Source organism: Tamandua tetradactyla, chromosome 5 (genome assembly GCF_023851605.1).
Source record: "Tamandua tetradactyla isolate mTamTet1 chromosome 5, mTamTet1.pri, whole genome shotgun sequence".
In the NCBI taxonomy this organism is placed as follows: Eukaryota; Metazoa; Chordata; class Mammalia; order Pilosa; family Myrmecophagidae; genus Tamandua; species Tamandua tetradactyla.
Window position 1 is genome coordinate 157,592,083 of NC_135331.1, and position 72,089 is coordinate 157,664,171.

Here is a 72,089-nt window from a genome sequence, read left to right on the forward strand (position 1 = left end):
AGCATGATTAATGATCTGTGTGTGGTTGGGAAAGAAAGGATATACTAGTAATAGGTGACATTTAAAACCCGCATCAAAAGTCGACGTGCTGAAAGAAGACAGAGGGGTCAGCTTTAAGTATGTGCTTAATTCACCTGTGAAAGGGCTGTGAGCAGATCTATGTCTGGAACACAGTTGACGGAAGTAGGAATATTTACGATAGAACTAATGCCACTTTCAGGTCAGCAGTGTGTACTCTTGATTAATTATCTTTTCCACTTTTCACTAGTGCTTATAAAATATAAATCCTAAAGGTACAGTGAACAGAATTTAAATTTAACTTTGGATTGATTTTTCCCTTGCTACATTATGCGTCTTTCACCCAACATTGTTTGATAATTTTGATCTTTCCAAAAAAGTATCAACATGAGAACAAAATCATGGGGCCACTGCAATGATCAGATTAAACAATTTGAGGGAACAGATTAAATAAATGATGATGTGCTATATAAATATGAGGAATCATGTTCTTTCATAATAAATTCCTTATCTCAGAACCACATATTATTGTTAGGGTTCACGTACATGGCACAGACCTTTTATCTTCTTCTCTCCTTTCTTTATCAGAGTTTTAAAATAACTTATTTCCAGTAACTGCAGACCATTTTCAAAGTATGATGCCAGTGAAAAATCAGTCAATCATCCCATCACATCAATTGATATTTAAAATATCTGTACTGCTAATCTATCCCTGGAATGTTGGGGAGATAGATGCAGTCTTGTTTCCTGTCCTCAAGTATTCACAATGTAGTTGAGGAATCATAAAAATCTGTGCACAGCTATGAAAGAAACCCTGAAGCATCAAATATAATATAACAAGATTTCAGGTAAGTAAATTTGTAGGCTTGATATGGGCTTTGAAGCACGGGTAGGATTTGATATTTGACTCATCAAAGCAGTTCTTCCTTTAACAATTGGAAGGCTCAGTCCGTGAAATGATCTATTTTCAAGGCACAGTTCACGCCTACTTCATGGGATACTATTTGAAGTTAAAGGCGCCACAGTGAGAGGCAAGAGACACAGTAGCCAAGAGCTCGGTCTCAAGAGTGAGCCTGGAGGACAAGTGTCTTCTATTTTCTAAGACTTTACTTCCTTACCTGTAAAACCTCTCCTGACACACCATGGGGCAAGCCATCATCATCTCTTCCTGGATTTTTGCAGTAGGTGCCTCACGTATCCCCTTCCTTTCATCCTTGTCCACTCGTGCTCTTTTTCCAGCACAGCAGCAGGGTGATCCTTCTAAAACCCAAGAGAGATATACTGTCCCTCTTCCAAAGTTGCCTATTTCACTTAAAATCAAATGCCCATGATTTGCTCCCTCCCCTCAATCATGTCTGGGACCTCATCTACTCATCACAGCTTTGTTTTCTCTGATGCAGACACTCTGGCCTCCTCGCTCTTCCTGGAACATGCCAGACATGTGATTCCTTAGAATCTTTTTATAGTCTGTTCTCCCTTACTCATATACTTTTCCTTTGGAAATACACAAGATAGATTCTTCCTCCAGATAACCCTTAATTACCTCTTTACCTCCTTTAAGATTTGCTTACATGCCAACTTTTCAATGAGAATAACCCAGACCACCATATTTAAAGTTGCAAAGGCTCCCTTTCTAACTTATCCTGTTCTACTCTTTTTTTTTTCACCATAGCAGTCGAATATAACATATTCTATAATTTGGCCATTGTTTATAGTCTATCTCCCTCTGGTAGACAATAAGTTTTGTTCACTGTTATATTCCAAGCTCCTAGAATATTCTGGACTATCCTAGGTGTTTGATAAATATTTTTTGACCTGACTTGAATGCAAAATAATTAACACGATGCCTTGTGTGTAACTACACATTCCCTAAATGTCAGCAATTGTTATTAAGCCATCCAGGGTGAGTGTCAGAAAACACTATATTAAGATATTAAGAATTACTGATTGTATATGTAGAATGGAATGATTTCTAAATGTTGTGTTAGTTAATTTTTTTTAATTAATAATAAAAAAAAAGAAAACACTATAATGTGAATCCAAAAAAAGTCCGTTTCCCCCCCCCCCAAACTTAGAAGAGTGCCTGACATAAGGTGTTCCATGAACACCTGAAGAAAGGAAGGAAAAAAAAGGAGGGAAGGAGGGAAGTAACCACATGAGCATGGTTTGTGAGCTGTACAAGAGCTGAAGCTCTTCGAGCGGACCAGAGGATTCCTACTGAATAGTGCATCAAATCTGGTGATAGAGCTAAGCCTGAGGACAGAGAGAAAGCGATGAGTTAGAGATGCCTCCTAAAGAGGTCAAGGCTGTTCTGGAAGAGAATCAGCTCAGGCAAGGGTATCCAGATGGAAGTGTTTCTATGTATTTGGTAACATGGGAATAAAATTCAGATAGGACATCAGGATGTGGAAAAGACTCAGAGGTCATCCTCCTAGAGGCAACTTTTGAACCCATAGGAAAGAATAAGAGAATATATAAATGACTTTAAAATTTCCTGTGGTTAAAGATGGCTCATCAATGACCCAACAGTTGTGTAAAGATATATTTCTATAAATGGGGAAGGATGTAAAATAAAACCTACTTAGTTTTTGTTCAGAGAACAGTGCCCTACATATAACAAGCTCAATAAATACATGTTGAATTAGTGTGACTAACTACATTAAGCGTGAAAGGGGGGAGAATACATTCTACCTAAAGATATGAAAAGTATAACTGTATTTAAAAGCAATGTGATTTCAAATAATAAAAGTATATGTTAAACTAAGATAAAATTCCAAGGAATCAAAGTTCACAATAACATGAAAAATAATATATTAAAAATATGAATCCGAATGAACACGTTCTTTCAAAAATTTTATGGTATTATATCTGGATTGCCTTAAAACATGAATGAGTTGGATATAAATTAATTAAGTATTTATGGTTTGCATGTTTGTATTTCTTTACTATGTGTGGTTTTATATCGGCACATTGCAGATTGCTTGAGGGTAAAGGCCATGCCTTCTGCTTAATTTCCATTTTCTCAGAAGGCCCAGAGTTAGGACCAACTAGAATAACATTTGGCAGGAAATAAAAAAAAGATATTGCCTAACAAATCCCTTCCTGCATATACAAAGTGTCATTGTAATACACACAGCTTGATATTTATACTTTTACATTTCATTAACTGATATATTTAGCACAAAATGTATGAATTTAATTGTATCTCAATTTATGATGGGTAGAAAAAATGCTGATAATTGCCTGTTATACAAAAGATGAACATTATTTTGTGGCCACCACAACTTCTTCCTCTTTAATTCTGCTTCAGTAGGTGTCATCCAAACCTATTTTTGAGCTTTATGCATAATTAATCCAAGAAGGTGATATTTAAAACTCTGTTCACAGGTGGCCTAGACCTTTGAGATGGCAATCACCATCCGAATGTGCTGGGAGTGGTGTGGTTGTTGGGGAGCTAAATCCAACGTTGAAACATAATTATTTAAAACGTTTATGGTAAGTGCTACTATGTGCTCATTTTAATTTAACTTAAAAAAATATGCACGTTTATATTGACAGCCTAGAATACCAAGAGAGAGCAGAGGTCCCCCAAGTTTTAACAAATCTCTATCAAAAGAGCCTGGCTTTAAAATATCATGATTAGTTATAGTAAAAGTCTTCATGTCATAGATTTTGAACATAGATTATCCAACACTTTAAAGACATGTGTATATATATATATATATATATATATATATGTCAATCCTTTACTTGAAATCTACATATAAAATCATCAGGTTTGAAGAAACTCTACCAAGTCACAGCTATACCCCAATTAGCACCTATCCCTACCCCCATTTCTTACATGATGAATGTCTGTGCTGTGTTTAACCATCTCTTAAGAATGGTCTCATAGATTTTCTGAGAAATTCAATCTCAATTTTTAATTACTGTTATTGTCAATCCTCCATTCTAAGTATTAACAGAAATTATATTTAATGTATTTAACAAATAGGTAGGCACAATTCTAAATGTTTTACAAAAATGAGCTCAGTTAATTCTCATTACAAATTTGTAAGGTAGGTACTATTATTATTCCCTTTTTATAGCTGAATAAACTGAGGCACAGAGAGATTAAACAACTTGCCCAAGGTCACATAGCTAGTAAGTAGCAGAGCCAGGTTTCATATCCAGGTCCTCCTTGGCCCTTTCAAGTTTTATGGTTAGTGATAATAGGAGTGCAGCTGGGGAAAAAGTGGTAGACCCCTGCTGATGTCCTCATTCACAAAAACAGGATGTGGGGTTATTAGCGCAGAAGGCCTAAGCCCCTTTTCCCCACACAAAGGAAAGAGAGATGAAAGCATGAGACTTTGGAAAGTGAATCCGGCCAGAATTTACCATCTAGAAATCTCAACTGATGACAAACAATTAGATGTTATTAAGTTTAATATATGTTGCTGGATAAAAACAATTTATTTTCCTTAGAACGAACAATCTTTTTGATATTACGACTTGCTACTTGAAAACATAAACTATATGTGAGGTACTTGCCTCTTCAAAATATGAACTATATGGTGAAAACATCTTTCTCTTGATTTCTCAAGAAGTTGTGAAAGTTGAAGAAGATGTGAGAAGAAAAAATATGTCAGAGGAAATTTTTAAACGTTAAAAAAATGTTCTTCTTGTAGGAATTTCCTAGATGTTTATTTCATGGATGCACACAAAATATTAAAATTTACCTACTGACTTGAAAATGGGCAAATGTACTAAAAATTATGTGCCAGTATTTTATCTTTTGCTCAGTTATCTGAAAACATTTCTCAGTGATTGGCAGTTTAGAAAATTTCCTGAAGAAAATAGTGTAACACTTTTTAAAGAATGCTCATCATCAGTGCTTTTTCTTTTTTTTTATATATATATACATGGGCAGGCACCAGGAATCGAACCCAGGTCCTCCGGCATGGCAGGCAAGCACTTTTACCTGCTGAGCCACTGTGGCCCACCCATCATCAGTGCTTTTGATAGTAGGGGGATTATGTGCAGTGGGAAAACAAAAGCATCTCTGACACTGAGTCGAAAGGGGATTTGGAAGTAGCACAGCTTTTCCACCAGGGCAAGGGAGGCCAGGCTGCAAGCCCTGTCTGATAGAAGGTTTCCATTTCACAAACACTGAAACACCCTCTGCTAGGGGTGCACCTAGAACTCACCCTCTTTCTTCTCTGCTAGGGGTGCTATAGTTTGGGGAGGCACCTAGAACTATATGGCAATCCTGAGCCAGTAAAATGAGATGGGGCAAGGGGGAATTGCTCCTTCCGGCTCCTAGGACTCTGCCTCCACTTAGGAAAATCTCTGGTTTGCAGATGGAAGACCTGGCCTGGGCCAGGGGGGAGGGGTATGTTCCTTTAGTCTTTGGGTAGTAAGGAAATCCCTGGAGAGCAGAGATGGCACCTTTTTTGGAAAAGCAATTTTCCTCTGGCCTTTTTCTAATTTCAAGTTGACATGTTAGAATACTTTTTTTAAAGGTCTGCATAAATTTCAGCAGTAAAAAGATTCATTCCAAAGCAAACCATCTTTTCATGGGTAGCCTTGTCAGAATGTCCAGTTAAGTTAGAATTTCAGATAAACAACAAATAGTTTTTAGTATAAGTAAGTCCCATTTTAATATTTGGTACATCTGGCAAACCTAATTTATGCATCCCTTGTAAGGATATTCTTATTTACTACGCATTTATCTTTTTTAAGAGGAACAACATTTTTGAATTTGTATGCTGTTACTATGTCAGCAATTCATGATGTAAAGAGTTGATAATTCTCATTAATTTGCGAATTTATAAGGTTGGTTCTTGGTATTCTGTAACTATAACATGTCAATCATAGACCATCCGTTTTTCTGAAGATTCAGAGCTGTTTATTTAATGATAGACTTTGGCAAAATTGTATACTCAATAGTTACCAAACACCAGGCAAGAAAGGGCTGATGACCCTTTTTTGAAGTACAGAAGCCTCTAATTCTCCCAATTTTTTGTATCATAAATTTGTATTATAGTTCCTAGCTTTTTTCCTTGTTCAGAAGTTAAATAAAGCTAAATGCGATGTTAAATAAAAATAAAGTTATGAAATATGTAACAACATGGATGGACCTTAAGGATATTATGTTGAGTGAGATTAGCCAGAAACGAAAAGACAAATACTGTGTGGTTTCACTGATATGAGCTGACATTAGTGAATGAACTTGGAAAACTTCAGTTGGTAATAGACACCATCAGGAGATAGAAGTAGAGTAGATATTGGGTAACTGGACCTGAAAGGATACAGATTGTGCAACAGGACTGATTGTAAAAATCAGAAATGGATAGCACAATACTACCTAACTGTAATACAATAATGTTAGAACACTGACTGAAGCTGAATGTGAGAATGATAGAGGGAGGAGGCAGGAATGACATCAGAAGGAAGGATAGATGATAAAGACTGAGATGTATAATCTAGGGATGCTAGAGTATATAATGATAGTGACAAAATGTACAAATTTAAAAATGTTTTTGCGTGAGGAAGAACAAAGAAATGTCAATACTGCAGGGTGTTGAAAATAGATGGTAATTAATATCTTAAAACTTTAACTTATGTGTGAGACTAAAGCAAAAAATGCTTATTTGGTACAAAATTTATATTTTGACTAGTGCATTTCCTAATATAACTTATGTGGACAGCTTAACTGAACACCATTGTAAATGGAACCTTGAGTAGGGCATGAGATTTTGTGGGTTTGTCCAAAGTGAAAAAAAAAGTTAAATAAAAAATAACAGAAATCTGAACTTTTGAATCCTGTGTGATTGCTCTAATTTATTTAATCCAAAATCAGATTATTGCTGCATTGCATGAATATGTGGCCTTATTATTTGGATATATATTAATGCCTTCTGAGAAGAATATCAGAGGACAGTACTTGAATACAACATTAGATTTTTAAAAAACTGCTTATGCTGAATGCTTTTGGGAGAGTCCTGATTGGCTCATTTTACTTTCTTTTCTACATGCTGAGCAACTGCAGAGCTTTATTTGGATATTAAAACCTGATGGGGAATGTGTATGTGTGCATGTGTATGTGTGTGTGCAGGTGTGCTCTGATAGTAGGAGAAATAAGAAATCCTGCACACATCCAATCATGCTTCTTAGAAATAAGGGTTGAAGGAACATACATTACTCATGGGTAAGCTTAACTCATATCAAAATGGATACTTAAGTGGTGCCTTGTAATAGGCAAAACAAATAAAAAGACAGGTGGTTTATCTGACACTCTATCAACCGGAGATTTACATTAGCTGGCATGTCATCACATATTCTATACAGCAGCAAATGAGAACCCACCGGCACAGAAAGATTATGAAACACTGTGTGAATTATCAAAGAAAAATGAAAATCATGTTAATGCAATTCAGATGTCAAGCACATTTTATTGTTTCTCATTTTATTAAAATTGGTCAATTTACATAGAATATATACATATTTATTTTAATCAGAATAGTGGCTAACTAACCTTTCTGCATAAATCAGATGATACAAAGGACATTGTGGAAATTTAACAAGCATTTGCTGATTACCTACCATGTTATAGGCTCTGGACAAACAAAGCTGAATAACATTTGGTTGTCTCAGGAAGTTTACAATTTTGGGAGATAAACGTTCATAAGTGGTTATTATAAAAATGTAAAAAGACCTTAATGTCTTTGTTATATGAATACAAAATGTGCACATCATCATACACATGCAATGACAATAATGGTGAAAAAATTGATTGATAACCCCTGGAGAGTCAAGACATTGTCACAGGAGATGTCACGGAGCTGACATTTAAATTCCACATTGAAGAGTGAGTCAGATTCTCCAGTCAAATAGATATTTACTGTCATTTCCTTGAAAGAGGTTTTAATGTACTTGTCTTCTCCTTTTCTCTCTTCTCTCCTAATTTCTGAGACCTACAGTTGCTACTTTATGTAGCAGAAGATGGAGTCTGATGTGAGTTAAGAAATACTCTGAATTCTCTGGAGCGTGCCTTTAATTGTCATTTGTGATTTGGAGTAGACACAGAAGTAATATGAAAACTGTCCCCTCAGGTTGAGAAGGAAGACCTAGGAATTAAGGGAGGGAGCTGGAGAAATCATGGTGGTGTATAAGATTATCTACATCGCTAATAATCTATTTTCACTGTTTTTAAGGAAAGGTAATTTGGAATCCTCTTAGAACATACAAAATACTCTATCTTATGTTATGAACAGAAGATCTAGTGGGGTAGGCCCACTCTCAACAAGAAGAAGTGTCACAGATGGCTCAGGATTTTTTTCATTTCTCCTCAAGTCACATTTCCTGTAGTTTATTTGTGTATAGTTAATTGTTATGTAGACAGCTGCTGTATTAGTCATAGTTCTCTAGAGAAACAGATTTGACTATATATAGACGATATAGATATAGAATAAAGAATTAATATAGGAATTGGCTTATGTGACCATGAGAATCGGCAAGTCCAAATTCCATAGAGCAGGGCACAAGATGGAAATGGCAGGGAAGTTGAAGCTGAGTTCCCCAGAAGAAGGTGGCTGGCTGAAATAGAGGAAGACATTCTTCTTTCTGATCTCTGAAGTTCACAGTCTGGCTTTAAGACCTCCAAGTGTTTGGATGAAGAGACTCCCTTCATTACTGAGGGCAATCACCTTTGTTGATTGTAAATGCAATCAACTGACCAAAGATGAAATCCATCTACAAAATACCTTACAGTAAAAATCAGTGCAGGACTTGCTTGACCAAACAAATGACATCATAACCTACCTAAGTTGATGCATGAAATTAACCATTACTATCCATCCTTTATCAACATGTCATCTATGCACATTTCCTTAAACTATACTTAATCTTTAAATAAGGAAAATAGCAGTCACATTTCTACTAACACAACACAACTGCTCTGCATACAAATAAAAGCACGTTAACCCTTTCTCCAGAAGAGTATACAAGATCATGGGTAATTTTCACTCTTATCCTTGATATCCAATAACTAAAATACTATGACTTAAAGTTAATACAGCTTATGTTATATGATAAGGGGACATGAGAGGGAAGAAAAGAAATATATATAAATATATATACACACACACAAACATACTCAACAAAATAAGAAAGAGATACTCATTACAATTATAGTCTTTGTTTATGCAACTATTCGTAGCTTGTATTTTTCACTACCTTCTTCTAGTACCCGTTCCGTATTCCCTTTACTCTCAGAAAACACCTAACTGGTCATGGTTTTTGTCTGAATGGTGACCCAAACTCTCATTCCTAAAGGGTCTGGGCCAATAGTAGTTCTGCTCAGATTGGGTTATTGTAGCTTTCCATTGACTTTAGTCTAAGAGACACCTTAGGGGATCTCTTGTATTCCTCACAAGCTCTTTTTTACCTCCATCGTATAGTCACAATCCTATTTCCCTTGAAAATCAGGATCAATCACCCCAACCAGGACAGTAGTTCTCTTCTTTGCCTGTTAATTCAGAAGCATGAGGAACCAAAGTGTCAGGGTAGCAATTTTAACTTCCAATTCAATGGAGTGATTTTTGTGTCTCCTGGTGGAAGCTCTCCATCCTTTTAAACTAGGACCTCTAGACCATCAAAGCATAAATTTGTAGGGACAAGAAGCACATAGTTTTTCCAGTGGACTGCTAGGGTAACAGTGAGTGGTCCCATCCTAGACCTGTGAATCCTGAGTGTGGGAGAAGCAGCACCATAGACCGAATGCTGATTTAGAGCATTCACAGCCTCCTGAAGAACCCCAGCCCTGAAAAGTATTACCACCCAATTGGTACTGTAGTTGGGTTTTTAAAAGGCCTTTCCACCATTTTATCTATCCAGTTGCTCTAGAATAGTGGGGAACATGGTAAGACCAGTGAATTCCATAAGTATGTTCCCATTCCCACATTTCATTTGCTATGAAGTTGTTTCTTAGGTCAGAAGCAATGCTGTGGAGAATACCATGACCGTGAATAAGGCATTCTGTAAGCCCATGGATGGTAGTTTAGGGGGTAGTCTTGTGTGTAGGGAAGGTAAATCCAGAGTATGCCTTTGTTCCAGTAAGAACCAAATGCTTTCCCTACCATGATAAAAGTGGTCCAGTGAAATCAACCTGCCACCAGGGAGCAGGCTGATCACCTTGGGAAATGGTGTCATATCAGGGACTAACTATTGGCTTCTGCTGCTGGCAGATTGGGCACTCAGCAGCAGCTGTTGACAGATCAGTCTTGGTGGGTTATGGTGTAACCGCCATCCCTGCCACCATGGCCGCTTTGTTCATGAGCCCATTGGGCAATGAAAGGAGTGGTTGTAGAAAGGTACTGACTAGTATTCACAAAAGAGGTCATCCTATCCACTTAATTATTTATTAAAATCCTTCTCTCCTGATGTCAGTTAGTGAGTATTCAGATGTTCACTGAATGGTTTTCAACCATACATACTTCTCCCTAAGACTTCTTTGTCACTAATTGTCTAATCATGTACCTTTCAAGTCCCTGACCATTCTGTCAGACCATTGGCCACAGCCCACAAATCACTATCACAAATTCACTTCTGTCCATCTCAAAGGAAGTCAGGATTGGAAATGCAGTTATCCAGGATGGATCGGTGGAAAACCTTATTGTCTGATTGTTTGGGCCCCCTATAACCACACACAAAACTGATAAGGTTTTCAGAATATTTTATGAACAGAAGCACTGTCAACTCAGAATAAAAGGAATGCGAATTGGAGGAAATGAAAGAAAAATGACTTTAAGGACAGAACCATGGAAGCAAAGGTCTGGGCTAAAGAAATCTTCTAGGGCCAAGAGAGAGGAGCTTCTGCCAAAGTCTTTGGGTAGGGCCAGGATTTCTGCCTCAGTTCTTGGGGGGGGGGGGGACGGGGGGGCTTCTTCCTTGATAGTCAAGGAGAGTTAGGCTCCCACCACAATGCTTGAGGGGGTGGGGCCTATGCCCCAGTTTTCTGAAAAATACATCTGCAGCTCCAGTGATTAGAAAGGATGTGGCTTAGGCTCCAGTGTTGCGGGAGAGCACAGTCACTGCCCCAGTGCCCAGAAAGTGTGGGATGCCAGTCAGGCAGGCCCAGAGGACAAGGTGTGAAACCACAGATAACTCTGAGACCTTGACATCTGATAGAATTTGCCCTGCTGGGTTTCAGATTTGTTTGGGACCCATGGCTCCTGTTCTCCTTTCATTTTCTTCCCTCTGAAATGAGAATGTCTATCCCATGCCTTTGCCACCACTTCATCGTGGAAGAAGATAACTTTTATTCTAGGTTTCCCAGGTTCATGGATGGAAAGGGACAAGACAGACTATACTCATAACTGATTGTGATGAGACTTTGGACTGAAAGTTTTTGCTGAAATGATTTAAGGTTTTGGGATATTGTCATTGGTTGAATGTATTTTGCATATAATAAGAACATGTATTTTGGGGGCAGAGAGGGCAGACTATGGTAGAAGGAATTTCGTATGCCAAGGAAAGACATGTTCTTAATCTTAATGCCTATGGGTGTGAGCTCATTGTAAATAAGAACTCTTGAAGACGTTATTTTTAAAGTGTGGCTCAAATGAATGAGGGCGGCTCTTAATCCGTATTACTGGATTTTTTTTTTTTTTATAGACGGAGAAGAAACTGGAAGCCAGAAGTCAAGGCCACACAAGAGGCAGCTGGAAGTCAGTGGAAACTGCAAGAGCAGACAAGGACAGAGATCATCATGTCATAATAGGGAGAGATATAAGCCAACAGTTCCCAAGGATCATGGCAAGTCAGCACTAGAATGCTACAGAATTGGGGGTGAGGGGGCATGTTCTTGCTAACACCTTGATTTTGAACTTCTAACCTCCAAAACCATAAGCTAATAAATTCTGGTTGTTTCAGCCAACCCATTGTGTGGTACTTATCATAGCAGCCTGGAAAAGTAGGAATAGTAGCAGAAGCTGCTATTTCTGCTTAACCTCCCCCAATGGTGACAAGGTTTGGCAGTTTCCAGGTGTGCTTTCTACAGGCAGAGGTGCTGATGCACAGTACAGGACAGGTAGAGCACCCTCTTGGGTCACTTCCAGATCAGGATATTTCAGGCCCCACACTGGTCTGCAAGTCTCCCATCATTAATCACAACAAGCTAAAGATTTACCAACCTTCCTCTTTACCTCTGACTCTATGGGTGCAAAGCAACTAATTATGCCTCATTGATTTATTTTTATTGATTATCCCTTTAGTGGAAATGGTGTGGTGAAAAAGAAATGAAGGGTGCATGGACGGTTCAGTGGTAGAATGCTCGCCTTCCATGCGGGAGACAGGGTTTGATTCTTGGACTATGCCCCTAAAACAAACAAACAAACAAATACAGAAGAGACAAGGGACTGGGTAATGCACTTGTATTTGTGTGCTAATTCTGTCCTCGCTGGATGTATGAACTTGGGCAAGTTACCCAGCCTTTCTGGACTCATTCTTGGTATTATAAGGATTAAATTACTTTCACAGTTTCTTCCAGCTCTGATGTTCTAGAATTCCTAAAATACACTCTGTAGACATCTATGGATATAGGTAAATTTGTTCATACTCTTTCATTTTAAAAAGAATTAATTCCATTCTAATTAAAAAAAATAATACCTGAGTACCTAAGTGTGAGTCCAAAACCCTAGTACACTAATGCGCTTTTCATTGAGAAACACACAATTCCAAAAAACATGTTGGACCCCTGGGAAAAATATACCAACCCCCACTCCCACCACACACATGCACACACACACGCACGCACACACACACAAAGCAGCATCAATGATTTCTCAGTAAGTAACTGAGATTGGGCACTGACTACTGTGATATGGATGACCCACCCCTCTCAAACATGATCCTTAATCCATAGCCACAGAGCTACACAGTTCATTCTTCAATATTTCCCATGCATAAGTTTATTTTCATATTTACATGTACACACCTTGAAAACCTCCCTTATGTACCTTTAACCACATTTTTAAAATTAGAAACATTAGAAAATCTAAAAATAGCTCTTCTATAGTCTTTAATTTCATTCAGTGGAGCTAGAAACAAAAAAGATTTAGCCCAAATAATAGCCCCGAATATAAAAATTAGCACAATTATACCTTAGATTTGATTTTTCCTAATGGCATAATCAAAATTTCATATATATGTATATATATTGTTCATCACAATATTTAAATTTACAGTATTTAAAATACCAAAAATAGGAGACAAGCTAAAGATTCATCAATCAGGAAGAGATTTAAAAATTTTGGTACGCATGGGCGGGCCGCGGTGGCTCAGCGGGCAAAGTGCTTGCCTGCTATGCCGGAGGACCTCGGTTCGATTCCCGGCCCCAGCCCATGTAACAAAAACGGAGAAACAGAATACAATAAAACAAGAAAATGTTTAAAAATGTTTCCCTTTCTTCCTTCCTTCTATCCTTCCTTCCTTCTCTCTGTCTTTCCTTAAAAAAAAAAAAAAAAAAAAATTTTGGTACGCAATTAGTATGTACAAATTATAGTACAATTATGGTACCTACTATGAAATGCTACAAAACTGTGTAAAGGAAAGAGAATTTGCATGCACTCACCTGGAAGGAAAAAGTAGAAAAAAACAGCTATATTTTTATGGTAGTGACAGATAGTCATCAAAGAGTTAACAGAGCTTACCTCTCAAAGTTAAGCATATATGGAGGGTACTTTTACTTTTTACTGTGTACACTTTTGTTATGATTACATTTCTTATAATAAACATATATTGCTTTTTAAGTTAAAACAAAAAGCCCTTGCAGGAACAATTAGTATTACCTTTTAAATATCTGAAGTCCAAAAGCATTTTCCTGATATTAATTTTAAAAATGTAGTTATTATTATAATATACTTGTGAAATAGCATCTTCTATTCAAGGACTGATCAGAAAACTGATAGAAATTAAATTGTTTTTCCCAGAGCCACAGACTAGCCTTTGTTGTTTTCATCCTAAAATGTACTCTCCTTTTCTCTCTACCACTCTCTTTAGCAATGTCTCTGAAAGCTGAATTCTCATGTTATTTTCCCTCTGTAAATATTATGATATTATATTGCTAAATACTGGCTTCAAAAGTGAATTACTGGGCAGGCCACGGTGGCTCAGCAGGCAGAGTTCTTGCCTGCTGCACTGGGGACCCGGGTTCGATTACCAGTGCCTGTTCATGCAAAAAAAAGTGAATTATTAAGTTCTTCATTCATTCTTTGCCTTGCTTCTCAAATAATTCTGATCATTATCGAAACAAATTTGTATCTTTATCTATAATCTTAGCATTTCCCTTTGCCCATCCCATGACCCTTGCCAACTTCATTTTCCCCTTTCTCCATCATTCTAAATCTATATACTTCCCCCAGAAAACCTTGTAGTTAGTCACAACCCAGCTTGGAGGAACTGGTTACTATTTTATGCAGCGCAACAGTGCTGTACTCAGAGTCATGCCAGAGTGTCTGCTGAAGTTGTGAAATGTTTAAGTTAGGATAGAACACTTGTACTTATCACACTCTTTCCATAATGAGCGACCTTTTCTTGAATGTCTTTTCTATTAGGAGTTCTTTTTGTTTGCACTTTATTAAATAACAGCTCTACCAGTAAAAGCTTGTGCAACCTGTGTTCATTGTCTAAATAACTCTTCCAAACTATGGAGACAGTATGTATCAAAATACATATATGAGTCATTGCTATATTGTGAGTTAATATAGTAATTTGTTTTCTTTGAGTATCTTTATTAATCCAACCTCAGATGATCTTTCACCCAATATGCCTGTTTAGAGGGATCAATTTCCTTCTGAACTGAGAGATCATGTGTAATGCCAGAAAGTGCAAGAGGGATTGAAAAGGTATGTTTTGAAGGTATCAATTTTGCAATGATTATGAGCTGCGTCTGGAATTTCATATTCTGAGGGTTGTATTTCTCGATGGTATGGAGTCACACAGGCCTTGAATCCAGGTTCTGCCTTTAACTGACTATATAATATTCAACAACTTACGTAAGCTCTTAGTTTTTGTTTCCTCACTTGGAAAATGAAGAAAAAAATGTCCACTTCAGTGGTTTGTTGGGAGAATTTAACAGGAGATCTTGTGAAATCATCTAGCACAATGCCTAAAATATACTAGGCACTCAATATGTTCCTTCCTTTGTTTTCTACCCTTCCAAAAGAAAAATTAAAACTAATTCTTCTTAGTCCTTATGTGAGGCATAAGGATAGACATATTCAACACAACTGGGCCTTCCAGATATTTAGTTATGATTCAGGAGGAATTATAGATCATGATGAGATTATACCAGTTTTGCTCATGTAAAACTCGGGTGTCATGAGAAAAGAAATTGTCATTTATGTTTTAGTGAAACGTGTAAATAGGTTTTATGGGAAGACAGTGTTGTTACAATTATTTGCAATGGACCAAATGAATGAAAATGAGGTTCATGTGGGCAGTATTTTGATTGAAACCGACAAAGAAGTGAACGGAGAGCAAAGTGGAGTTGTGTCACAGCTGACCCTTAGAAGTTTCAAGAGGATGGAGAGCTCCATGTACTTTAGGGTGTCAGAGTTTTATGATAAGCTTCTAGATTTATGAGTCTTTGTAATTTTCATTACAACTTAGTAACTGTTGATGACCATGATCACAATATTTAATTATTTTAATTAGTTTCTGAGTATATTCTGCTCTAGCATTCATTATAGTGCTCTTCTTCACTGGGAGCAGTGAAGTGCACACGCAGCGTGCCTCTCATTTGAATTAGTTATTTTAATGAAAGAGAAAATTCTTATCCCTCCTTCCACACCACAGCTGTTGAGAGGATAAGTTCAAGTGTCCTACTACATGGCGGGATACGTAGGTAATGGAATATAATACAACAAATACATGCCGAGGGAGTGCCACCTTTCACACAGTGGGCTTGTGCATAATTTTTAAAGGCAAATCATGGCCAGAGGCTTCTGCCACCTCACCAGTTGTGATCATTCCAGGAAACCGTCTCTCCCATTTGATTATTCAGATGTAGGAAAGCTATAAATACTATTACTGAAAATCGAGAGACAATCATGAGGAAATAAATATTTTTTAAGAAAAATTTGGTGCTGGGGTTCTATACTTAGCAATATGTATATTGCCAAAGTGCTAGATTGGCTTGGTTTGTTATATGGCTTTAACATGTTTCTTTTCTCCACCTGATTTAAACAAATACAAAATTTCAAATTAACTTCGATTTAAAGATGGAGTAAATATATATCAGACCAGAGAATAAAAGTAATTACACACCCTTATGTATACATACACACATAAATACATCACACCACATGAGCACGTATGTCCTTAAATGACAGTGACATATTAAAAAGGAATGTCCTTGTATCATAAGCAAATTCTTCATCTTTTTTATTCCACAAGCAATGTAGACGTTGATTCTCATTAAACATATTCAAACAATGTAGAATTCAGCAAAATGAGAACGCTCCTTTTTATTCATGGTTCTTCCCAGTCACTTTCCCTTCCCGAGAAGTAACTAACAGTAAACATTTGGTGTATGTTTGCACACTCCCATTTCTATGCATGTATACACATGTTCAGAAACATATTTATTTTTAAGAAATATTATCATATTTAATATCCTAGCTTTTAATTTGCTTATTTTTACTTAACAATGTATTTTAGAGAGATTTTCATATCAGTACAAAAAAATTTACTTTATTCTTTCTATTGTCTTCCTAGAAATAATAATTTACTTAACCACTCCTTTATTGATGGGAGTTAAGCTTTCCCATCCCTTTACCTTTTAAACTATTACAAACAAAGCTACAATGGATGTCTTGATATACATATTTTCATACATATGGGTAAATGTTATTATGGGATAGTTTTCTACAAATGGAAATGCTGGGCAAAAGACATGCACATATTCAAGTCTGAAGGATTCTGAGAAAATTGGCTTCCCTGAAACCTCCCAATTGAGCTATTGAGTGCAGATTGTTGACATTTACTGCTGCTATCTGCATGCATTACTCTCCTTAATGGAGATGGATTATAGGAGTCTGTGATGAAAGTTTAGCGTGCTCAGTATCTTTAGAACTCAGGGATTTGTAACATGAATCCACTACCACTGAACTGTTAGGACAGGTGGACAACCAGATGGAAATAGTAGTGCTGTTAAGAGGTCATGACAAATAGTAATATTCTCAAACTGTTGTTTTTACTGAGATTGCCCATTAGTTCTTAGTTTCAGTTATTAACCATTTCTAAATATTTATCTGTATCATAACTTTCAGGACCATTATTATTTTTATTTTACTTTTAATAAATATATAATATTTATATTAAGAACACTTTATTTGTAATTTGTTTTCAATAATTATTTGGGACTTCAAACGATAGACAAGACTGAGTTGGGAAATTCAAGTGTGCAAACATTTTTTTTTTAAACTTTTTTTATTAATTAAAAAAAATTAACAAACAAAACATTTAGAAATCATTCCATTCTATATATATAATCAGTAATTCTTAATATCATCACATAGTTGCATATTCATCATTTCTTAGTACATTTGCATCGATTTAGAAAAAGAAATGAAAAGACAGCAGAAAAAGAAATAAAATGATAATAGAGAAAAAAACTATAAGTACCATACCCCTTACCCCTCACTTTCATTTACCACTATTTCAAACTGAATTTATTTTAACATTTGTTCCCCCTATTATTTATTTTTATTCCATATGTTCTACTCTTCTGTTGATATAGTTGCTAAAAGGAGCATCAGACATAAGGTTTTCACATTCACAGAGTCTCATTGTGAAAGCTATATCATTATTCAATCATCATCAAGAAACATGGCTACTGGAACACAGCACTACATTTTCAGGCAATTCCTTCCAGCCTCTCGACTACATCTTGAACAACAAGGTGATATCTACTTAATGCGTAAGAATAACCTCCAGGATAACCTCTCGACTCTGTTTGGAATCTCTCAGCCATTGACACTTTGTCTCATTTTACTCTTCCCCCTCTTGGTTGAGAAGGTTCTCTCAGTCTCTTGATGTTAATTCTCAGCTCATTCTAGGGTTTTTCTCAGTCCTTAGATGCTGAGTCTCAGCTTATTCCAGGATCTTTGTCCCACGTTGCCAGGAAGGTTCACACCCCTGGGAGTCATGTCCCACACAGAGAGGGAGAGGGTGGTGAGACTGCTCATCATATTGGCTGGAGAGAGAGGCCACATCTGAGCAACAAAAGAGGCTCTGTTGGGGGTGACTCTTAGGCCTAAATTTTAAGTAGACTTGACCTATCTTTTGTGGGGTTAAGTTTCATGTGAACAAACCCCAAGACTGGGGGCTCAGCCTATAGCTTTGGTTGTCCACACTGCTTGTGAGAATATCAAGAATTCAACTTGGGGAAGTTGAATTTCTCCCCACTCTCACCATTCCCCGAAGGGGGCTTGCAAATACTTTTCCAGTCACTGATCAAATCATTCTGGGATTCATCGGGGGATCACTCTGGACAAACCAACAAAATCTCATGTGCTACCTGAGATTCTAAGTACTTATGAAGTGTGAAAACATTTGAATTAGATTGTCAGAAAATGTTCTAATCTTTGTATAACTTCAAGAAATTATACTTAAAAGGCCCTTTAATTGGGGAGGCATGAATTACATGTCTATTAAAATTTCCTCTGTACTCATAAAATATCAACCTTAACAATATCTGCATAAGATTAGCAAACTATAAGCTTGCATGAACAGCTTAGTTCAGTTATAAATGATCATAAATGCATTTGACATTTAGAGATGTGTGGACCTGGTCGACTAGAGTTGATGGTTCCATGTCAAATTCATTTTGATATAAGGGATGTCTTTGGCCAGCTAATTATATTAGTGAAGAATACAGATCTTAAGAGTCCATCTTGAGACTGAATGACTGGCCTCACTCCAAATCACTGCCAAGCCTACACCCCAGGCCCGGCCAACTAGGTCATGAATGAAGACTTTGGCACAAGTAGAGCCTCACCTGAAATATTTCACAGGGCAGAGATACAGGGCGGTATTGTAGCCATCCTTAAGTTTAAATCTCAGCTCTGTCACCCTCAAGCTCTGTGATCTTAAGCATTCACTCAGACTCAGTTTCCACATCTGTAAAAAGGAATAGTGCTAGGTCTACCCCAGTATTACTGCAAGGATTAAATTACCTGAAATAGCATCTGTAAAACACCTGGTATGTGCCTGGCATATAACAATCTCAATAAATGGTAGCTGTTATTACTACGGAAAGAGGTAACCTAAGTGTGGCTTCAATTTTAATTCAAAGATCAGAATATTGTTATTACATTGGACACAACCACAGGTCCTCTTTACTGAAAGGATGAATATTTTTGATTGTCTGGTTAGTTTAACTATTTAGATTTCCAAATGATGAATTAATATACCCATATCATAGAACTCATGAAATTATTGAGTCTCTGAATTTAGTGCCGAAAATATTCACTTTAGTGACTGATTGCCTAGGGCAGTCAGGAAATATCCTTTACTTTTTCTTAATCCAGTTACTTTTTAATGTGATAACAATAGAAATCTTAAATAGAAAATGCCTGATAAGAAAAATGTAATGAAAATTTCTGTTTCTGATATGGTATTCTATAAATAGCTTTTTATGTATGGTGAACCGAAAAAAAAAAAAAGATACTAACATGAACACATGTTAGGCCTAGGGAAGTCTACATTTTGCATTTTTGGGTAAATTTTAGAACCTAACCAGTGAACACAAGTCAAATGGCTAATATCCCTTCTCTCAGAGAAACTGTATACTTTATTTTCAGAACCGCTTATTTTTGGAGGTTCTATTTGCATTTGTAAATAACTCTTTTTGCACAAGCATGATTTTTCATTACTGAAACCGTTAAATTGTGACATACTGGTTGGCCCATGTATAAAGAAATAATATTTATGAAATTTCCATTGATGTTGGTATGTGATAATTCCTTTTTGAGAACAAAGCTTTTTTGGTGTATCGGTGCCAGTTTGGCATCTAATTATTTTAAAAATTAGTAAATCCTTATTAAACATTTGCTTTTCTATCTTTTTTCTTTTTTGGTTGCTATGTGTGAGATAGAAAGAAACTCCATTCTTTGACTAGCAGATTAAAAATTTTCAATTTGGTTTATATTGCATGCTTAATTTTAACGTACCCATACAAATAGATTCTAGATTTTGGTAGTGCTGAAAATGATTTAAAATATAACAGAAGGAAATAAATGCATGGTTATTACCAGTAACAAAATAGTAAAGTCTAAGATACCTGTGTCTATTTTACTCTTTCTAAAGTTTGCTTTTTGTGGACTAATTTTAAAAACTAAACAGCCAAACCAATTTATACATGAATAAATATTTCAAGATAAATATAAAAGTAATGAAAATAGATGGAATTCTTACACTATAAAATGTCTGCCTAAATACTTATCCAAAGTAGCCATACATAGACTTTCTACTGAGCCTTGATGAGTGAAATTGCTGGTGTTGGGAATTTTAAAGGGATCCAGTAAATGGTACCCCTCATCTCTATCTGAATTTGGAGCTACTTAAATGATAGACAAGGAGTAGGGCAGATGGAGACCAAAACATCAGCTGATTTACTGATAAATATGGTATTGGAGAATGTTGGTTTTATCTTTTGGATACAGGGCTTTCCAATTATGAATCCCAGGATTGGGCAGATTTTCCCCTTCTCATCACAGGCAGTGCTGTACAATTGGGAGGCAGGAACTTTACCTGTGAGTTTACCACTTAGATCACATGGGCTCTGCTGGTAGACTGGCATTCCATCTTTCTAGGGAAGAAGTGGGTGATTAGATGGAGAGGGTCTAGGGCTATGTGCTCCTCCACATGGAAGGAAATGTCACGAAAGAGGAATATCAATGTGACCTCCACTAACAATATTTCCCGGGTTGATTCCTCTTAATACTTTGGGTTAATCCAGATCCATTTTCCCAGAGTGAAAATTGACAGTTGATCACGGAAACTGTTAATGAGCAGGCTCCCTGCTAATGAGGTCACTTCTCAGAGGCCAAACTTTGAGTATCCTCTGGGTATCCTAATAGGACCACAGGGGAGAGTACAGATTCTACCCATAGAAACCTCTGGAATGGCTTGTCTTTATCTCAGGGCTTGAGGGAGTCCATAAATGACATGCTTGTCTGACTTCAGAACAATTGAGGAGAGGTTTGCTCAGCCCCTCTGGAAAAATCCTTTGCTCCCCTGGGAGAACTTCTTTTCCCTTTAGTTTTGCAAGTGAGGGACAGCTGAAGCTATCTTGCCACAAGCCTGAAGATAAAGCTGCCACGAAGAGAAAGGCAGAGTGAGGACAACTCCAAGGAAATTATCAGGGCCACTGCTCAAGGCAGCCTCAATGCTACTCAGTATCTGAACTTCATTCAACAACATTTACTCAGTTCCTGCCCTGGTAAAGCACTGTTCTAGGTTCAGAAATACAGCAGTGAACAAAAGATGAGGTCTCTGCTCATGGAACTTGCTTTGCAGTGGAAAAAACAGAGTATATATATTACTAGAATAAAAATTCAAACAAAATAGAGCTGTACAGCGCAGAGAGTGAACTCTAACAAACTATACTAAGTTTATAGCATAATTAAAATAATATTGTTTCATCAATTATAACTAAGAATCACACTAATGAAAAATGTTAAAAACTTGGAAAACTACGTGTGAGGGGGATGAGTATATGGGAACTTTGTATTTTCTGTATGACTTTCTGTAAGTCTACAGTTGAAGCAATACAAAAAAAGTTATTACATCAGTATAATTGAGATAGTGATAAGGAAAACAAAACCAATCAAGATGGAAAAAGCCAGAGTAATGTGCATTGGGCATGGAGGGGGTCTATTGTAGATCGAAAATCTTCTCTGAAGAGTGAAGATTTGAGCAAAGCCCAGAAGGTTATAAAAAAATCAGCTTGGGTAAGTGTAGGGAATGAATGTATCAGGTAGAGGAAACAGCAGGAATAAAGGCTCTGAGGGAAAAGCAAGCTTAAAGTATTTGAGAAACAGTAAGAAGACAACATGGCTGGAATAGAGTGACTGAGAAAGTGAATGACAGAAAATGAGGAAGAGAGGTAGGCAGGAACAGGGAGTCCAGCCTGGAGACAAGTTAGGACTCTAGATTTTTCCAAGTGTCATGGGAAACTCTTGCAGGATGTTTGCACCCAGAGTTCATGAAGAGGACAAGCCAGTGCTGCAATGAGACCAAAAAACATGACAGGCATAGAAGCAGACATAGATTTATTAGGACTTACAAACAGGATAGAATCTCCAATGGTGGTAGTGCAGAGGAGTAGAGCTTTGCAGAGCAGGAGTACAAGTGAGCAATATTTGCATGATTTTAGAATAAAGACATTCCATATAATATGAGGATATGGGTTCTTTAATATGGTCATCAAAATGTCTTAAGACTTGATGTTCTACTAAGATTAATGTTTAAGATTAGGACACAATTAAAAAAAAAGATGCAGTCAGTGCCATTTTAATCCATGATAACATTCTTCTCTCTCCAGGGAGATTGTTTTCTTTCTTGACCTTTGTTTTCAGGAGGGGGCCTGGGCCCTGGACTGCCACTAGGGCTCTGAGAGAGGAAGGCACATAATCTGGTGTGTAGTTTTTAAAGATACTCTAGTTGCCATGCAAAGAAAATGGGGGCAATAATGGGGATGAGAGACAATTTAGGATGCTATTATTATCATCAAGGCATGAGATGACAATGTCTTGGAACCAGGATGGAGGTGGTGAGAAGGTACAGACTCGGGACATATTGAACACAGAGTCCACAGGATGTGTTGAAGAATCAAATATGAATAGAGGGAAACAGAGGAATCAAGGATGACTTTTAAGCATTTGGTCTGACCAATTAGGTGAATGGAGGTGCCATTCACTGGCATGCAGAAGCCTGAAAGAAAAGCACATTTGAGGACATATTTAATTGAAGAAGCTATGAAGAGCCACAAAAAGGGAGTAGACAATTGGATATAGGAGTCTGGAAATCAAAGAAAAGGTCAGGATGGAGTTATAAATTTAAGAATCATCAGTGCATATGTGATGTTTAAAGACATGAACTTAGATGAGATTTTAGGGAGTTAAGACATAGAGAAGAGAAGGCTTCTAGAACACAGCCAAGAGGTCTGCCAAGAAAAGTGAGAAGCAATAGTAGTCAGGAGAAAAACCAGGAGAGTATAACTTCCTGGGATCCAAGCAAGGAAAATCAAGAAGGTGGTAGGATTTACTCCCCATGTCAAGAAGTTGAAGGAATACGAAGGTAGAAAATTAACCATTAAATTCAGCAAGATAATCCTTGGTGGCCTTGGCATGAAACTTTCTAGAGAAGTGATTTAAAATAAATAATGGAGAGAATGAATGCTAAGAAAAATATACAGCCACTTAGAAAACCCTCATGAGGAGTTTTGCTGAAAACAGCATAAAAATGAAGCTTGGAGAAGGATTTGAAGTCCACAAAGTTTGTGGTTTTTTGTCTGAAAAAATTAATGGATTTTTAATGCTGTTGGAAGGAGTGTCAGGTAATTGCTGGGGAAAGAGCAGGTAATTGCAGGAACAAAGTCCTCAAACAGGCAAGAGAGAATGCAATCCAATATACAAATGAAAGTGGTGGCCAGGTCTAACAACAGGAGGGAGGCAGGGTTTATGGCTACCTTCATAGATAGGTTGGTAGGTTCGCTGGTGGGAGGATGAGTTAGTTTTCTTCTGACAGCTTCTAATTACCCAGCGAAATAAAAAGCAAGATCACTGGCTGAAATGAAGAAGGGAGAAGTGGGTACTGGAGATTTGGTAGTAAATAAAGTATAGTAGTACAGCAAGTATTAAGTTTGTCATCTTGAGAGAGCATGAATTTTCTAGGGTTGCTGAGCAATGCTAAAGGCCCACTTGAGAGTTATGGTCATAAATTTAAATTATGACCAGCCAGCCAGTTGTGGTAATTGGGTGGACAACTGAACGTGGACCTATCTTTTGCCAGTTAAATATGTGGAGAAAGAGAGAAACAAGGAAATAGAAAATGCTTGCAAAGGAGCAATTATAGTGATGAACTGTGGATTCTACTCCAAGAAGCAGAGATGTGTGAAAATGAAGGGGGTGATGGCAGTATAAATTAGCAAGATAAATGGACTCCAAGTGCTGTCAGGGTCAAAGAATTGTGAGTGTGTGTGCACTAGAGTAAGGAGGATGGACAGGAGAGGGTGACATAACTGGAATTTTCAATGTCTGAGCTTGGTTTGAGGAATAGAACACTTGCTACTAATTTTAATTATTTCAATGTTCAACCTAATAATTAAATTTAAACACTATTTACACAACTAATAAATCAACTAATAAAAATCTGTTAGTATTATGAGTAAATGTCTCCTAAAAATTAGATATTAACTAAAAATGGCACAAAAACCTCTTAATATTAGGAAAACATGATTTAATAAATCAAAGTTTCATAAATTCTTCTTCTACCTTAAACGTATAAAATCAGTATAATGCTAAAAAGTAATTATTTCATCTATGCTGTTTCAAGAAAGCAAAATTATGGACTTGCGTAATTTCTTCATTCTCTTTGTACTTCCTTTTCCATTTTTCAAGGTTTCATTAGTCATTCCATATCCCAAAGGAAAAGGATAATGTTTCAGTCCAGCTGAGATTTTAGTCTCTGAGTTATTGAACAACTGACTCTTGGTTGGGCCAGAGGACTATTAAGCAGTTGAGTGTTCCCAAAGTAGCAGGACAGCAGTAAACAGGGTCACAAGTATTAATACAGCAGTTGTTAGGCTGGTTGGCCATGCCTACATAGCTTCGCCTGGTAAGGAACAGATGAGCCCCCAATGGATTCGTGAAGCGACACCAAACAGCATGGTGTCAACTCTTTATGTCCCTGTGCCATGAGAGGGCATCAAACCATAAAGGCCACATGACACAGAAGATGAGTGGTGGGTCTCTCTGTGGTAGAGGACCCAATTTGAAACTTCAGTCAAACAGTTCTATAACTTACACAGAAGCCCACAGCTGTGCCTTAAGCTGGGGGGAGGAGGGTGGATGATAGTAGTGAGGAAGTTGGAAAGTCCTGTGCTTAACTGGAACTAGAGAGATGAGAAATAACCTGTGGCAGTCTCCTACAAAGTAGGGTCAAGAAACCATCTCCTGGCAGCTTTTCACCAGACTTCTTTCTACTTACTCTAGGAGAAATTGCAGGGTATTTCACCAAAACTCTGGTCAGGTTGCCTACACGACTTATTTGGAGACTTGCAAGGTCACCAGTTGGAGTCATTTCCCTACAAACACCTGGAGTTACCTCAGATGGAAGCCTTTTATAGCCATTGTTTAATTGCTACTTCTATGGGACACTCTAAACCAGGTCTTTTCTTGGCCTCTGGCGACAAAATTGTATTAGTCAGGATTCTCCAGAGAAACAAAACCAAAAGGGTATATATATATATAAAATTTCTATAATAAGTGAAATTTATTATAGGAATTGACTCACATGACTCTGGGGGATTGGCAAGTCTGAATTCCACAGGGCAGGCTGTAAGCTGGGAACTCTGATGATGGTGATGTTGAATCCCGCAGGAGAAGCTGACTCTCTGGAGTAGAGATAGAAATTCCTCTTTTCCTACTGCTGAAATAATCAGTTCTCCCTTTAAAACTTTCACCTGATTGGATGAGACCTCTCTGATTGTTGAAGGCAGTCTCCTCAGTTGATTGTAATCAGCCATAGATGTAATCAATTCATTGATTTAAATCGACGAAATATCCTCACAGTAACAATCAGGCCAGTGCTTGGTCCAACACACAACTGAACACCATAACCTAGCCAAGTTGCCACATAGTAACCATCACCACTCTCTCTTCCTCCTCTCAAACACTGGTCACAGATATTCCTCCTCAGTTCATTGTTTACTTTGTTGGGCATTCTAATGCTTTCATTATAAATAGCAGGACCATCCAAAGGCACCGATACCAGTAGATGAGGAGGTAATTTTGTGCAGGAAGTTCTTCTGTCATAACATTGATCTAGTCTATCTTTTGGCCTCTCATAGCTTCTCCCTCTTTCTAACTGGCCATTTTCAGTGACCCTGGAGTAAATAATTCCTTATATTTCTAGTGTTTGTGGCTTTCACAGTTATCTGCTTACAACCTCTATTTCTTACACGGATACAGAAAAATTCACAACCATTAACCAAAATAGAGAAAATTGCCGTCTCTGTAAGCCAAAATAGTCAAACGTTAGCAATATGAGGTTTTAATAATACATTTCATAGTCATATAAATAAAGAAAAAAGCACCAAATTTATTGATTTAAGGCTGCAAGTTTATTAAATTAAGCTTAAAAAGTAACTACTTTTATTAAAAAAAACTTCACATTAACTTTTCCTTTTATGGATTTCATTATATACTAATGGTTTTTTACAGAACCAACTTGCTTCAAATATTTATCATATTTATTTAGTATTTAAATTGTACAGACTCAGCTCTCAAAAACACCTTAAAATAGCCTCTTAGTCTTTTAAGCACATTTTAAAAAGTAATTCTGATTTCTGGAAACAGCAATATATCCCAGGCCCATCTGGATTTGTTCTTGGCCAAGATGTGTATCAGCCACTCTCACATTTGCTCTGGTTCCTGTGAATGGAGAATGGAATTGGAGATTAAAATCTGCGTGCTAGGATTTTTGTCAGATTGTTAAAAATGAAAACCAGTAGGCAGAATTCTGCTATTGTGAAGTCATGACTTAAACCTTTCAATTTGCTTCTAGTATAAATTTTTAATTAGTAATTCTAATTTCTCTGTAACATGTTAGATATCCTTAGATATCTGACTGACCACTTCTTCAGTGTCTGTAGGGTGACTGACATCAAGTTTTCTGACCCAGGCGAGTGCCCACAGTATAGCATGTGACCATGGGATGGGGGAATGAGGTGAGGAAGGCAGGATGCTTAAAAGTGCAGATTTCAAGGAACCAAAAGTCTACAGCAATGGAGAGAGAATCTGTGAGAAGTCATCAAGAGTGATGACCAGATTGGTAGTAGAGAAGATGGTGAGCCAGTAAAGAATGATGGGAGTTCCGTAAATGACTATGACAGGGTGGAATAGTGAGTTGTATCAATTTGCACACTCAGAAATTTGGGATTAATGAAGGGGGAGGCAGAAAGAATGGATCTGGAAGAATACCTATAAATTATCATTGCCAATATGATGGGTGAAAGCAGATACTCAATTTTTGCATTTATATTTGTTTTTGGTTAATAGTGAAGCTTAAAATACTGACTTGGAGTTTTAATGCTTTTATGAATTGTTGGTTTATTATGTCCTTGGTCATCTATTTTTCTATTACTGATTATTAAGAGCATTTATATATTATGTTAAAAGCATATATATATATATATATATATATATATATATATATATATATATATATGGGAAGTTTGATTTTAACTGGTATAATGGGCTCAAATATTTTACTGGATTGTGTGTTTCTGTGTATGTATGCATAAGAGGAAATTTGTTATTTGATCTTACGCAATCAGTCATGGAAGTGAAACCCTCTGTAGAGCTGCTGCTGTCTTCGCATCTGATACTGGAATTTGAAATCCAAAGCACAGGGATTTGGGATGGGAGGATGGATATAAGGTGGGCGGTAGCAAGAACAATCTGGAGCCCACAAGAACTAACTAAAACCCAGGTCAGTTTTTGGTCCTCATAAAAGGCTAGAAATAGTGTGAGGTAAGCAAGGCTCCAAGAGGCAAATACAAATAGGCAGAAATTTTTAGGTTTGTACAAGTACAGGGTGTCACTTGCATAAATTTGAGGACGACTCCTTAACTTTTGTGCCCTAGGTATCTTGCTTTCTTCACCCTGTCCTGACCCTGACCCAAAACTTGGTGGTGTGGTGTCCAATAAAAGCTGGGGCCGTTTGTCATGGCCCTGGAGTCACACACAGCTAGCCCAGGATTCAGATAAGCTGAAAGAAGATCCAGGAGAATATGGAGCAGTTGTAGACACAGCTGCTGCCTCATGCCAACATGGCTCCACAGGAGATAAACAACATAGTGTGTGAGCTACAAGATGGTTGCTGCTTCACATCCACCCTCCTAATCTCATCCAAGAATTTCTCTTGTGGCCCACCCTAACTAGAAACTAAAGGAAAGGGAAGTCTTGGAAATATAGTTCAGTGTAGCCAACGTGACACATCACAAAGCTACTGCAGAGGACAAAAGTCCATTTTCTTTAAGTTCAACCATTCATTCAATTGAAGTCCAGGAAATTTTTTTGGAACTTGACTAAATGTTTCCATTAGTTCATCTGGAAGAATACACTAGAAAAAGAACTAGAAAAAATCTTTAAATTTAATAAAACATTCTTTCTTCACTAGGTATCAGAACACATAAAGCTATAGTAATTAAAGCTAGTGGCACTGCTGTAGCGAGAGGCCAACTTTGAATTGAAGAGACTGTAAAAAGAGATCCATGTATATAATAAGAAGGGAGTTTTTAATTACTAAGCAAAAGAATGATTTTTTTTTCAATATAGGATATTGGGACAATTGGGTAGCCATTTAATTATATACATTTATAAATATGGTTTGTATTATATATATGTGTGTGTGCATTTTATATACATATATATATATGTATATAAAATCTCAAACACAGTGTCTATCCTCATACAGAAATAATTTCTTAATGGATCACAAAATGTAAGTGAAAAAAGTGAAAACATAAAATTATTAGAGTTGGGTATTTTTCTAAGCATAACATGAAAACCAGAAATGTAAAACTGACTATATATGAATAGATATATTGCAAATTTTTCACAATTAAAAAACCTACACACAAAGCTGATAGAAAAACTAGGAAAATACTTGAACTAAACATGGCAGATAAAATTGACATGCCTAACATATTAAAAAATGCTCTTAAAAATCAAAAATAGAAAAATAGAAGGCAGAGGACAAAATATACCAACAATTCACAAAAAAATTCTAATTAATTTTTGAGCATCTATTAATCTAAGAAATTAATATATAAACACACCAATTAAATATCATTTTTCATCAGCCAGATTTGCAATGAAGTTGATGGAACTTTATTTGAAACAGCCATAAAGCTCTATGCAGTCAATTAGAAATGTATTTATTGGCATGAAAATATTCAAAATATAATGTGGAATGAAAAATAGTGTGTAATATGATCCTATTTCTACAAATGTGGATATACAATTTTACATGGGTTTGTGGAATATATGTCGATGGAAAGATGCTTACAGATTGAACGTGGTTATTTGAGTGAAAGGCTGTCAAGTGATTTTTGCTTTATTCTTTGTACTTTTCTTCACTTTTGGTCTTTTTATTAAATAGTGATGTGATGCTTAAGCTCATATGTCAACTTGGCTAGATTTTGGGGTCCAGTTGTTTGTTTGATAAGAACTGACCTGACTGTTCCTGTGAGAATATTTCATGGATTTAAAACATATACTAAGTTGATTGCATCTGTGATTGATTACATCTACATTCAACTAAGGAGATTTTCTTCAACAACTGGAGATTTTCATCCAATCAGGTGAAGGTCTTAGAAGGAGAACTAATGACTTCCTCAGTTAGATGGAAGAATTTCCATCTCTACTTTAGTCAATTATTTTCTCCTGGGGAATTCATTGAAAACCACCATTGGAGTTACCAGCCTGTTGCCTGCCGTATGGAATTCAGACAGCCATTCCCAGAGTTGTGTGAACCAATTCCTATAATAAAGCTCATATTTATACTATATATATATATCTTTCCCTGGAGAGGCCTAACTTATACAGTGAATATATGTAATTTTCACAATGAGCAAAACATATACTATTTTATTTCAAATGAAAATGCAGCTGTTATTGAAAGAGTCTATTTCACTTTTTACTTCTCTTGGCAAAATTTTAAAGCCATAGATACAATTTGGGGAATGGTAACATCTCTATTGGGTCTTTTATGCTACTTCCTGGTTTAGTATATATTCAATTCCTACAGCTTTCAAAGAAAATATGACCTGTCATAAACACCAAAGGTACAAAGGCAGAACAGATTCTCCAGTATCTGCCATGAAAGGCTATCAAAAATAGATTCTGATTTGCCTGTCACTATCATGAAAAGTAAAATGGAAAGATTACTTGGTGTTTAACTTCAGACATCTGATACCAATTGGGCACAATCCATTTCTCTCTTTAGAGAAGTTATTCTTCAGCCTGCTTTCAGGCCTAATCCCTTTTGAAAAAATCATAACAGTTTCCAGAGTTTGGTCTTTTTCCAATTTTCAGGGCATAAGCCTTTGGGAAAACTTTAGATCTAATCTTCTCTTAGTGCTTTTCCTTTGCCTAAAAGAACAGAGTATTTCTTCACATGTGGGATTTTTGTGGTTATCATTTATCACTTTAGACTGTCTACCACAAATTCACGCACTGCTTTGTAAACTTCTTAGTCTTTGTATAAGAGCAGGCTTAAAATAGCTTTCTGGAATGGAGCAGCCTAAAAAAGTAATAGAAAAAGCTCTTACTTTCCATAATAAAGGAATTACTACAAATGACTAACTCAAATGATGTAAATATACAAAATATTAGGTGTGTGAGACATGGTTTTTTGAGTGGTGAGTCATGTTATAAAATATTGCATTCGTGCTATATGAGAGGGGATCCGTGTTTAGACCAAGGAGAAGTAATAGGCATACCTGACTGATTTTAATAAGGCTTTAGAGTCCCTTTACCATCACCACTTCCTCACCTCCTGACAGTCTTGTCTACAAGTGAAAAAGATTAAATCTTGACCAAACCACTGTCAGTGGGTGCATAACAAGCTGAAAAATCACCCACTAAATATTTGTTCCCAGGGGCCCTTACAGAGCAGATTTTGTGATAGCTGTGACCTGGATGAAGAAATTGAGAGTTCATCACGTCTGCAAGTGACATTAAATTAGCTAGGGCAAATAACACCTCCTAGCATTTCCTTGATATATTTGAGAATGGCTTATAGGCCCAATTGCAAAATAGTTCACTTAGGGACTAATACTAAGTCAGACAACTCTGGGAGGGAGAAAAATCAACCCAAATGCAGCCAAGTTCCGAGGGTTTTATCAATCACAACTGAGCTCAGGTAAGAATATAACTTTCATGAAAAATACAAGATAATATTTCATGTGTCCAGAAATCATTCATCCTTGATTCTTGGCACTGGTTTCTGTGTTTTCTTTTCAGTAAGTGATGAGAATAAATCTTGAAACAGGACCCAAGTTGATTTAAAGACAGAACAAAGCAAAAAAAAAAATTCTTTAAGAAGAAACTAGTAAGATTGCTCTACTTGGATAAAGACTGAGAAGATCTAAGGAGATACTACTGCAATAAGAGAATTTGGCTACATTTAAGGGAAAAAAAGCTAAGTAAACACTGGAATAGGTCAAAAAAGATAACTGAAATCTTTGTGTCCTTTGAAATCAATTAAATTAAGTGAAGGCATTTGTATTGAGTAGCTTAGATGTCCCTAAATCCAAAGCTAGAGGATGAACTACAATCTTTTTCAAGTCCTTTGCTTTCTCTGAGAGTCTAGCAAACAACTTAACTCTATGGCATATAAGATAGACAAAGGCAATGAATTTTGAAAAGGTGAAACATGTTAAATTATGTCTGTGAGAAAGTGTTCTTTTGTCAAAAACATTGGATTCACTAAATATCCATTGATCATTTACAATATCCAAATACTGTACTCTTAATTTTGTGATACAAATTTGTAAAATTCATGGCATTTTTTCTGTGTAGGGACTTAAAATATAGAAGAGAATATAGGCCATAGAAATAAAATATTAATGTATCAAGACAGGGTGTGATAAGCGTAACAAAACCTAATGGTATTAGAGTATGATGGAAAACAATAACTTCTTATAGTGATGATGCTAATAGCAAGTGCTTATATTAGCACTTATGTGTTGAAAATTGTTCCAAGACTTTTGTATAGAGTAACTCATATAATCTTTACAGCAATCCCATGAAGTAGATATTATTATAGTTCCCATTTTATGAATGAATAACACCAGGCACAGGAAAGTTAAGTAGCCTGCCCCTGAACATGGGCTGGTAAGTGGAAAAGTCAAAATTAAAGTAAGACAGCACTTGGTTAACCTAGAAAATTGAGAAGAACTTTTATGAATAAATTCAGAGTAAGACAAGGAAGAAAAGAGGGCATTCTCACCAGAGTTCATCGAGAGAAGAGGGTGATGTGAAGAAGGATGCGTTTAGGAAGTAAGTGGGTTGTTGTGGTCTGGAAATGGTGTTTATGTAGTAGAGGGTGAGACTAGAAAGAAGCTGGGCCGGATGGAATTGGGTCTTGTGTGCCAGAGCAAGGAGTTTGGACTTAAATGTAGTCACTGGAGAAGCACTGAAGACTTTGAACAAAGATGCACCGTAATCAAAACCAGACTTTGGGAAGGCTACTAATGGTGGAATGAGAAGGTGGGAAAAATCTGAAGTCTAAGAGTATCAATCATTCACTTAAAATTATAGAGAATTTATTCCTTCCAGAAGCACTGAAATTTTTTAAAATGACTTTGTAATGTAAGGGTTTGAGAAATGGAACATGGCAGATTATTATTCCTGGGATTAAGCAACAAGTTTCCTCTGGCTACCAAATCCACTGCATTTATATTGACTGCATGGAGCATTGTGTTGAGAAGGATTTTAAGGCCACATCCAGGAATAGCAGGAAATGCAGAGTCAGAGTGGGGAGGGGCAGTGTATACATCATCCTCTCTCTTTGCCTTACTGACTGGAATTGTGATGGACATGGAAGATTTATGGGTCACTTTAATCAAAGCTGTGCGCAAGTCAAAGCTAACCCAAAGAAAACACTGAGTACAAAGAAATATGGCCTCCTACACTGAAAATATTATCAAATATAGACTTGAAGAGCTGAGGCTATATTTGAAATGAACTTTGCAGCTTACTACTTGAGTGTTTCAGGGCAAAGAACTTAATCTCTTAAATTGCAAGAGCAGTTCTGAGAATTACCCCAAATGAGAACTACATAAAGTTCTTTGCAAACTTGAAAAGCACTATTCAACTACAAGCTTTAAATAACTTACCATGTTAATTTAAATATTAAGTCATAAAAATTAGATATGTGGGTTTTTGAGAATTTTGCTCATTGAAAGCATTCTGGGTCTCTGCATGCCAGGCTCTTCAGCTTTAGACCTTGTTTTGCAGACTGGGTATTATGGAAGAAAAATCCATCCTTTCCTGAGATATAAACCCCATATTTCCACAAATAAAGATTATATACACTTTAGATTAGATGGCAATCTCTATCTAAAAGCAGGACATAGGCAGTATCATTTCTCCAATAGAACTGCTCTTTATCAAGATTAAAGGACCCTTGATAAAACATTTCAGATGATATCAATCTAATACCAATATCATTGGGCAGTTCTACTTATTTTTTAAATCAATTTAGTGGAGTGGGGAGAAACACAAAAATTATTTGCCAATTGAATAAATATTTAGACTAGTAGTTCCAATTAAGCAACCCCTCAGCTTGTCAAATTATGTCACTTTCAGTATAAACTAAGTTGTGGTTGCTTCACTCATTTCCCAGAGTAATGAAATGGGTCATTTAATAGCAGCAGTGACCCAGGACAGCAGAGGGAATTAACTGTTCCCTTGATGCCATGTTTGGCCCGCTTGATGAAATACAAAGACGTAATACAAGTTCCAGGGGCAAGAAAGATATTTAACCTGCCAAGCATGACTCAGAACATTTGCATCTTTAGTAACTATTTGAGATGCTGGAGGTAATACTCTATATTTAGAGGCTAGCACATGATAAATAATAGTAGTTTGCATTATTTTTCTAGAGGAAAATGCTTTGATATAGACCCTCTAATTCCAGGAATTTTATCTGCATTTGAACATAACAGGTTTGTTAGATTTTAGCCAGGGAGCAGAGGCAGAATCAAAGAGGGACAGTGAGATTCCATCTGTAGGCATTTTGTCTCTGAGATCCCAACAGCTGAATGGAGTCTTGGTACTTGCGTCCCTGCACTGATTGGATTCACATGGTTGTAGAGTGCTGCAGGTGCAGCCTAAAATTATACACGATACACTATTATTCAAATCTGGATATGCAAAGAGAAAAAAATTGATATCCTAAATATCACACTACAATATTGATAGATTAGTTTTTATTAAAATGGGTTCATTCCATGCATTTTTCTCTGTAACCTCTTATTCACATAAAGATATTCATAACTTCTTAACAACCTTTTCTTTTGGTTAACAGAGATCTAAATCTTCATGCTTAATGACTGAATGATGTTCCATCATATGGAAGTATCATTTATTACTTTGTTGATTCCTTTTAGTTGGTTGTTTAGGTCCAACTTTGTGAGATAATAATAGTCCTGTACTATAGCTGTACATCAATTTTTGTGCCTGTTTACGCTTCTACCAGTACAGTATGATGTACCACTTTCTACACACAGCTCCAGGATCACATATAAAAGATTTCTTTTAAATCTTTGCTCTTCTGATAGGTGAAAGCAGCATCTTATTGTTATTTACATTTTATTTCTTTCATTACCTATAATGAAAGTTCTTGTTTGAGCATATTTTCCTGAGAATTTGTTTCTTTCTTGTCTATTGGCATCCTTAGGCTCTTTCATATTGGGTAGTTACATTTTTGGGGATTGAATTATGTCCCCCCCCCCACAAAAGGAATGTACAGACCTGTCCTGTGGGTGTGAGCCCATTTGTAAACAGGACCTTTGAAAATGGCTCTAGCTAAGGTGTACTCAGGATATGAGGGTGGGCCTTAATCCAATATGACTGAAGTTCTTTTAAGCAAAGGAAATTGAACACAAAAAGAAAAGCCATGGGAAGATCAAGAAACTGGAAGTCAATAGGACACGGAGGAGAAAGAAGATATCACTATATTCATTGCCATGTGACAGAAAAGTCAAGGACAAAGGAGCACTGGAGGCCAGCCCCAGCATGTCACAACCTTTGGGGAGAAAACACTGCCTTGCTGTTGCCTCGATTTTGGACTTCTTCTAGCTTCACAATCATGAGCCATTAAATTCCCATTGTATAAGCCAACCCACTTTATGGTATTTGTGATCGCAGCCAGAAAATTAAAACACTGCTCATCTTTTCTTTAAGGCTAGATAAGAATGTTAACCCTACTTCTAGAATGTAAGCTCCATAAAAATAGGGACGTGTCTGTACTATTTCTGTATATATAGTGTCTAAAAGAGTGTGCACATAGCAGGCATTCAATAAATACTTATTATTAAACATGTTATTAATACCTTTTCCCAATTTTTATCCTATATTTTAACATTGCTAACTGGTATCTTTTGGACTTACAGACGTTTTACGCCAATGTTTTTCAACATTTTCAAACATATATCTGTTTTCGAAAAACACAAAAAGCTCATGTTTAAGATTACTTGAGAATTTCAACACAATGTAAATAGCATCATCTGCTTCAGAGTTCTAGTTTGTGGGGGAGAGGGGAGAAAGGCAGCAGCACGCGCTCACTTCCAGGCTGCCATTTACAAGCTGGTCAACTTATTTAACCACTTTGAGTCTGAGGTTTCTTATCCAAAGATTGGAAAGGTAATAGTTCCAACCTTATTTTAGCTCCAACATTATCAACGGGAAACTGCCTGTAGCGGGAGGATACATTGTATGCTTGAGGATTAATGATGCAATCCTTTCTATAGCGCAGAGTGGTATGCTAGACATGTGTTGGGTGCATATCTAGAGTTTGATGGGTTATGCACTTCTCTGCCAGGCTTTGGTCCTTATCTCTCCGCTACTGAGTTTTTTTCTTTTTTTTTTCACATGGGCAGGCACCGGGAATTGAACCCGGGTCCTCTGGCATGGCAGGCAAGCATTCTTGCCTGCTGAGCCACCGTGGCCCGCCTTCTGCTACTGAGTTTTAACTATGAATTCTAAGATACCAGCATAATCTACTTAGCAAACCTTTGACTAGGTCGCCCCCAAGAAGATGTAAAGGAAAATAGAATCATCGTGAGAATTAAAAGAGAATCCTTGTAAAGGATGAGCACCAGTTTCAGAATATGCAAGCTGCTAATAATGTTACCTCGGTACTGATTTTCACAGTGCTAATAACTTCTCTAAGTTTCAGTCTTCATTTATAACACAAAAATAATGATACCTACTTTATATGATCATTGCCTGGCACATATTAAACACTTAGTGAATGACAGTTAAAAAATAAAAATTACGTAGTTAAAGAAAATTACACACACACACACGAATGATTTTAAAAAGGGAGAGTAATTTTAGAACACAAAGGCATGCACACATGAGGAGATTCCAATATGCTTCTATCCAGAGAGCAACTTTTGACCACGACTTCCTTTTGCCATTGAAATTCTTTTTTCAAAGTCGATAGGAGAAAATCTACCAGCCAAGCTTAAGAAGTACATACTCACACCAAAATTAAAAATATTCACCCTTTCTCTGTTCTAGCTTTGTAATTTTATCTATGTCTGTTAATCATTAATTCAACTAGAACATATTGTGGTGTAAGCTATGAGGAATGGCTCTCCTTAATGTTCTCAACTGATCAGCAACAATGTCCCAAATTTCTTTTTGTGGCTGATAGTACTTCAAATTTTCTTGGGTTTTTAATTTTTTTCATACATGTGTCCCTCATTTCTTCTTAAACATATTTTTATGTATTGCTTTATGTTTCTGTTATTATGCATAAGAATTTTTATCTGTTACATTTTTGACTGATTATTATTGGTATTTAAGGTATTTTGGTATGCTTATTTTTTTTAATCTATCACCATATCCATAACTGTTTTCTAAATTAGTTTTAATATTTTTTCAAGTATTATTTGGGAACTTTCAGGGATGGAGCTATAGTATCTGAAACTTAGCATCATATTTACAACTTTTTGCCTAAAATTACTTTGACTAAAATTTCCAGCATTTTTGTTAAATACTAATGGTGATAATAAGTATTCCTTAGTCTCCCCTCAGTGTTTTTACCAAGTATGACATTGGCTGTTGGTTGGAAACAGGCTCCCACCCCTCCAAAAAGATAATGTTATATTCTTTTTTTTTTTTTTGAGAACTTTAATCAGAAATAAATGGTAAATATCATCAAAAATATTCTTGGAGTGAATTAAGATAATGTGGTATTCTTTTTCGACTGATTAGTTAATGAGATGTATTTTCATCTTACTAAGCAATGCTATAATTAAACAATGTTTGCTATATTGAAAGTTACCTCCTGTGGTAATGGACTATTAGTCTGTTTTTATATTGCAGGATTCTTTGCTAATGTTTTAAAATTTTACATCTATATTCAAAAGTATATATTTTACTAATAATTTTTGGATTATACGTCATATTCAAAAGTGAGATCTATATTCTCTATCAGCACTCCATCAGATTTTGGAGTCAAGATAATAATAACTTTTTTTTAAAAATAAATTTCCTTCTTTCCGTTCTTCCCTGGAAGAATATAACAGCATAAAAGTAATTGTTCCTTATAGTTTTAATGAATTTGGGCAGGAAACTGAGCTGAATTCTAGGTATTCAAAGTTGTTCTTTCAGAACTGTCAAATTGGTACAGAGCTGCTTACCTTTTTTATGAACAAATTTAAAACTGCTATTTTATTCTACTATTTCTACAGATTGTTTTCCTCTTTTTATGAACAAAATTTCATAATTTATATATTTTTTGAAAAAATATCCTCAATCAAATATAGTTGGAAAAAGAATGCTAGAGTGTGTTGGTTGCTACTGTGTTCATTTGGCATGGTTATATAAGAAAGAGAGCACCAATAGGTAGGAATTACAGTTTTGCATGAGAAAGGGTAGGGAATAGAGACAATCCAGAACTTTGAGATTTAGAGGAATTGGAAATGCCAACTGCTGTCAGGCCCCAAGTGGTAGAAAGTAAATTTTAAAGAGCTTTGAACTAACAAAGGACCATTAAACCTTAACCTTGTGAGAATAACCATATTAAAGATGGGGCTTGGTGGCCTTAAGGAAGATAAATTAAGTGGAAAAGTATGAAGGCGAGGAAGAATGAAAGAAAGAAAGAAAGAAATTGGGTTTGAGAATTATGTCTAGGCACTCTGGAATTGTGTTAGCTTTCTATTACTGCATAGCAAGATACCGCAAATTTAACATCTTCAAAGAGTCCCCATCATCTTCTCACGGTTCTGCAGGTCAGCTGTCTGCGTGCATGGTGCAGCTGCGTCTTCTGCTCCAGGGTCACGTGGCTGAAGTGAAAGCATTAGCCAGGGCTATGAAATCACCTGAGGTCCAGGACCCACCTCCAAGCTCACTGGTTGTGGGCAGAATTCAGCTCCTTGCAGTTGCAGACTGAGGTTTGCATTTTCATACTCGCTGACAGCAAAAGGTTGCTCTCAGCTTCTAGAGCTCTCTCAAATGGGACAAAAAAGAAGTTTAGATTTATTCTACAAAGGTTTTTGGCCACATGAAATCAGATATTCAATAACGTTTTCAAAAATCAATATTGTTTCATGGTTAGGCTTTACTTTCTGACTTTGGGAGGTTGTTCCCCAAGGCCTAACACTTGGCGTTATGTATGTAGACCTTTCTGAAGGACAGAAGGCAGGGGCTTAGAAAGTAACTGAGCTCTCTCTCTGCTTGGCTCAGGCCCTGACAAGCTGGAGCCCAATGGCTCACTCAGGGGGCTCATAGCCCCCAGCGCTCTCTCAGCCTTCTGCATTTGAAACTGGTTAACAAAGACCATGTGAGAACCTGTAACAAAGACAATATAATTTTAAAATGCCTTTTTAACGTATACAACTCAGTACAGGTAAACATCCAACACTTACAAGAGGTACAGTTTACTGAGCTTTCTGTATATTAATCACCTATGTACCTGTGACCCAAACAGGAGATAGCAATAAGCCGTATCCTTTACTTCTTATGTATTTGTATCCCCTCAGCAAGGATGCTGATAGATAGATTGCTTTTGTTTTCTGAGGAAAAAATATGAATTATAAAATTTGCTGGTAAAATTGAAACCTAAATTTAGGCTTCATCTAGAAAAACAGAAAAGCTTTTGAACAATTATAATTAATTTAATCAGTTGCTGCCTTCAAGAGAGTGCTAGTCCTATTTCAATCGGAACAAAAAAAAATCCTTTTTACCTGCTAGCCAGGTTATACAGGTTAATTCTTTACATTAATTCATTAATTGCAAAAGGTTAATCCACTATTTTTAACAAACACTAAGATTTCACCATTTAATCTTTTCTTAAATATTTATATATTATACTTTTATCATTTTCTTTTTTCTGTTTTATCATCTCAATCGCTACTGGACAAAGGCAGTGGATTCTTTTGCCTGATGTACTCAAATGACCAATTCCTGAGACACCGAGGTTTCAAAGAGGGGAAACGTGTATTACTACAAAATCTCTCTCCCCAAACTGCAGTAATTCTGAGAGTTTTATAGAATTAAATGATGGGCAGGCTTTAGTGAGCACAGTGGGCTAGGCATACCAGCTCCAGCCATCCGTGCAGTCAGAGGTGCTCTAATTACTGAGCATGTGCACATTGATTCCATGCTTAGTCTCAGAACTGGTATAAGAAAAGGGTGGCCTTACTATGATGATGGGCACGATTTTTAGTATTATAATGAGTATAGATGACTTATAGAAACCTGACTTCTCACTTGAAACCCCGGTGTCCCAGGAATTGGTCATTTGAACACATTGGACAAAAGACTCCTCTGCCTTTGTCAGTAGCAGGGTGACTTGTTAAAGTCTAAGGTACTGCACACATCAGGCGGGCCCTCTTTGCTTAGATCCAGTCTTGGTTAGTAAGATAATTTGGACTTGGGATGGGTTAGTTCTGGGCTAAAGTTGAAACTGGATAAAGGGGTACAAATGAAGGTTAGTCACAAAGTTTTTACAGTCACGGGGGCAGAAGATAAAGGCTGTACAATCATTATCGGAGATCAAGGCACCTGGATTACAATTTAGAGATTTCAGGTATTTCACTACCAGAGAGCAAAAAGGAATATTTATATAACGAGTCGATAATCAAAATCATCCCTTAAATCCTAATTTCTTGCTTACACAAATATCTTAGCTGTTTTACAGTCTCTCATCTGCCTGTCATTTCAAGCTGTAGCACCACCTAGTGTCTATACAATTTATCCCGACCACACTTTCTAGGCAATAAAGTGAAAAAGTCATTGTTACCTGGGTGAATATTTTAAAGTAGCAAAAGCAATATGCTTTCTTAACTTTTTCATACCAATAGACTCTAGGTAAACAAAACTTACATCTTCAAGAAAACTAAACTTGTCATTTTAATTAATGTCAACCAGTTATTTTCACTAAGCTTTACCTAGGTCTTGACTAAGATGCTTTGTTTTCTATAGACTTCAGTGAAATATTTGGAATTCACAGAGCCGAATGCAGTGTCAGTCCAAAGTATCCGGTTGACAGATACGTAATGTCAGACAGTACTGGAGCTGTGTGTCTTAGCAGAGTGATGGTGAGTAAAAGGCAATGGTGAATAATAGAGATCACTGTAAGTATGAAGCAGCTTGTTTTCTTTTCAAGAGTTTCCTTGTGGTTCACATAATTTTGAACTCTAACACCATATTTAACCATTTCAAAAGTTGAGGAGAAAATCTAAGTGAAACATTTACCATAGATAGCATAATACAGCATCTAAAGAGAATTCATCCTAAAGTTAACTGCTTACTGCATCTTTACTTTAGAAAGAGATATCGGTGTTAAGGAAATCATAGACGCGTGGTGAGTGGCCATCACCCAGATCTCACCCACCCCCACCTCCCTGTCTGGGGAAGTCACAAACACTCTAAGCAGCCATCTTCTGGCCTTCTCTACCTTCCCCCCTCCCTTTTCTATCGTATGCCATTCCATAAACTGGGAGCGATGTAAGGAACAAGCAATCCCAGGTGCTTATCAGAATGGGATTCTCAGTAACAGGGACCCCCTCCCCCAAGGTGGATAAAAACACATTCAAACAGCACAGATTTGTCTCTCTTCTCCAGTGCGGCCAAGAGGGGTATGCGGAGCTGCCATCTATCGACCTCAACCTGGAGCTCTTTTTGGCCACCCTGGGAGCCTGACCTCGATGGGACTTATTCCCCTGCTCTTTTGGACTCTCTGGGCTGTGTAAGTGGCAAAGAGCTTGTTTGCCTGTCCCAGCCTGCAGGGGCCTTTCCAGCCGAGAGACTAAAGAAAGCACTAGACACAGACTGAGACATGGACCTTTATTATAGGAGTTTACTTACAAGAACAAAAGAAGGAAGTCAATCAGGGAATCACGCTGCTCTGATGGTGGCTGGTACAGAGCTCGGTGCGAAAGTGTTCCAGAATTAGGCAGGATCAACAGGGCCAAATATACAGGCCCAAGATGAAGACAGCAGAGGGGTCTCATGAAAAAGATTATAGGTTAACAGTGAACACGATTCTGGAAGGGAGAGTAGAGCGCAGATTAACATCTTATGCAGAGAGGGGTCTGGCTTCTTGTGTCCATTGATCATCTGTGCATTCTTCCTTAGTAGAGAGGTTAGCTTAAACATTAACTAACCCAGGTCATGCAAGTAGCTGCTTGCTTTAGAGTTTCACAAAGACTCAGGGAACAGCTCAGCCCTGGGTGCCCACATTGCCCTTTCTGTAGTTTTTACAGTGGTCAAGTAATAAAGGGATCATTTGCTGAAAGTTTCTGTTGTGTCCTGAACCTGTGTTCCTATGATGCACCATTGTAGCAGCTCACTCCGTGATCAGAATATTTGCTTTTATTTTTTTAGAAAATCATCATTTTCATTTCATTATGAATTGATGGTTAACTCTTAAGTTCATGTTTACAGGTTATGTAAAGCAGAACTATTAATTCTGGAAACTTCTATTTGTTTTGGTAACTTATCACTTTCTTTGAGATTGGTATCTCTTGATACTGTTTCAGTTGAAAATGCTCATGGAGTGAGTAATAGAAAATCCACACAATCTGTTGCCCAGATAATAAAAAAGCTAGAGGTTTGGTTTGATCATTGCTTGACTCTGTTTCTTTAAGTTCTCTCAAGTGTCCTCTCTTTCCTACACAGATTTTGTCCTCCAGCGATCTTCTCTCATGGTGATTAAACATACAATCTATAACAGCTGCCATCACCACACACCAATGAATAGAAAGCTATTCTTTCCCTCTCTGGCCTAACAATTACCTGGGTTGGGTTTCACTCTGATTGGACCAAAGATTTGCTCATGTGTTTCATACTGAGACTGGGTCAGGAGAATGGGATTACATGGAATGGTTTAAGCCAATCAGAGGTGATCCTTGGAGAAGAACTGGAGTCAATTGCACCCAAAACTCATGCCTGAGAAATTCAGGGGTCTGCTAGGAAGAGGGACATGTACACTCCACTCATTTCTAAATATTCAATAGTTCTACTGACATATAGATACTTTGATAGTCCTAACGCAGGGTTTGATACAAAGTAGGTACTCAGTAAATACATTTTTAAACATGAATTAATGAGGGCGGTAGGACAGTGGCTCAGTGGCAGAATCCTTGCCTGACATGCAGGACACTTGAGTTTGATTCTGGATGCCTGCCCATATTATAAAAAAAAAAGATGAATTAATGAGAAGTTACAGAATGGATTCAATAATGGTTTATTTGCTATTACTTTAAATAAAATATAAATATGTTGGCTTGAAAATATCTTCATAAATCAATGGGTGGATAAAATGGTCATTTTTAAAAATGAGCATTTTTTGCTATTTTTGCTATTGATTGTAATAATAGCTATCATTTGTCATTATTACCCTATACTACCTAGCAGAAAGTTAGAAGACTGATTCACAGAAGAAACTCTACCCTTAATATGGAGATAAAAGTATAGGAAGTAGAAGACAGCATAAAATGTTCATGTCATTACTTTTGAAAATTTCTTTCAGATGTCATCACAAGGAGTCAAAACAGTAAATCTGGAAACATTCATTGAAAGTGTGGGACTAAAAATATGTTGTTGATGTTATTTAACCAAGTCAGTGTCAACAAGTAAAGATTGGAGTCTGGTATTTTTTCAGGTTTCTGCTCTAAGGCTCTATCAGCAAGTCCCACTGAATAAAGCATAGCCACATCTTTCAGTCCAGCCCCATGATATGGGCCACATGGAAGTGGCTTTATGATGCGTGCCATAGAACATCACACAGGCCACTTCTTAGAGATGAGACTTTCTCTCCATTATCTGTTCTCAGTCTAACCACCGGCCAATGCTCTCCCTGCCCCTCCCCTGGGGTGTCATCTGACTATGGACCACTGTGAATATGAGGCAGGGACATAGCTAGATAAAGCTGGAATTTAGTTTTCCCCAGAGAGGAGACTGCCATCTGTGTAGGGAAAGCTGAGGAAGTGGTTTCTGAACTTCTTCTGAGACCCAGGGTTTTGCATGACCTCAGGGACTGAGGCCGTAAGGGGGATGGCTAGTGGATGGGTTTCCTGTTCCTGAACCTCTTTCATCTGTTTTTACAAATTGGGATTTTATATATTGAGATTCAGATCCAATTTTATTTGAAAAACAATCACTTGTGTGGCTAAAACATTTTAATGGTCCCTGTCATACATTGTAGTTGAGCATCCATGCCTGGAGGGTATAGCAGAAAAGCTGTGATGAGGCAGTGAAGGTCTCAGTAAAATGTCTGTACCATAATATTTTTGCTTGCAAAACATCTGATTGAAGGAGCAATCTCAGTTTATCATCTAGATGGGTTATTAGCCACTCAGATATTTATCTGTGTATCACTCTAAAATCTTCAAATAAGTGATTGGAACACTAAGTGGTTCCTAAAATGCAAAGCCATATGGTGTCATATAGCTTTACAGGTCTGTCAGTGACTTCTGTGGGTGACAATGGAACTCAAAAGAGCTGAATATATATATATGGCCAGGTGACTGTCTTTGGCACTCTGATTTATGAGATTTAAGTTTCCTCTTTTAAAAAAGTATCTCTGACTTGTTATTGCTATCAGAAATCCTTTTTATCAAAAATTCACTGCTCTGGAATAGGCATTGTCCTCTGTTCAAATACAAATAATTCTATTTCCGAAGATATGATGTTTTACAAAATACATTCTCCAGTTTCAAAAATATAATTTAAAGAAGTTATCTGGAATGAAAATCATTTTAGTGTACTAGTCCCACTTTTCCTTCAATAGCAGAAAATTGAATCTTGCCAAATCAAGGCAACTCAGTCACATCTAGTTTGAAACTCAGCCTTTTTCTGAGTCTTACTCTTCAGTCAGCCAGGATTCTTCACCAGCTTCATCTTCTCCCTTGGAGGAATCTGGGTTTGTGGAGGCTTGGGTGAGGGAGCAGTGGCGGGTTTGAGGGTTGCATGTCTAGTCCATGATGGCCTTCTGTCCTTACAACCCTCCACTGAGGTGGAGTTGGGTGTTTACTTCAGCCCCAGCTCTACCTGCCACCAATGTTAGCAGTCCTTCTATGGCCTGCCATTGTCTCTCCCATGTCCTCTTTATGCTTCAGGACCTAGTCACAAAATTCGTTAAGTCTGCCACTTCCCTCAGACACCATCCTGTTGGGAATAAGGAACCCCTGAGTTATTTCCTCACCTTAAACTAAGATGAGTATTGGGTGATGGTCCTCAGGTCTGTGGCCAGGACTAACTCTAGAAAAAGTAGGGTATGTGGACACTATGCACATATATAAACTATTTAAATTAGTTGTTACCAGTTCTCAATGAGATAAGTACAAACATTGAGGGTAAGTGTTTAGTAACTTGGGTAGCAATTTGAATTTAATATGCATAGGATGCTTCGGAATACTGTTCCCCACAGAATCTTTGAACAAATGCAAAAACTGACAGATCCATCTTCCTCAAAACCCCAGAGAACAATTAAAGGGTTGTAATAACTAGGTGAGTACTGATTGAATCAAGAAAATAAAGCTGTAAAAGTGGTAGGACAAACTCGTGTCACCTTTGATGGCCCTTTCCCACCCCTCCTTGGCACAGTGTGGAGCTGGTCTGCCCTCCCACTGTGGGGTCCTGGCCTCATTCTGGAGTGACCAAGTAACCCATACATGCACACTGGGGTGCCTGCATGTGTCTGTCAACCTTTTGGGTGGCATCAGGAAACTCATCTCTGGATTACCCACCCAGAACTTGCCCAGTAGGCAGAAGGAGCTTGTGGGCAGCTAAAGCAATAAGAAACAATTAAATCAAAGAGGATGTGGACAAAGAACTGCTGGTTTTTATACAAACAATAGAGCATAGAAGGGAGGGAAAGTCTATTTCATTGGGAATGGAGAAGACATTCAGATTCCTGTAAATGGGGAATTTCCTAAGGCCGTGAGTTGAGTACAAGCCCAGGACAAGACCGAGGTTCAGAAAGGATGAAGAGGGCACTGCAACTCACTTTCAAATTGGGCTGATAATAGGAAGACTAAGTTCTGAAGAAGGACACCATCAGTCATGGATCCAATTTGCAAAGACTGTGAGAGATGATTTTGCATTGGTTTGTTTTTGGTAGTTCCTGCACTCAAGGAAATTTGTCATATTTCTAACTGGATGCAAATTTAAAGAACGGACAGCTTAGTCACTAAATTCAAGAGTTTTTATATTAAAATGTTTAATATGCACAAAAGATTATGAGAGAAACAAAGAATCAGGAAATGGTGATCCCATCCAAAGGAACAAGATAAAAATTTAGAAACCATCAACAAAGAAAACCAGACTTTAGACATACCAGAAAATGACTTTTAAAAAATCCTCAATATGTTTAAGAAAATAAAGGGAAATACAGATAAAAAACTAAAGTATAGAGGAAAACAGTGAATGAATAATAGGGAAATCTCAATAAAGGGATAGGAATTAAAAAAAAAAGAACCAAACAGAAATACTTAAGTTAAAGAGTCTAATTACTGAAGGGAAAAATTCCCTAGAAGGTTTCAACAGCAGATTGGGGCTTCCTAATTTTATAACTTATTACAAAGCTATAGAAATTAAAACAGCATGATTCTGGTGCAAGGACAGACATAGATCAATGGAATTGAATTGAGAGTGCAAGGACAGACATAGATCAATGGAATTGAATTGAGAGTTCAGAAATAAACCCTCATATCTATAGCCATTTGATTTTCAAAACAGGTGCCAAGTCCACTCAAGGGAAATAACTTCAAGACTTCAATAATAGTCTCTGCAATCCAGAAAACTGGATATCTATATGCAGAAGTATAAAGGTGGACCCCTACCTCACACCATTTCTAAAAATTAACTTAAAATTGATCAAAGTCTTAACTTTAAGAAACAAAACTATAAAATTCCTAGAGGAAAACATAAGGAAATATTTTTAGGACCTTGTATTAGGCAATGGTTTCTCAGATTTTATGGAAAAAAGCATGAGCAACCACAACAAGAAAATAGATACATGGGTCTTCACCAAAATTTTAAAAACTTTCGTGCATCAAGGACATCATCACGAAAGTAAAAAGACAACCTATACAGTGGGAGAGAATATTTGCAAATCACATATTTAATAAAGCTTTAATACCCAGAATGCATAAAGAAATCCCATAACTTAACAATAAAAAGACAAACAAGCCAATTAAAAAAATGGTTAAAAGACTTGAATAGACATTTCTCCAAAGAAGACATATAAATGGCCAATAAGCAGATGAGAAAATGCTCAGCATTACTAGTCATTGGGGAAATGCAAATCAAGACCACACACCCTTTAGAAGATTACTGTTAAAAATGGAAACTACCAAGTGTGGGAGAGAACATGGAGAAATAGGAACACTCATTCATTGGTTGGTGGGAATGTAAAATGGTGCAGCTGATGCGGAAGAAAGGTTGGGCAGTTCCCTAGAAAGTTAAATATAGAATTAGCCTATGACCCAGCAATACCACTTCTAGATTTATACTCTAAAGAACTGAAGAAGGGACTTGAACACATACTTGCACACCAATGATCATAATAGTTTTATTCCCCTTTGTCAAAAGATGGAAGTAACCCTATTATCCATCAATAGAATGGATAAACAAAATGTAGTATATTCATACAGTGGAATATTATTCAGCCATAAAAAGCATGAAGTACTGATACATGTAACAACATGAAATAAAACATCATGTTGAGTGAAATAAGCAAGGCACAAAAGGACAGATAGTGTACAATCTCACAAATTGTACCCATATTACTCACTAATATGAAATAAGTAGAGTAAGACTTTACTTAGAGCCAGAAGGTAGAATACAGGCTAGCAGGGTCTGGGGGAGGGCAAGGAATGGTACAGAGTAACTGTTTGGGATAATGGAAACTTTTGGTAATGAATGGTGGTTATAATAGCACAAATTGTTTATGTAATTAACATATGATTAAAAGGAGGAATTTAGGTTGTATGTATGATATGTGAATGAAAATTTTAAAGAAACATAGAGCTTAAAATAGAAACCATGAACCCCAATGTAAACTAGGACCATTGTTAAAAGCATAATTATAATTAATATTGTTTCATCCATCGTGCCAAATGTGTTAATAATAGGGAAAACTGCATGTGTACGGGAAGGTATTTTCTGCAAGATTTTTCTATGAGCCTAAGCTTCTGTAATAAAAAAATTGATTAAAAATTGAGGTTTGTACTTTATATGTCACTGGGTTTTTCATTTCATACATCTGGTAATTCATTTTTATTACTATATTTTATAATTTTTTATATTATTTTATTTTTTAAAAAGGAAATGTTCCTTCTCCACAGGGAATTTGAGAAGCCCTGGCCTGGATGATTGCTTTTTTTCTGCTCAGGCACCATGTTGGATTTGCCACAGGGCTTCTCTGTGAGCGGCCTGTCTCCCAGCTTCAACCGAGAAGCTGCACCTGCCCACCCTTACCTCACCGAGGGGAAAGCCACGGGAAACCAAGCAAAATGCATGGAATGGAACCTCAGTTGATATCCCAAATTATTATCCCCTTCACAATCTGAGGTTTCCCTTGACAAAATTATAGCAGAGCAGACAGACTTATATATACTGAAAAAGTCTCTTTACTTCACAGGAGCCTCATTTTCCTTAATAGTAAAAAGAGAATAAGGCCCACTTAATTGTTATAAGGCTTAAATGAGAAATTCTTAGCGTGGGGCCTGACACAGACATGTTAACTCCCTAGAGGTAAGAAGAATTTTTAAAACATTTTGGCGCTCCAGCAGTTAAGTTCTCTGCCCACATGTACCACATAGTGATTCATTCGAATTAATCTTTATTTTGAGAACATTTAAAGGGATAAATTAATTATGTAGGGCTATTATTGGAATAATCATAATATTTACCAGAATTACAACAATGAAATAAGAAAACAATTTGCGTAGAGGTTAAGCAAAGAACCTGGTGTGTAGTAGGTGTTTAATAATGATGGTGCCCCATACACACACACACACACACACACACACACACATTCTGCCCTACATGTGCACACACGCACATCCTCATATATAGCTAGCATCCTCAGACATGGGATTCAGAAGCTTTCTTTCATCCAGCAAAAGAAAAATGCAATGGGCCTGGACATCTACTGCGGATGACATTTCGATGATATATTTAGTGTGAGTTTATTAAGTAGAAATAGAAGGAATAAATGACTGCTGTTTCCCTTATGCTTTCAGATAAGACTCTAAAATTGTAACTATTTTGTTTTTTCCCTGTCTGGCCCCAGTGTGAGTCTTGCAAAGTAATTATACTTGTGAAGGTTGGTTTAGACCTCATCAGTGAAATATTTCTCTTAAATACCGCTGTGTTTTAATTAAATGTAACCCTAGACGAACAGTGTTTAGTTGTGCAAATGAAATGGGCTGAGCCTTGGGGCAGTCAGAAATGCAGGAGAGGAAATTGAGCAGCAGAGTCAATTGGGCACAAGCTATGAGAAGAGTGGAGCAATTTATCAGGCCGACTGGAAGTTAATTATTTAGTCCAAATATTGTACGTCATAATATGCCGAATGCAGCAAGCTACGTGGGGAAAATACGTAAATGTGACGACTATTGATTACCACTAAATGAATGCCTGGTTATTTAATCAGTTTTGTTTTTAGCACTTTAAGGTCAGTTAAAAGCCAGTGCAATAAAAAATTTAGAACTAATACAGAGACCAAAGCCACGGTCAAATTTTAAAGTAAGAAGTTAAATTGAAGTCATAAAATCCCAGAAGGCGTTGTTTCAGAATCATTACTTGGGCTGACTTTTATAGGAAAAGTTGTTCAATGGCTTAAATAAGATCTGTAAAGCTAGTAACAGAGACAGTAATATCTTCCCTTTATATCTCTCTTGGGCCTTAAATCAACCCACAGTCCTGGACAAAACATACTTTCACATAATTCTGGGAATAAAGTAGTACCAGGAAATGAAAATGATGGAGACAAGAGAGCCCTGTGTTATCAGGGACCTTTCAGTCTCTATGTTCTGAGATATGCAGAATATTAAAGTATTGAAAACAAGAGAGCACGTGTCACTCAGTATGTCACCTCACCTGTGATAAAAACCATCCTTTCCTTTATGCTCTGTTAACTATTTGAAGAAACAACAGACACCATGAGAGCTTTGCTGGCCTTGGCAACTCATTTTTCTTATCTAGAGATTATTTTGCGACTCTGCTGCAAATCATGTTTTCTTCAATAGCAAGAAGGCTTAAAAAGTTAAATAATGAGAAAATGACTCTTTAGACACCAGTGATTTTGCTGAAGTTCTCTTGAAAACTCTTCACTTATGGAGAAATGCCTAGGAAGGCTGTCCACTGAGGGTGTCAGTGAAGATATTAAGGGATAAAGCATTATTGAGGGAAGATGAGCATCTCATTGTGACTCAAACTGAATACATTCTAGAAATTAAGGTCTTCATACTTCAAAGAACCGTAGAAGTCATATCTTTAGATTGAAGTAGGCGAAAATGATTTTCAGACCATAATTTTATTCTTCATAACTAGGATGAGCTAAACTGTAACTAAATATATAATATCAGAGGTATAGTTTACTTTCATTTATTGAATATGAGCTCTGTAATGTCTATGGTTACATTTCTGCTAAATTTTCAGTTAAAGAATTTGCTTTTCAGCAGATTAAATTTAGTAGTGAAATGTTCTCTGTGGCAAAGAATAACAGGAAATCCTTGGGCAATAGGATTTTTCAGTCATTCTTTTTAAAAAAATGCATTTTGGTATAATAAAACACCACCAAACATGGATAAAACATGACAGCCACTTTTCATTGTTAATATTTTCCTTTTTAAAGTAAGTTTGAAATTTAGTCAAGATTTGTCCTTGTCAAGAAATGAAAACTTCATTAAAAAGGCTTATTGTTCACAGACAATAACACACATTGATCCCATCTAAATTTCCCTGAAAGATTAACAAAGCACCAGTTCCTTGTATCCATGGCAAAAAAATGCTAGTACGTTGTCAAACTATGGCTATTCCCTGTATCACCACTGTGTGGTACTGCTTACTTTTAAATTGTGTGTTCATGCATATGTGTGTGTGTGTATGTGTGTCTTTATTTTTTACATTTGGGGTGCCTAATGTTGAAAGTACAGCATGCATTCTAGTCTGGAAACATATGGAGTGGTAGGATTTTATTTAATGAATCTGAGCTCTCCATTTGAGTCTGAGTGTGGGAATTCAGCTTTGCAAAATGATGACTACTTACAAGCCTGAAATTGTATACACTTTCTGCTCCAAAATGACCACCGTAATGGTAGCAAAACTCAAAACAACTAACTTACTGCTAATTAATCTTATTTCACATATAGACATAGATTTGACAAGGAACGTGACAGACAAAGACCTTTCACAATCTGGGAGCATTTAACTCTTTGTCACTTCCCAATTGAGACTACCACGTTTCATTACTTTAGCAAATGTATGATTAAATAAACAAGCAAATATGACATGTTCTAGCTGGTTGACAATACAGACTTCTAAGTTAGAGTATGGATAAAAAGAAAAAAATTCCACGAAACTACTCGAACTGGCTTAAACAAAAAGAGAATAATTTTAAGGCCAAAGAATAGCTTAAGGAATTCAAAGAAAGAAAACACAACTTCTAAAAACAGGAGCTGGGAATGGACAATCCTCAGGAAACAAAGCTGCTGCTAATTCTCATTTCCTCTGGAACTGTATAGTGTCTCCTCTCTTTTTCTCTCAGCTTCCTCATTTACTCAGTTTGGGCTTTCTGTTAACATTAAGCTCTCAGTGGCTTTCACATGCCACGTAGCTAAATCTAGGTACAGGTAAACTCAATCTAGCTGTACTTCCCCCCGACCTTTCAGCCCAAACTCTACTCCCAACATGTTTCAGTATGCATGCCTCTGTGGCCAATTTCCTGGGCCAATCACTGGATTGACAGGTAGTGAGCGATGTATTCATTCCTGGTCCAAGAGCTATGGTGGCTGGAGGAGCTGCAAGGTCCCCTTTCCATTACATGGTCATCACGAGACTTAAACATTCAAATTAATTCAGCACGGTTCAACAAAAAGCGTTAAGCCGTCAAACCAAAATAAAGAAAAAGATACAGGTAGCATTAGAATGCTCTTGATAATACAGCCCAACCCCTTGTATTAGAATAAGATCAATCTCAATATATTTACACCCAAATAGTCTATTTAGAGTGCCACATCACTGTATGTATACAAATGTATTATGGAAACTCCCTAACTTTTATCTCATGGGATTTTACAGTGTAAATACAAATGGGAAGGGAGGGAACATAATTTCACAGGCAAGTAGTCTGGGAAGGATTTCATGATAGAAAAGTGTTCTTCAGTTTCAGGAATTTCACTGCCCATTGCTTTAGTTTCTTAGCTGCTAAAGAAATACAATACCATGGGTTGCCTTTTTATTGCCTCATGGTTTTTAGGCTAAGAGAAGTCCAAAATTAAGGTCATCAAGGCAATGCTTTCTTCCACAGACGGTGACATTCTCAGGCTGGCTGCCAGCAGTCCATGGTCCTTGGTTTTTCTGTCACATGGTAATGCATACGACAGCCTCCCTTGGCTTCTCTGAGTTCTGTTGATGACTGGCTTCTTTTCATCTATTTTTTTTTTTTTTGCCTGACTTTCATTCTGCTTGTGAAGGACTCCAGTAATCCACATTAAAGCCCAACCTGATTAAGTTGGGCCACACCTTAACTGAAGTAACATCTTAAAGAGATCTTGTTTACAAACGGCCCACACCTGTAGGATTAGATTGAGTCTAAGATGATGTTTTTCTGGAGGTACAAGGCTCCAAATCACCACACATATCTTTGGGAAGAGGGCATGGAGGGGATCTAAGGATTGAATGATGAGCTTATTTTTATATTTACTTTCAGAGATTAAGGGTTTGGGGACAAAAGGGGTTATTTGTTTAAATATACTTTCCACTCTTGATTTGACTTTAGTAAGGTTGGATTCTTTAAAGGACATAGCAAGATACTCTAAGAGACTGTCTAGGTGAAAGTGAAAGACACCATAAATATGACTGGGTTACATGATACAACCACAAAGTCACAGATGGTAAATTGGGGTCTGCCTTCTTTTTTCACCCCATCCTCCTCCTCCAGTTTTTGACCATGGCCTCTCTGAGGCAGGAGTGGAGGTGGCGAGATGGTCTGATCAATATTTGGATGGCAAAGAGGTGCAGTAGTTACCACCACTGTTTCTCATCGACATCTCCTTTCCCCCCTGTGGTTGGTGGTAGGGAAGAAAATAATTATATACAGTGTTATTAAAAATTTAAGTCCATTGACAGTAGTAGGGCTATGGTATTCATTTTAGATGCTTGCATTTCTACCAGATAAGAGGCATCATTCATTTCTAGAAATAGCTCTGAAAGAACTCAGTCATTTTGTTCTAACACTCAAACCCTTGGCCTCAGTTTTCTTTCCCATAAGAAAAAACATAATCTATGTTTTTATATTTTTCATCATTCATGTGGTACCTTCTTAAGGTGATGATACCCATCCTTCAAACAGGTGAAAGTCTTTTCCTAGATAAAATCTATGGATAGTTTTAGAAGAACTGGTCTACTAACTTTAGCTTTATGGGTACCAATCAATTAAATAAACAAATAAAGAGTGTCCCTCCCCCCAAATAATATGGGTTTTTGTCAAATATTAATTGGTTTTGGAAAGATGGAAATGTATAAAATATTTTTTGTTTTCAAAGAAGATCCAGGCAACTACTTGCTATTCAATAAAATTAAAGCATTGGGAGCCAAGCTGCCTAATTTCAAAGCCAAACTCCACTATTTACTACTATGTGACCCTGGGAAAATTACTTAACTTCTCTGAGCCATGTTTTTCCCATCTTTGAAATGGGAATAATTAGGGTACTTCCTCAGAGGGTGAAGGTGAATAAAAACACCCAGCAGAGTGCATGGCACATAGTAAGTGCTCAGTGAGGTTTGGCTATAATTATTATCTGTATGCTCTGTGGGGAAAGGGTTAAGAGTTCAGGGCTTTGATGTGGTCTGGGGGTGCTTTAAAATGAAGGAAAATGATTTATGGACACACTTTCTCCGGTTTCCTAGAGGAATTTTTTTTTTCATGGTGGTCTTTCCTCAAGTTTGCCCTTTCTCATCAAAACATCATCTGTGTGGTAAATTTTCTCTGCCTTCAGAGAACCAGAAGAAACTGAAGCCAGATGCACAGAAGGAAAGAATCTTTGTAGCCCCAATTTCAAGAATTTGAAAGCCCCAAATTATTGCCCATGCAAGTGGGCTGGTGGGAGTGATCTCCTAATGTATCTTCTTTTTCTTTTTTCTTTTTTTTTTTTGCATGGGCAGGTGCCAGGAATCGAACCTGGTTCTCTGGCATGGCAGGCGAGAACGATGCTTACTGAGCCACAATGGTCCGCCCTCTCTCCTTGTTTTATAGATGATTGTCCACCCATGTTGGGGAAAAGGGTAGGAAGAAGGCTGGAGCAGACACGGTCCACGGTCCAGTTCAGGATAGGGCAGAGCATGGAGAAGATGAGTATGTCTCAGAAATTCAGAGTCTGGGGGATGGAGGCGTGTAGGTGGGTAATCCAGGAGACAGCCAGAAGAACGAGGCAGAGCAAGGACTTACAAGACCTTCCCACAAATAGATCCAACAATAATGCTGAAGGTTGAAGCCTGAGGAATACTGGTGGAGCTAGGGGAGTATCTGTTCTATCAGCTTCATTCACAACAGCTTAGATGGACAGTGTTTTAGAGGCCCAGCTCACTGCATAACTCATGAAGTTCTCCTGAGCATACCCAAGAAGACTAAAGAAATGGACAGAGATAGGTTAATTCTTTGACAAGGAAGGACATGTGAGAAATAATGCAGATGACATTTGCTTACCCACTTACAGGAACAGAGATTTGCTCCATATTTTATTCAGCTATCTTATAAAGCTGGTTATCATTGTGTCCTCACCATTCTTTGGACTTCTTCTCAAACATCTTTTTGTTAAAAATCTAGATGTAAGAGCTCTAATTAGTCTTTGAAGGAGAACTACCTGAATCTGGAGACACCCTGGTGCTCAGCAGCTGGTTACTCTGCTGGTGACAAGAGAAAGAAAGTGTGGTCCTAATTGAATTTACCTGAATGGCTTAGTGATTGGAAAGGGAGTAAAGGAGAAGAGTTGTACACAGTAAATCTCTGAAATAAGGGCAGAGATGAGGACACAAGACAGATAGATATCAAGTCTTCTGCCATCTGGTGAGTGTTAATACAGAATAGAAATCTGGACAGGGTTTTAGCGATGACTTAGTATAATCCCTCACTTTTAGGTAAAGAAACCGAGGCCCAGGGAAGTTCAAATGCATGCTTAAATTCACCCAGTCTGGTAGCTGCCTGCAAGCTACTCGGGGGATCTTTTTTTACCCCAGCCTGCTGCCTCTCACTGATGAGGTCCTTTATTCTGTGTCTTTGAGGGAAGGGCTTATTTCTCTTTGTTTTATCACGTTGGCTAGAAGACTTCTTTTTAGTAAAACATACTAATGAAAGTTACATTGGCTGTTTCCTAAGAAACAATGTCTTTTAAAATGAGGTTGTCAAAGCTATTTTCCGGCTGGGGGCGGGGGGAGGGTTCTTCATAAGTCTGTGTGAGACAGACACACACTTCTAACGTCTCAGGGATGTTTTCCCACAGAGAACATAGGACAAGAGTAAGGAAGCGGGAACAAAGGCCACGGTGATTTTTTTTTTCAGAAGGAAAAGTGTGTTGATGAGTGAGCCAGTGCAAACACGAGGAAACACACATCTAAGACTAGCTGAAGGGAAGGCACATTTAATGTGCATGGGTAGTCCAGGTTACTTATAATTGCCTGAAAGAAGAGGTAACTTACCCTACTACCTTTCAGGGAAGGATGTCTCAATGCCCTGTGATTCTTCAAGTTTGTTCAAGTTTCTAAACAGGATTACCAAGGAGGCTGACAGCAATAGAAACAATGAAGGGCCCAGAGTAGGTAGCAAGGTGGCTTATGCCGTGTCACATGCAGCATCATGGATTATAGGTGATTTATCCCTTTGATTCGACCAAGATCTTTGCCAGCAAAGGAGAATTATTCAAACTGTGGCCACATCCTAGGCCATAAGGAAAACCCACGTTACGAAAAGCACCCCTTACCGAACAGTCCTGTTGCACCAAAGACAATGTGGCCACTTAATTTATAGGTTCGGATTCACGGACACACAGACTTCAGTGATATAAAAACAGATTTTATTAGGAAGGTAATTAAAGAAAATAATTAAAATATAGTAATTAAAAGAGCTTTCAAAACTAAGGCAAGGTTACATCACCAGATAAGATGGCAGCAACACCTGAAGAGAAGTGCTGGAGAGTTTCAGAAGCAGCATTCCAAGTCTCATTAGTAAAAATCCACAGCAATCTTGGAGACAGCATTCAGAGTTTTCTTAGTAAAAATCCACAGCAGGGCATTCTTTTCCCATATTAGATTCTGATGAGGGGCTCTCTCTTTTTCATAAGCTCCTCCTCTCTTCTTCTTTTTTCTCGTAAGATTCTTCTCTCTTTCTCTAACTGCTTGCATGCACTTTTTATATTTTCACACAATAGTGGCCACATTTCAATTAGCTTACATGACAAGGCCCAGTTTGGTCCTGTGGGAACTGGCTAGGGACTGAATGGAGTTTCCTGGGACCTAGATATCTTTATCACAGGATGCCTCCTTCCGGGAGGATAACCAGTTCTCCCAGCTAGAGTGCACATTTCAACTATTTCTTACTGAGATCACGCAATAGCGACATGAGTTGCATGCAATGGCAACATCAGTGGAACAGAACAGACTCTATAAATTTATCTTTCCCTTACAATTACTTAAAATTAGTCTGCATTCACTCTGACTTTAAAGGCAGGAAAATGTTTCTGAAAAACCCAAATTGTGGTAAGTAGTCCAGAAATAATATCACGGTCTTTGCAAATTTTATATTTAAAATTTCAGTTGGTCAGAGTGTTGGTTAAATTCCAGTTGGTCAAATTCTCCCAGGGTTTAAGGGGAATGTAACAAGAGTTGTAAACCATACAGAGCCAAGGAAGCTTGAGAAAGGGTGGGCGAGTTAATGTTTCCCCAGGTTCTGTAAGAAATGTAGTCAGGAAGCAACTGCATAATAGAATCAAAGATATGTATTTTAAGAAGAAAAACAATGAGCACATGCTGCACTTAAATATCACTTGTTTTTGAATACCATCAGCATCCTTTCATTTTTCCTGATGCAATATATGCTTGTGGGAGAAGAGTCACTGCAAGTCTTCCCTTTACTACCTATAGGGGCTATGTATGAAGAATTAAATGGATCCTTTTTAAGTAAAAATTTCCTCATGAATCAAAGAGTTCCAGTTTTCTTATACCATTTTAAAATTCCTAATTGGTTTTATTTATTATTCATTTATTTTAGTTGTAGAAAAAGTAAATATAGCATATGCTATATTGACATACCTGGCAAAATCCTTAATAAGAACATTAGAAAAGGGCTTCTTAATTTCACCCAAGTGTTTTTTTTTTTTTTTTTTTTTTGAGTGGGGGTGGTGCATGGTCTGGGAATCGAACCCAGGTCTCCCACATGATAGGCCGGCATTCTAACCACTGAACTACCCGTGCACCCCCCCCCCCCCCTTTTTTAATATAATTAAGGGAATGGATGCCATTTCAACCTCTGCCCTCTATGGTAAATTGACCTTGCACATGCTGGGCTGGTTCCTGAACCGTGAAAAATCTTTTTGGAACTCTTTCAACTTTGTCTCTTTGCTCATTGTAGTACTTAACATCTACAATGAACAATAAACATGTAAAAGGGAAAAAACATAGCACTACTCATTAATTAGAAGACATTACAAATCCTTAGACTGATTAAGGGTATGCTAACCCATACGGGTAAGTCAAGGGAATTTGGTTTGTGCAGCTCTTTTTGTTCTTCATATGACAAAGTCATAAGGATAACTTGCCATTACCAATTAAATAGTGTTCTAAGAATCTTTTTTCCTAGCTCAAAGATCAGTTCTAAATCAAGAGGGTGTTTACCTGCTGCCAACATTATAGAACTCCAACAAATCTTATTAGTTTCTTCTTTAAGACTTTAAAAAAAAAACTTTTTAATAGCGTTGGAATGAAGGAATTTTTCAACTACTAGTTTTTAAATTTGAGCTTCTTCTTTTAGACCTAAACAGTAAACTGCTAATTGATTTATCTAAAATAAAATCCCTTTTGAATTTTTAGAGAATAAGTGTTTTAGATTACTCAGTTTCTTCATTCACTATAACTTTGAAAAAGTACAAAAAAAACTGAGTAGGTTCTTTCCCAGATTCTCTAGAGGAAATTTAGGTGTAGCAGACACTCAAAAGACAATATGTGCTGAGGTTGAGAGTCACTGCAGACAGAATCTTGAAATGGAAATAGAATAAATGAAATACTACAACAGGAAGGTCTTTATTCTGTGCCTATTCACAGATTTCTGGTGTTGAACTCCATGTATTTGAATTCCTGATCTGCCATTTACTACTTTATAATTCTGGGAAAGTTGTATCATCTCTGTGTAAGTGTCAGGGTGAAATGAAAGAATAACAGTGACTTCCACATAGTACTGAGAGGACTAAATGAGATGATGTATCCAAAGCTTCTAACACAGTACCTGGTTTATAGTTGCCATTATTATATTATTATTTAAGGTTAGTCATATAAATGTACATGATTAAGTTCACTGCTTATCTTGAAATTCTCATAAATTTAGCACTCTGTATTGGTAGTTTCATTGCAAGTCACATTTTATTTCTCTTTTCAGATGAAGAAGAAAGATAAGATGCATAATGTGATTTATTTATACTGTCATTGAGTTTAATGTTATGAAAAGTGTTTCTAATACTGGGGCATGATAAGACAATTTGGGATATAAGTCTCAAAATTCATTGAGCCATTCCTTAACATGTCAAGAAGCTCAGCAATCACGTTCCCTCCTTTCCCTTATTTTAGTTTAGAAGCCTAAAGGAATGTTTTGCTTTGTTAACTTCATTTGAAAGGAAAAAAGGCCTATAATACAGTTTTTGAAAAGATGTGTCCTCTCTTTATATGTATACATTACAGAATTGCTTCAATTCTCATGACTCCTTTGTGGTCAAGCCATTTCTCTATATTTGAGAAAACAATAGTTTACTCACAAAACAGACTAGCTAAGTTACATGTGCTTATCTCAGTAAGGAAAAAACAAGCCAAAAAAGTAGGTAAAGAAATCCATATCAGAGTTAGTTGGGTCTAAGTCCAGCCAATTCTACATTCATTTCTTAACCATTTTTGCATCCAACACTTATAGAAATGGAAATAGTTAACTCTGGGCAACACTGCTCTGCGGAAGAGGTGAAAATGGGCTGACCCTTTCCTCAGTGGCCAGAGGCTTTGTGACCAGTGGCACAGTTAACTGCTGCTAGTGTCCAGTCATTCTCCAGCACATAGCCCTCTTTCTTTTCTCCTTTTTCTCTCCCATTCTGCTACATCCCTTAATTGAGAAATGGATATTTCCTAAACACAAGAGTCTGACTCTTGCCCTCAAGAAGTTTATTATCGAATAGATATGCCCTGCAGTGCTTCGCCATATAGCTGTGCCTGATCAAGATGGTTCGAGGCCACCTAAATTAAATGATCTTTCATGGGTCAAATAAATGCCTACCAGGTAGTACCTTTGAAGTGTAACAACACACAGACATGGAAAGTTTATTTGTCCCATGAGCACGTTTTCTAAAAGGAAAGCTTAAAACATGCCATTTTCTTCTTCCATATATAAAACAGTGTTTCCGATGGAAGTGGAACCAGCAGGGCCAGAGAGCTTTTGTGACTGCCAACAGAGTTCGAGGGTGCTTGGCAATGCTTACAAAGAACAAAAACACATATGCTGCCATTCCAGGGATGCTCAGTTGAGAGCAGCCCAGAATAGAACTTTGAATGAGGCAGGGGAAAATGTGCGGGCACCAGTGGGTTTTATTTTTTTAAGCAAAAACAAAATAAATAAAAACCAATCTGTTAATGTATTATTTCCCCTCAGAAGGGGAAACACCAATAATGGGGCTTAGGTTTATGGTGCCAAGTTCTCTAGAGTTATAAACCGGACTGATGCAAAGCAGATGAAACTTCATCTGTGGTTTGCAAATGAAAGCTTTTTAATGGGGAAATGGAAACATTTTCTGCCCCATAGATGTTCTAAGGCCTCAAGTTCAAAAGAAGGTTGAGTCCTCTTCTTCACATGCCAGAAGCAAGCACCTTGATGAACCCTACACTAACGGATTCTTGGGATCACTGTAAAGGTCTTCTGAAAATCAAGAAATACACCACCAGAAAAAACAATCCCCCAAATAAGCATTCTACTATGTAAGTTTATCTTAAAAAAAAAAAAAAAAGCATCAATCTACTGAACATAGAACTAAAGCTCATCGAATAGGGACCAGCCAATAAAGAACACCTTTGGTTATACATATCTATGTCCTTTCATTTGTAGATGATAATGAATTTGGTAACCCTTGTACAATTTATTGTAAATTTAGGAATATGATTCCATCATCCCTAACTCATCTGTTTTCTGAGCAGGGGATTTTTGAGAGCACTGTTGTCCTAGCTGTAAAGGTACTGAATTGGATAGAACTGGGGAGAGTTGGAGAACTTGGGGTTTTGTAATTCCTTTTCAGTGAAATGTTTGTATTTTTAATTATTTACTAATTTCACAACAATTTTGACCCAAATGGAATTAAGCCTACTTTTCCCCTCCTGTTATTTTGTATTGATCATGGGCAGTAGACCTGGGGAACTAAGAGAGGGTTGTGCTGAGAAGCTCCATGTGCATCCAAGCAGTTACCAGAGAGGAAGCATCACCTTCCACCAGTGGCGGTGGTGCCCGACGCCAAAGCACGCGGCTGAAGAGTGTCAAGTGCCATCAGATACCAGGCTGTTTTGTCTCCATGTTCTACACTGAGACTGGAGTACTAGCATTGAATTCAGTTTCTCTGCAGTAATATGAAACCGCCAGCAGTGCACCCTGGCTGTGTACTCCAAATGGTCAGGGAGAAACCTCAAGGTGGCAGCACCTTCATAGCTTTCAGAGCGTCCCTAGCGCGGCCACCCTGCCCTTTATTAGAGAAGTTTACAGTACAAAACAATCCTGCGTGAATACAGAATTCCCATATACCACCCGACCACCAACACCTCGCACTGGTGTGGAACATTTGTCGCAATTCGTGTTAGCACATTTTTGTAATTGTACTATTTATTAAAGTTCATGGTTTACCTTAGGGTTTGTGGGATGTGCTAGCCTTTCCAGCATTTTCTACCATTACAGAAAAATATGGTTGGTTGATTTTATATTTTCAGTAAGTAAATATTTTCCAAGGGATCATTTTGCTAAGGTCAAAAATTAAAGAGGATTTTTCACTGTACAGCATGAAGTTTTTGCTAAACACATTAGCTGTTTCTGTAAGGGCAATTCTACTGCCTTTCATTAGGCTTCTGCCATCTCCTCTCTTTTCCTGTTCCTAGTTGGAAATTAACTTCTTTAATGGTATTACCACAGCTTAAATCCTCACTTGCTGTGTAGGATTTAAAAAAAACATTTTATTCTGTTACCACATATACAAACTAACATTTCCCCCTTTAATCTTATTCATATATATGACTTTTCAGTTAAATGCATTCACAGTGTTGTGCTACCATCGCCACCTGGTTTTTAATTAGAACTAAAATATACAATAAGTACATAAAAACAATTGGTCCAGGAATGAAAGCCTGTGGAACCACCAAGAAGTATTAATGTAACTATTCAAGAAGTATTAATGTATTAATTATCTCTTTTATTCTCTGCATAAATATCGTTTGTTTTGACTTTCTTATGAAATATTTTCGTACTAGGGAATATTGAAAGTTTTTTGTTTTAGACTTGAATATAAAACAGAGCCCAGAGTGCCAAGAGTTGGCTCGGCCTGCCACTTGGTACTGATCTGATAGTCTGCCTGTCCATTCCTCATCACCAACTGGCACTTCATGTCCCTGCACACCCAGGGGTGTCCTCCCGTTGTGACCAGTGCTGCTTTTCATGTCCCCATGCTGAAGAAGAAGCTGTTACCATGAAAAGCAATAAATGATCCTGGACTGGATCTAATAATGAAGGAGAAAAAGTCCCAAAGGACATTACTGGACTATAGAAAAACACTGGAGTATAGACTTGTAAGCTTTATATCAAGGTTAAATTTTTTGAACTTGATGACTACTTATGGTGGTTACATAAATGAAGGTCCTTGTTCTTAGGAAATGTACATGGAAGTGTTAAGTGTTTAAGGAACATGGTGTATACAACTTATTCCCAAATGTTTAGAAAGTAGATGAATAGGTAGAAAAATAGATAGATAGATAGACAGACAGAATAGGTAGAAAGAAAGATAGACAGATAGATAGATAGATAGATAGATAGATAGATAGATAGATAGATAGATAGATAGATCGATCGATCGATCCTGGCTGTGTAGATAGTAAGATATAGCAAATGTGGCAAAGCGTTAAAAGTTGATGGCAAAATTTTTAAAAAAATTAAAAGAAGAGAAAAAAAAAGTTGATGGCGGGGGTGGTACATGGATAGTTCATTGGTAGAATTCTCACCTGCCAAGCAGGAGAAGCAGGTTCGATTCCTGGCCCATGTATCGCTGCCCTCCACCTGCCCCGCCCCCAAATGTTGTGATCAAAATTCCCTATGATATGCATGTATCACCTTTCTGCCTCTGTGTCTGTGTAGGCATAGATATAGAAATACATATATGTAGGGAGACAAGTAAAAAAAGTTGGTGGATCATGGTGTCTGGGTGGGGGTTATATCCAAGTTTTTTGTGCATAGCTGCTATTATTTTTACAGCTAACCTGTAAGTTTGAAATGACTTCAAAATAAAAAAGAAACTATTATGGGAGCTTTGAGCTGTGGTAATACCATTAAAGAAGTTAATTTCCAACTAGGGACAGGAAAAGAGACGAGATGGCAGAAGCCTAATGAAAGGCAGTAGAATTGCCCTTACAGAAACAGCTAATGTGTTTAGCAAAAACTTCATGCTGTACAGTGAAAAATCCTCTTTAATTTTTGACCTTAGCAAAATGATCCCTTGGAAAATATTTACTTACTGAAAATATAAAATCAATCAACCATATTTTTCTGTAATGACAGAAAATGCTGGAAAGGCTAGCACATCCCACAAACCCTAATATTGCAGGTCTTTCTGCATCCATGAGTCTAGGTCTCCACAATTTCAACAGCAACTAGGTGAAAAGGGAAATATTCACTAGATGATCCAGTTTGATTTTTTTTTCTTTTGCATGGGCAAATTCTGGGAAACGAACCCAGCTGTTTGATTTTTTAAAATTGGATTTACTGAATTAAATGAACTAACTGTGAATGACTACAATTTAAATTTTGTGTAGTCTTAGAAGCAGCTAAGGCAGTTATTGGCTATCCTAGATTATCTCTCCTTGTCTCAGACAAACGGCCTGAAAACCTGAGATTTACTTATTAGCCACCCATTCAAACATCATTCATTTAATATGAACTCTCCCAGGCTCTGTAGTAGAGGCTGATGCTCAGCGCACTCTTGGTCTTCAAACTCTATTTTAAATCAGTCCTTCCCTCATGATCTCAGGTTATTTTTCCTTTCTTGTCTCATGGACTGTAGCATAGGCCTTGTCTTGGTTTGTTAAAACTGCCAGAATGCAGAATGCCAGAAATAGAATGGCTTTTAAAAAGGGAATTTATTAAGTTACAAGTTTACAGTTCTAAGGCCAAAAATTGTCCAAACTAAGGCATCCAGAGAAAGATATTTGACTCAAGAAAAGTTGATGTCTGTCACATGGGAAGGCATGAGGCTGGTGTCTGCTGTGTCCTTATTCCTGGTACCATTGCTTCAAGCTTCTGAGGCCAGTGGTTTCCCCTCTAAGCATCTGTGGGCCTTCACTTAGCTCCCCTGCGACACAATTCTGAGTTCTGGCTTGCTTAGCATCTCATGGGAAGTCACATGGTGACATCTACTGAGTTCTGCATCTCCGAACATCCGTACATAGGTGTCGCTCAGAGTTTTCTCTAAAACGTTTCCTCTTTTAAAGGGCTCCAGTAAACTAACCAAGACCTGCTTTGAATGAGCAGAGTCATATCTCCATGTAATCAAAAGGTCATACCCCAAATTGGGTGTGTCACATCTCCATGAATCAATCCAAGGTTTCCACCCCACAATATTGAATAAGTATTAAAAGAAACATGGTTGCCCCACAAGATTGGATCAGGATTAAAACATGGATTTTTCTGGAGTACATAATAGTTTCAAACCAGCACAGGCCTTCTTTAATCACTCAGTGGGTATATTTCTGTGAACTACCTCTGCTAAATTATCATGTTTGCAGATTCTCTGTCTTTGAGTCTACCCCACATGCTATTCCCACCCACTTGCACAATTCACTATCACTGGTTGGAAAATCAATAATGGCTCCACTGTCTATGAGAGCAATTAAAAAATCCCTTTGTCTGGGATTTAAACTTTCTGATCATCTGACCCTTCCTGATGAGAATAATCTTAGTTCTCAAGGCTCTTAACTTTTCTCCCACACCTGCCATGCTGTTTTGCTCTTCAGCATTTGCTCAGGATGTCTGCCTATTCTCTTGCCAATTTCAAGGATCACCTGCCATTCCTTCTTTCTTTATTGCAATCTCTCTCATGCATTCATTATTTCCACTCCATATTCCACCTTGGCTTTCTGCCTAACTGTTTTACATTTGTCTTGTCTTTTCCCAACAAGATTACACTCTTTTAAAGACATATTTTGGATCTTTTACTCATTTTGTCTCTCACTATGTTCAGCACATAGTAGATTGTGAAGAAATACTTATCAAGGCATGTTTACCAAATTGACTTCTTTCTCTGTACCAATTGGTCAACTAATACATGCCAGCCCTGACCATTAGTTCCCAAGGAAGCACCTTTCAGAAAGACAAGATATACTTCTATTCATAAAAGGAAAAAATTCAATATAAAATGTTCCTAATACCTACTAGAAAATGTTGAATCCTCTCATATAGTAAAAGACTACCTTTAGAAGATTACGTGATTGTTAATGTAACAGAAAAAGCCTATGCTTAATTTTTTATTTGAGACAGGAAGGTTGGGTGGCTGCAGTGCTTTCTGTATTATGACATGTTTAATACAGGACAGCCTGACCTCTAATTCTACCTTAATAATTTTATTTTCTCTAATGACACGATCTCTGTAATGGAGAATTATGATATTTAGAAATGTTTTAAAGACTTCCTCGTATAAAGTGAAAAATTGTGGCCACTGAGGGCATTTTTCTATATTAAAATAAGGGATCAAAAGACAATTGCCCTTTGCCATCAGCCCAGTTGACTTTGAAGAGCAGTGACATGACAAACAGGCTCTCCTTCTTGGGACTTGTTAAATGTGTGTCTTGCCCATATCTGAGAGTCTCCGTTACTGATGTCTCAGCCTCCTGGGACTGTGGAGAAAAAGGAAAGAGAGGATGATTTGGTTAGTATTTCCAACATTGCCTTAGAGGGATATTTATTTTTGAAGCTGTCTCTGGAAGAAAGAATAAATCATATAATTATTTATTTAGGGTAAAACAAAATATTTAAGAAGAAACATTTTTAAGAGTGCTTGTTCCTGTACCACTTATCTTGTTTATATATTCCATACTCGGTATAACTATCCTTCGTTATAAGCACCTTTCAGAGTCATGATTATAAGCTTCCACCAAACAGGAAGTTCCCATGTATTAGACACTGACTACTGCAAAGAAATTTACAAACGTGGTCTACAGTGAAAGACAGGAAAACGTCTGAGTAGAAAAGGACAAAACTCTGAGAAAAGCAAGTTGCCTATGACTCTATCATTGGCTAGTGGCACATGTTCCCCAATTCAGTTTTTCTGCCATCTTGACCAGATGGTCTGCTTTGCATAGTGTACTCCATGTCATCTTAGCATTAACAACCAGGAAAAACTTTGCAACCTAAATTTGCTAACTTTTATGAGAATTTTATCCCTTTGGAAAACTTTAATGAAGCACCAGTGTTGGCCATCAAAGGCAGCACTAGACAGGAAGGTCTTTCCTCCGACTCCTGTACCCTCGTTACAGGGCAGGGGCTGTGCACCGGCTCACCGCCTCCCTGAGCCCTGTTCATGCTAGAGAAGAGGAGAGGAGTAGATATTTGATAGAGCAAAAAAAGGGGGCAATATAATAATAGTGCTTCAGCATTTATACTACAAGAAGAGATTTACATTACAGGTAATAGAGCTGTGTTTATCTTCTAAATATTTTATTACAAAGTACCTGAAGAACTTAGAGTCCTCCTACCTGCCCTCACACTCCCCAGATCAATGAGAAGGGGGTGGGGAATCCAGATGGAACAAAGTAACTGGGATCCAATGCCCAATAGTTTATTTCCTTTCTGATGATGTATTCTCCATTCCTTCCAAACATTGGAGCATAGTAATATAGACACAAAAAGAACAGAATGCCTAACGTGGCAGTTCACAAGCAACACAATGTATGAATGAAAAGGCACATTTTCCACAGTAGCACTGGGCAGTATTGCCCTCACAGCTCTACCTCCTCTTTCCTTTCCTGAGACTGTTATTCAAGACCTTCTTTTTTCCATGCCCCCTGTCAGGAGCTCTATGCTCTGTCTTGCACATTTCCATAATGTCAATACAAATAAGTACAGAAATCCCAGAAAAGTCGTGGGTAGAGGAGAGCGGAGAACAGAAAAGAGCCTACCAGTTCTCACCTATTTACCTCTGCCTTGCTGTTCCACTACACCCCAGGACAGCCTGTTTTGTGAAGACTTTAAGAGATAGAGACATTTTCTTATAAAAAATGTGTGTTTACTGAAATGTTAACAAAAACCTCTCGCATCTGCTGTGTAGCCTGCTGGAGGAGAAGGACAAGAAAAAACGTGGAAAGAAAACTAAGAGCCCTGGTAGAACACCAGCTCTAGTCTTCTGCCTGGGAAACGATCCATTCTGAAATCCTTTTGGCTCTCCCTCTCTCTGACTGGAGACCTGAATTGTTTTTTGATGTCAGTCCAAATTAACTCCTGTGACTGCAAGTAAAAACCCATTTGTATGAGGCAAGAAAGAAGTTTTTCACCTGAAATCTTGGTGTCATGTGTCTATGCAGGGACAGCTCAGAGTTTCTGGGGAAATGAGAACATTGATTCTCCTGCAGCTTGCACAGGCTGTCCTTTCACAATCCAAAAAATCTGGCAGAAAATGGATTAGTGCTCAGGACCAAATTTCTGAATTGATATTACCATGATATTTTTGATGCCATTTTCTGTCATTGGTGTAGGTGGAAAAGAAGCCAAGAGGAGAGGAAGTTGGGTGACTGAGAGAGCATTCTAGCTTGATTCATGATATATTAAGAACAACCGAAGATTGCTTTAAACTCGGCTCTATACATACAATAATGATTTTTAAAACTGCATGTCCTGTTCCAAAAAGAGCACTTGAAGAGTAAAGTTTGCCCTCTAAACCCGGGGCAGTCCAGGGGTCAGGGCCATCTCTCTTAGGGAAAAAGAATGAATGAAGCCTTGAGCACATAGCAGCCTGCATGGCCCGAGCACAGACATTAAAGGTCTCTTCTCCTAATCACTGTTGACAACAAACTCTCTTGAGACTCTGCTGAACCAAATCTCAGGAGTGTCTGCCAAACCCCCATTATAACCAAATCTCTTAGGACTCTGTTAAACTTCAAGCCACCCCCTTGGTACTCCCCTTCTTCCTTTTCGGTTTTGCATGGAGTGCTGACTTCGCTTTCCAACGGCCAACCACTGGGAAGAATTTTCTCCCGCTCGTAAGTCCCTAAGTAAAACTCATGGGTAATCTTCTGTCTGGTGTGTTCTTTGGTCCCGGGGTTAAGCTGGGTTGGAACATTTGGCGAGCCAGCAGGAGACCAAAGAGCTAACAACCTAAAGGCATGAGTACTGGGAAGGGAGCCTCTGAGGGTGTAGTCCTGTGGTGACCTGCTTCCTTGATGTGGGGAGGGGTCTCCCCTTTGACAGTGCTGCAGTTGGTTGGCTGTTGTGTGTTGTATGGATAACTACAGCAGACTGTCTCAGATAGACAGAAATCAATAGATTTGAAGGATGCATTGAATAAGAGGTAACACCACGAAGATGAGAGTTTAGAAATATTGGCATGCAGGTATGGTAGAGTAAGAGGGTGTAGACTGCCCAAGGGACAAGTAAGGCTTAACCTGACTTCCCCCAACTAAGACGCAAGGCTTCAGATCCCATAGATTCTTTATCTAGTGATGAAAAGGAGAAAAAAGAAAAGGTTTGGGAGGCAGAAAATAAAGTAATGCCATTTTTGTATGCAGCAGTTCTGAAGGTTACCTCTTTACTACAAGGAATTAGCATTCAGTTATGTCATTATTACATTATTTCCTTCAGTATTCTTTTAGATGGGGCCAGTAAACCTGTTTTTACCTTTACCTAGAAAAGAGAACACAGGATTTTTATCGTGCTCCCATGAGGCTATTTACCTAACCTGACCATCTGCCACTGGCTCGTAGCAAAAGATTTGGCTAAGTAGGAAAGTTTTAAGTATATTTAAATATATTGATGATGTCACATTAACCAGTAACTCTTTTCCAGAACTAAAAGAAGCCTCAGGCTCATTGCTATTGCATTTTAACAGTAAGGGATGGGCAATTAATCATGATGAACTGCAATGCCTTGGCTGCCTTGTTAAATTCTTGGGTGTTGTGTGGTTGTGAAGACAAAATTTATTCCTTTTGTAGTAATTGATAAGGTACAATGTTTTCCTATGCTACATATGCCAACACAACTAATGGCTTTTGGAGACTTGTTGGGGTATTAGAAACCTTTCATTTCTCACTTAGCCCAGATGTTAAAATCTGTGCATGTTTTGATTACAAAAAGCCTGGGGATGGGATACTTCCCAGCAGGCTGTTTTTAGGCTAAGGCACTGGCTCAGGTTCATGAGGAGTAGACCCAGTTGTGCCTTGTGAATTAGATATGGCCAGTACTGATACTGGCTTTGGGTGGGGCTTGTGGCAAAGGCAACAGGCAAAGGAAGTTTCCATCAGCTTTGGTTTGAACTACAGTATAGCCCCTTAGAAAACAACTGGGATTGTTTTCTACAGGTAAAGCTACCTGTAATGCTTTACTGCAAGTTGAAGGACTAACTCAGAAATTCCCTATGAAATCAAGAACAGCCATTGCCATACAGGGGTGGATATGTGACACTGCCACTAAGCCTCACTCTGGAAGGGCACAATTGAGCATGTTAATAAAGTGGAAACTTATCCTCTGCAGCACAGCATTTTTAAAAACAGCCCCTTAATTTCAGAAATGAATGATATCCTGAGACAAGTTTCTTATTTGGAAGAACAATGCTTTCCCTTCCCTGCTGATTCTGCCAAAGTGGCTGTCTCTGTGCCCACTGACGGATGGGGCAGTATACCTAAGTCCACCTGGTATAGTGGGATCAGCACATGGGCAGCCTGCCACCTGGACATCAATGGCCATGCAACTTAGTACGGGAACTATATGGTGGGAAACTTGGACTATGCAAAGTAGCCATGCAAAGAGCTGAATTAAGGGCTGTATGGATGGTTGTTCTAGTTTGCTAGCTGCTGGAATGCAATATACCAGAAACGAATGGCTTTTAAAAAGGGGAATTTTATAAGTTGCTAGTGTACAGTTCTAAGGCCAAGAGAATGTCCCAGTTAAACAAGTCTATAGAAATGTCCAATAACAGGCATCCAGGGAAAGATACCTTGATTCAAGAAGGCCGATGAAGTTCAGGGTTTCTCTCTCAAGTGGGAGGGCACATGGCGAACACAGCCAGAGTTTCTCTCTAATCTGGAGGGGTACAATGCAAGCAAGGCATCATGTGCTAGCTTTCTCTCCTGGTTTCCTGTCTCATGATGCTCCCCAGGAGGCATTTTCCTTCTTCATCTCCAAAGGTCGCTGGCTGCTTGTGGGCTCTCTGCTTCTCGTGGCTATGTCATTCTTCTCTGCTCTCTCTGAATCTCTCATTATCCAAAATTTTTCCTCTTTTTTAGGGCTTCAGATTACCAATTAAGACCCACCCAAATGGGTGGAGACACATCTCCCCTGATCCATCTTAGCAACTACTTTTGATTGGGTTACATCTCCAGGGAGATGTACAGTATTGAATAGGGATTATTCTACCTTTAAGAAATGGGATGTAGATTAAAACATGACTTTTCTAGGGAAACATACATCCTTTCAAACCAGTACAGTAGTCATTGTCCACAAACTAGAAGATGCATTAACCATTTGTGCTGACAACTGGGCAGTGTTACCAGGGCCTAACAATGTGTATGGACACAGGGAAGCAAGAACACTGGACTGTTGTTGTCTGCCCCTTATGAGGAAAAAAATTGTGGGAAGACATCTGGACTACCTGTTACAAGCGAAAGCCAACCATATTTCATGACTTTGCCTATAAAACTGATTCTTTACCTAGCAATATAGAAGCAGAAGCTTTAGCAAAAAAATCATAGCCTAAAGTCAACATCATATGAAGCTAGTAAATGATTGCATAGAAAGACAGGACACCAAGGGTACCTGACCCTATGGAGACTGGTATAGCAAGTTCAGCTGCCCATCATCAGACGATAACTGAAAGAAGTCGTGGATGCCTGCCTCTCCTGTTCACTTGGATCCCCAAATATGCTTCCTCATCAACTCAATCATATCAGCCATAAGCAGATTCCAGTCAGCAGGTGGAAGGTAGATTATATTGGGCCTCTTCCCTTATCCAGAGGTGTAAAATATGCTTTTACAGCCATAGATAGAGCCACTAGACTGTTGATGGCTTTCCTGGTAGGGAAAGCTAACCAAAGAGCTACAATACGTAGCTTAGAAAAGCTAAGTGCGTACTCCTAGGTCTCCACATATGTGGACAGTGATAGAGGGAACATGACATCTTATGAGCATTTTATTTGGCTACAACCCCACAACAGCAGGGGTAATTAAAACAATGAATGGGCTTTTAAAGGAACACTTAAAAGATAATAAGCAATCTCTGCAGTAATGGACATGCCAGTTGTATCAGGCCTTCACCAGCCTTGATTCATGGCCCCAAGCAGCCCCCCTTGCCCCTGTTGAGCTGGTAATGGCAAGGCCCCATGCAAGTGCTGTATATTCAGGTAAAAGGACTAGCAACGCTACAGTCACAAGATAGTGAAAATAACTCACTTTTGCCTGTACCAGAAGAGTTAGAAATTGGGGAAAATGAAGTCAGTTGGCCTTTATCCTGGCCAATGCAGCTGTGTTGATTAGGAATTCTAAGCCCATGGATAACCGGGGTCATAAAAATTAAGTATTAGATCACAGTTAATCTGCAAAATGCCAAAAGTTGTATATGTAACCAACCCAGGACCCCCTCATACTTCAAGGCACACTGTGTATTATTCTGTGGATATTTATTGTACCCAGGCTAACTGGATTTGACTCCAGAAAACTCCCTGCAATTGTAAGGGGAAATGGTGTGGTATCTAAAATCCCCTCATAGTACATTTCCTCCTGGAACACTTCTGTCTAGTAATGAAAATTTAGCTTGTATTCAATTAGATCAAAAGAGATTTGCTCTCTTTTTGTACTTAACATCATAGCAAATACCTTTCTGCAATGGGTTTCTATGGTTAACTATGCGCATAATAAATGTAAATGCTGAGTGTGCACTGAACTGCCACTGTTGGGTGCCACCAGCCTGTTTTGGACTGTGACTCCTGTGAATAGACTGTGTGGAATACCCTGATGGCCTGGCAGAAATCAGCACATCAAAACAAATTTGGAAAATAATCTTCACATTTAGGACTGAAATAATAGATTCTATCAATTATCAGTAGAATGGTTTAATTCCCTTTCTTGGCCATGATGGCATCTGCGATAGGTTCAGGTGTCACACTGGCCAGGAGATGATGCCCCAGTGCTCTGTTTCTGTGGACTTAAATTATCAGTATGTGAAATTCATCAATGGCTGATTATATTTGTGGTCAGCTAAGGTGAGTGCCTTCCACAGTGAGTGAAGTTTAATTTAATTAGCTGGAGACTTAAAAGAAAGAGGTCAGAAGAGAGCACAGCAGCTCAGCATACCTCATCTCAGCACTCACAGCTCAGCCCAGACAGTTGGAGATGTAGAAAGGAATCACCCTAGGGAAGGCCATTGGAACCCGGAAGCCAGGAGAGAAGGCCAGCAGTCACCACTGTGTACCTTCCCACATAATGGAGAACCTCAGATGAAAGTTAGCTGCCTTTCCTCTAAAGAACTATAAATTTTAAACTAAATAATCCCCCTATTAAAAGACTATCCATCACCGGTATGTTGCATTCTGGAAGTTCTAACAAACTAAAACAGCCTCACTTTATGGGATTGTTAACATGAG

General features: G+C 37.7%; 1 protein-coding gene and 1 non-coding gene across 2 annotated transcripts; one reads left to right on the plus strand and one right to left on the minus strand.

Annotated features, from left to right (window-relative positions):
• The first annotated feature begins 27,030 nt into the window (after positions 1-27,030).
• Positions 27,031-41,252, plus strand: LOC143683361 (uncharacterized). The gene is made up of 4 exons (XM_077159445.1): positions 27,031-27,135; positions 31,125-31,218; positions 40,521-40,636; positions 41,163-41,252. Exons 1-4 carry the CDS (start codon positions 27,031-27,033, stop codon positions 41,238-41,240), a joined length of 393 nt encoding a protein of 130 aa, XP_077015560.1. The 3' UTR covers positions 41,241-41,252.
• A 15,912-nt stretch (positions 41,253-57,164) lies between these two features.
• TRNAD-AUC (transfer RNA aspartic acid (anticodon AUC)) lies at positions 57,165-57,236 on the minus strand. The gene has a single exon. It is a non-coding gene; the product is annotated as a tRNA-Asp (tRNA).
• Positions 57,237-72,089: the final 14,853 nt, after the last annotated feature.

What these genes read in the sequence shown, in the direction of transcription:
- LOC143683361 (XM_077159445.1), top strand. Translation starts at nt 27,031, where the DNA reads ATGCTTAAAAGTGCAGATTTCAAGGAACCAAAAGTCTACAGCAATGGA. An exon ending in GATTGGTAGTAGAGAAGATG is followed by an intron (nt 27,136 to 31,124) that starts GTGAGCCAGTAA and finishes TAGTTCACTTAG; the next exon opens with GGACTAATACTAAGTCAGAC. An exon ending in TGTGTCTTAGCAGAGTGATG is followed by an intron (nt 40,637 to 41,162) that starts GTGAGTAAAAGG and finishes TCTCTTCTCCAG; the next exon opens with TGCGGCCAAGAGGGGTATGC.